Source organism: Tasmannia lanceolata, unplaced genomic scaffold (genome assembly GCF_043159265.1).
Source record: "Tasmannia lanceolata isolate RefF3 unplaced genomic scaffold, GAP_Taslan_0.1 ptg000013l, whole genome shotgun sequence".
Classification (NCBI taxonomy): Eukaryota; Viridiplantae; Streptophyta; class Magnoliopsida; order Canellales; family Winteraceae; genus Tasmannia; species Tasmannia lanceolata.
The window spans coordinates 33,564,016-33,636,104 of NW_027518690.1; positions in this window are offsets into that span (position 1 = coordinate 33,564,016).

Genomic DNA, 72,089 nt, shown 5'->3' on the forward strand with positions numbered 1-72,089 from the left:
TCTCTAGTCTTATTTGAGGAGAATGTCCATTTCAAATATCAATGTGTATTTGACATCTTTTATGACGTGAGTCATAAAAGATGCCCCTAGTATGATTACTTCCATAACAAAATTCATTTGGAGAGCAACACAAGAAAAATGGGCCAAAGGCTTTCATTAATGTACACTTGGGGTTACAAACTTTTCTGATGAACACTTGGGCTTATAAGGCTCTTAAAAATACAAGAACATGGTTCTGCTCAAAATCCTGCTTCATCACTACCATCTGCTAATGCTGGAATTGGGCTGAAAGCCTATCAACCTCTGAATTGCTCTGCTTTGCACTTGTTCACAGGGGCCATAAATTCTCTGCTTCTCTGAGAGTTCTGCTTTCCCTCCTCTCTCTTTTTTTTTTTTTTTTTTTTTTGCCACCCCGGCTTGGGGAGGAACAGGACTCTGAAGAATTGAACTCGACTTGACAAAGGAAAGACTTTGACAAACAACGAACGAGGACATTGACGGACACCTGACTCAAATACCAAGATAGACTGAAATCTGCTTCTTAGTCTGATAGGGTTTTTTTTTTTTTTTTTTTTTAAACAAAAAAAATGGTAAAAGCCACTCTCTTAGAGTCTTTTGAATACCGTGTTTAAAGGTGTTTCAACCCTCTTTTCAGGATTTCTGCCATGGTTATCCTCCCTTCAGATTGCTCGATTTCAACTTCTCTGGCTCAAAGAGTACCAAAAGAAGTCTTGATGGTGCTTACTTAGACTTTGAGAAGGTGCCAGAGAAAATCGAAAGTTTAGCTGGCTTTTTAAAGCCTTGTCCTCTCTCCATGAAGTCACTGCCATGACCAAATCGCCTTTTCAGGTTTTCGATTCGGCGGACCATATGCCTTAATTTTTGCCTGGACTGTCTGCCCTTGCAGATTTTCCATCCAGCAGGCTCAGCACCCTGATTTTTGCCTAAGCCGCCCTTTCGGGTTTTCAGCTTAGCGGGTGAATGACCCTAACTTTTGCCTAGACCGCCCTTGCGGGTTTTCAGTCTAGCGGGTCTAAGACTCCATCATTTTTCTTTCTTTCTGTTTCTCTACAAACCTGGGCCTGAGTACACCAGAAGGACTTTCGGGTGGGCTTAGGTTCAAACCGGTTAGACTTTGGTATGTTTGCATGTATCTGGACCGAATCTGGATCCTCCAGACTGCCTACGTATCCTTAAAGAAATTGGGAATCAGGTCACGCGTAGTTCGGGTTTAAAATCTTTTATGACGAAAGTCATAAAAGATGCCCCTGGTTTAAGTTTAACAAAGAAATTTTGATTTTGCTTTTGGCTCACAGGTTCTTTCAGCGGAAAGGGGTTTCATTATTCATTTTTTTCTAGGCCCAACGGGTTTGCAAATAGTTTAAAACATTTGGGTATTGGCTTGAAGCTCAAATCGTCCAAGGATGGCCTCCTGGTGTACTTAAGCATAATATTTTTTTAATTGATCCAGGTTTGTAGGTTCATTTAATTTTTCTCCATTTTCATTGAGCAGTCTTACGGCTTTTCCAGGCAGGACTTCATCAACAATGTAAGGACCAGACCAGTTTGGCCTGAACTTTCCTCTTGGGTCAAATACCGGTGCCCTGTAGGACTTCAATACAAGATCTCCAGGCTTCAAATCTCGGACACGAACCTTCTTATTGAAAGCTCTCTCAATCCGTCTCTGATATCCTTGGATATGATATAAGGCTCTCAGCCTCTTCTCATCTATCATCTGTAGCTCATTGTGTCTGGCCTTCGCCCATTCTGACTCTGGCAGATCGGCCTCCACCATCACTCTCAAAGAGGGGATTCTTAACTCAACAGGGAGAACAGCCTCCATTCCGTACACCAAAGAATACGGAGTCACGCCTGTTGAAGACCTGATCGATGTTCTATAAGCCCATAAGGCATAAGGAAGTTTGTTCGACCAGTCCTTATATGTCTCAGTCATCTTACTGATAATGACTTTGATGTTCTTATTTGCTGCTTCAACGGCCCCATTCGTCTGCGGCCTGTAAGGAGACGACTTGTGATGCCTTATCCTGAACTCTTCACACAGGTGTAACACTTCTTTCTTGAAATGTGATCCATTATCTGAAATCAACTCGTGAGGTACTCCGTATCTGCAAATTATATTGGTACGGATGAACTTCGCAACTGTGTTCGAAGTGATGGAAGCATAAGATGCAGCCTCTATCCACTTTGTGAAATAATCAATAGCCACCAGAATGTACTCATGTCCGCTCGAGGATCTCGGATAAATCTTCCCAATGATGTCTATTCCCCATACCGAAAACGGCCACGGCGAAGTCAGGGAGTGCAACTCCGAAGGAGGAACATGAATAAGATTCGCATAGACTTGACACTTATGGCATTTTCTTACAAATGCGAAGCAGTCTGTTTCCATTGTAGGCCAATAGAATCCAAGTCTAAGGATCTTTCTAGATAGCATCTTCCCGTTCATATGAGGTCCACAAACACCCTCATGAGTCTGCTCAATAAGTTCTGCAGCTTTATCTTCATCAACACAAAGGAGTTGTATGCCATCAAATGACCTTCTATATAGCTCTCCACCGCAAATGATGAAATTCGCAGATAACTTCTGGAGAGTTTTCCTTTCCTTGCTTGAAGCTTCCGGAGGATGACCCTTGCCTGAAATGAGGTTTCTGATATCTGTGTACCAAGGCTTCCCATCTGGACATCTAGCTGAAATCTCTATAGCATTTACGTGCGCAGGGGCCCATTGCAGTCTGATGGCTAACGGTTGAACTTCCATTGTAGCGGAGATATCTAACATCGAGGCCAAAGTGGCCAAAGCATCAGCAAAATGATTTCTGGTCCTTGATAAGTGAGTAAATGTGACGCTCTTGAATTTTTGGACTAGAGATTCCAAATACATATTATAAGGGATCAATCTATCTTCTCGAGTTTTCCATTGCCCATTAATCTGGTAAATGATCAGGATGGAATCCCCGAACACATCAATATCTTGAATCTGCAATGCTAAGGCTGCTTCAAGTCCGGCAATACAGGCTTCGTACTCTGCCATGTTGTTGGTGCACTCGAACTGCAACTTGATGGAGATAGGAATGTATTCTTTCTTCGGAGAGACCAAGACTGCACCTACTCCTTGCCCACGACTGTTTACGGCTCCATCAAAGTACATTAACCACTTGGTACTGAGAACCTCTTCTTCTTCGATATCCATAATTTCTTCATCAGGGAATTCGGCTCTTAGAACAGCATTCTCCTCAACTGGAGCATCGGCCAATTGTTCAGCTATAACCCGCCCCTTAACTGATTTCTGAGTGACATAACTGATGTCGAACTCAGACAATAACAATAACCACCTTGCAGTCCTTCCTGTAAGGGCAGGTTTCTCAAACAAGTACTTTAGAGGGTCCATTCGTGAAAGCAGAAGAACCTTGTTTGAAAGCAAATAATGTCTAAGCCTCTGGGTTGCCCAAACTAATGCGAGACAAGTCTTCTCCAAAACAGTGTATTTTAATTCATACTCTAGCATCTTCTTGCTGATGTAGTAAATGGGTCTTTCTTTCTTAGACTCAAGATCCTGCTGAGCAAGCATGCAACCCATCGCTGTATCCGTGATAGATAAGTACAACAGCAACGGCTGGCCTGGAATAACTGGTGAAAGAACAGGGGGCAAGGATAGGCATTGCTTAACCTTTTCAAAAGCCTCCTGACACTCTTCATTCCACTTCTTCGAGGAATTCTTCTTCAGAAGCTTGAAAATGGGTTCACATGTCATCGTCAGATGTGCTATGAACCGTCTCAGATACTGAACTTTGCCAAGGAAACCTCTGATCTGCCTTTCTGTCTTCGGCGGCTGCATTTCTTGAATCGCCTTGATCTTCTGCGGGTCCACTTCGATCCCTCTTTCGCTGACCATAAACCCCAAGAGTTTCCCTGACGTAACGCCAAATACACATTTACTCGGGTTCAGACGAAGCTGATACTTCCTGATCCGCTCAAAAAACTTTCTCAGGGCAACAGTGTGCTCAGGCCGAGTCTTCCCCTTTACGATCATGTCATCAACGTAAACTTCAACCTCTTTGTGAATCATATCATGAAGAAGAGTCGTGGCGGCTCTCTGATATGTAGCACCAGCATTTTTCAAGCCAAACGGCATCACTCTGTAGCAATATGTACCCCACTGAGTGATGAACGCTGTCTTCAACATGTCTTCAGGTGCCATTTTAATCTGATTGTACCCTGAGAATCCATCCATAAAGGATAAAAGAGCATGCCCAGCAGTGTTATCCACCAGGAGATCAATGCTTGGAAGAGGAAAGTCATCTTTAGGACTTGCTTTGTTTAAATCTCTAAAATCAACACACATTCTGACTTTCCCGTCCTTTTTGGGCACCGGTACTATGTTAGCGAGCCATTCAGGATATTCCACCACCTGGATGAATTTTACTTCTAACAATTTCTTCACTTCTTCATAGACTTTCAACTCCCATTCTGTTTTGAGCTTTCGGAGTTTTTGCTTCTTTGGCTTAGCACCAAGGATTAAGGGTAATCTGTGCTGGACGATTTCCTCACTTAATCCTGGCATATCATCGTAAGACCAAGCAAAAACTTCTTTGAACTCTTTAAGCAGGGTGATCAATTCCTCGCGTTCTTCAGGGGATAAAGTTTTGCCAATCTTTATTTCCTTAATTGAGGTTTCATCACCAATATTCACAGTTTCAACTTCCTCATCAAGTGGTTTTGCTCGGCGACTCTCCTCCTGTTGGATCATATGTCTGATTTCAGGGGGAGTTTTGTCGGCATCCTCATCAGAGGGGGAGTCTTGATTGTTATTATTAAGATTATCAGATTTTATAGCAGATTCAGCAGATGAAATAGAGACAGGAATGTACTCAAAAGAAAAATCCTTCATTTCATTGAAATTTGAATCATATACATCAACAGACGAATTACCCTCATCGGGGGGTACAATGAACTTTGGACTCATTTTTACAGACTCGATGGAAATGTTGACACCTGCGTCAACTGACTCAGAACTATAAAAGGAAACAGCAACAGATGCTTTATTATGAACAGACTCCAACTCAATCTCGCTTGAAAAGGAAGAAACGTCGCCGATCTTAGGTGAATGGTCCTCTATGGTACCTGCATCAAAAGACTCATTAGAAGATATAGACTCTGAATCAAACCCGGAGACTGACACGTATTTATGGACGACTGACTCTTCTGAAGGGATTCGTTTGTACTGAAAAATAACCTGGGGTAGGACTTGAGAAGTCCAGTTAGTCAGAGGTTCCTCAGCCGGGGTGATAAGACGAGTTGGGTCAAGTATCAGCGGGCTCCTGCCAATCACGGCCACAGTCTGTGACCCTTCTTGGAAAAGTGAATTCAGAAGACTCGGCTCTATGTGTTCTGTCCAATCAGCCTCAGACTCTGTCTCTACAATCTGCATACCCACTGGCTCATCTTCTAGCTCAAGATCGAAGAAAATCTCAAACCCCGGAAGCATCTGACCTGTGCTCTCATCCAACCAAAACTCTGCAAAGCCACAGAAAGGAAAGGCTGCGCCTTCTTTTCGGAATCGACCGTTCATTTTCAAATCAATGGGTGCCATTGGTAGCCCCAAGCCCCGACGACGGTTTTCTGCCCATTTCAGCATCAACTGCTTCATCTCTACAATTTCCTTCTTTGTAGGCTTGTAACCCAGTCCGAACAAACCATTGAATGTTTTGAACACAGGAAACTCGGTCAAACCTTGATGATATTTGCCTAACCCGGCGCCTGGCATATAGCCCTGTCGGCGAATCATTCTGATGACATTCGAATTCGTACTGGTCAGGAAACAAATTTCCTCATTCAAAGCCTCTTTGAAAGTGATCGTAGTTACCTCTAGTGAAAACCCCGTCAAATTGACATCTTTGGATCTTTCCCCAGTTATGTCCGGAGTGATCTGCCCTATCTCGAGATCAGGATCCCCCTTTACTGTTATCACTCTGTTCCTGCGAATGAACTTCAGTTTTTGGTGGAGAGTAGACGGAACAACCCCGACCTTGTGCATCCAAGGACGGCCAAGCAACAGTAAGAATGAAGCCTTAATATCTAAGACTTGAAATTCTACCTCAAAGTCTTCTCCGCCAATCTGTATCTCAGTGACCAAAGTCCCGATTACATCTCGGCGAGTGCCATCATATGCTAGAATACCCTGCTCGGATGGAATAAAATTCTCAGGACTGAACCCCAGGGTTGCTGCGGTGCTTAATGGGCAAACATTCAGTGCAGAGCCGTTGTCAACCAACACCTCTGGCACCTTCTTCTTGTTACAGAAGACTGTGATTTTAAGAGGCTTAGTATGGTCTCGGCCCTCAGGAGGTAAATCGTCATCAGCGAATGACAATGTTTTCGCAGCTCTGGCCATGGCTACGAGACTGACAAGCTCGTCAGGTGAGGTATTAACAGAAACTTGTGCTGCATTAAGCTCTTGAAGGACTAGCTTTCTGTGCTTCGATGAGGCCATTAGTAAACCCCATACCGAGATATTAGCCTGAGTCTTCTTCAGCTGCTTTAACAGGCTCTCATCTTCTTCGTCTGCGCTCACTTTATTCTGCCTCTGATTTTCTGAGTTTCTTGCAACCCCTGCCGGGTTTTCTACACTCAATTCTGGTGGTTTGAACACTCGCCCACCTCGGGTCATGTGACGCATCTCGTTACACTGATCATCCAGCAATAGCAGTTCGTCTTCGTCCGTTCTGAAAACATAAGGTGCATTACTGACATCCTCTTCAAAGTCCTCCATCCTTAGAACATAGGTGGCTTCCTTTGCTTCTTCCAGACCAACATTCTGAAGCGCATATGACTGGGCTGAAGATGACTCAGCGAGTTCAGCATCGTCAAACGACAGCACATAAGGTTCTTTTTCTCTGAATTCTCTGAGCTCTTCATCGTCAAAGTTCAAAACATATGTTTTATCAGATGTAATAGCGCAAATGAGAGCAGAGGGATCAAGGATGGGCTCATCTACAAAGATAGCGTTTGTAGTGGGAGGAGCAACAGCACGGTGGTTGGGGAGAGGATTCTGAGTGATATTCGGCCTTTCAACTGCAAGCTCATCTTTATCGATCATGTTCTGAATCGCGTGCTTCAAGGCCAAACAGTTCTCAGTCATGTGTCCCGGGCCCCTGTGATATTCACAGTATTGATCCCTTCTCCAGTTTCCGGGCAGCGGATTAGGTACAGGTTTGACATCCGGAAGTCTGATCTTCTTGTCTCTGATCAACTTCTTAAGTATCATGGGCAGTGGAAATGGTAATGGGTCAAACTGCCTGAACTGCTTCGTCACCATTGGTCTAACAACTTCATCAACAGGCTTGGCCACTGGTCTGGTATAACTGACTGCTTGTACTTCCTTCGGTTGGATCATAGGCCTCTTCCCCTCTCGGACATCAGATAGCGTTTTGGCTCGGAGGCCCTTAGCAATAGCATCCTCGATCTGGGTGCCGGTCTTAATCAAATGATCGAAATTCTGATAGTGCTGCGGCGCCATGAAGTGAAAGTACTGCGGGGACAAGCTCTTGAGGACCAACTTTATCTGGTCTTCCTCTGACATTCTATGGCTCAGTTGGGCAGACTTGCGCCTCCAGCGCCTAATGAAAGATGTGAATGTCTCCTGAGGATTCTGCTTCAACAGCTTCAGATCTCTTTTAGTGACCTCGATCCCTTCCTCCATGGAGAATTGTTCTACGAATCGGTTAGAGATTTCTTCTAATGTCCTAATCTCTTCTGGTTTCAACCTCAAAAACCATCTTTTGGCTACCCCTATAAGAGACATAGGAAACAAATGAGCCATCTGCTCTCGACTTAAGCCATGCTGCTGGGAAAGAGTGATGAACCATCTGACGTGGTTTCTCGGACACCCAGTTCCATCATATTTGTCATAGTCTGGTGCCTTGAACTTAGGCGGGAATATGGCATTAGGGGACATCAGAAATTCAGAAATATCGAATCCCTTGGACGCTTGAACCTTCATGCTCTCAATGTCACGAGCCATCTTCTCATACTTATCGAACAACTCATTCTCCTTGTTAACCGGAGGGACAAAGTATTCCCCAGCATATTGCTCATCTTTTAGATCGATCTCTACGGGAGAGATGACTGGTCTGGTGAGGTTAGGAGATGTGGCCGGAGGAGGCTGAATGGCGGGATCTTTAGAAGTAGAGACCTTTTGAGTACTCTGGTCTTTTAGATGAGTCACCTCATCTTTCAACCCTGCTATATCTCGACACATATTTCTCAACATTTCCTGTATAGTTATCATGGGGTCCACTGGATCATTAGCCATTTGGTTGACTTCAAAAGAACCTGACAACTCTGGTGAAGATGGTAAAGGTGCTGTTGGTGACACAGTGGGATCAAAGTGACGAACAAGTCTAGATATTGAGGTAGGTCTAGACCAGGTAGGTTTAGCTTGGGTGCCCTTTTTTGAAGCGATGGTTGCTATCTTTCAGAATCCTGATTGGAAGTTAACATACTAGATCAATAATCATGAGATAAAGATTCTGAACAAATAGAGAAAAGAGTAATCTTGAAATACATCAACGGGTATGTTAATTTGGAAAGAATCCTCAATCTATTCCTTAAGGGTATAACCGTTCTTCTTTTGGGAATGAAAGAGTCAGGAACGATAAACATCCCTAATCAAAATAAGTTTCGATCTCAGCAACGATCATGCACTCAAAGAATACAGGTGAGATCAAACTTTTTCATCAATGATTTCGATATGATCCAGGGGTAAAAGATATATGATAAACATGGATCAATCAATGGCTCAGATAATAGACCATGGCCATAAGAATGACAAAAGTCGGGTCAAGGACCAGATCTAAAATCTGAATGATGGATATCAACAACAAGATGAGATCAAGATGAGATGAGATAGCATAAGATTGCTTTCAACAGATGGATCATGAATGACTAATCCTATGAGATCTTTGGAAATGAATGGGATTTACATCCTAACCCCAAAGGAAAAGTTTTTTTAATTTTCGCACATTTTATCAGTGTTACCTGAAGGCATCAACCCTAACCCTAATCTAGCGGAGTGGAGAGAGGATCTCGACTCATGACTTTGTTTGTGTACCTAGGACCGATCGTAGCCATTGAAAGATGGACTACGGCCTAATCTAGACACAAATGGGTAGGATATCCTAAACTAGGCTCACACACACAATTGGGTAAGATATCCTAAACTAGGCTCACACACGTGATGCACATGTGTTCGTATACTACATGCATGTGTGGGTTAATCTAGGGGTAAGGCCAAGAGTTCCCTTAGCGCGAATCCATGTTCGATATACTGTACCAGTGTCCGGCGTATCAGTACGTGAACAAGAGATCCGTTTACGTACCATAAAGGTACTAGGCTAAGGGTGGAATGCTTCTCTAGCACAGAGGCACCAGGTGATGAAATCCCAGTCAACCATGCTAGATAACACTCCGGGTTCCTAAAATAGGACGTGTGTGCATGTGAGATGCAGGGGTTTAGATGAAAGTGATGTAAGTGTGTGCAATAAGTTCGCGCAATCTATGATGCCTTCAGGTTTTGTTAGATTAAGTTTGAGTAAATGTGATGAGAAAATAAAGCATACAAACTAATCTAACAAGCATAAAAGAGATAGAGTTTTCATGAGCCAGTTGAAATAGATTCAAATGAGTTATCCTTTGGAATTGTAATGAAGTTAGGTGGTCCCCAGCAGAGTCGCCAGTCTGTGGGACCCGATCCCGCGAGAGGGGTGGTGGCGCGAGAGCCGCCACGCACTATCTCTTGGTCTCTCGTACCCACGCGATTGGCGTGTGCCTTTTATTATTAATTTTAATTCATCTTTTATGTGAACTTGGGATCACTAAGGCAATCCGAATTCCACACAAAAGAGACTGACAGAGTCGCCACCTAGATGTGGGATCTAGGACCCATAATTAACCAGAAATCTAGACTCGCTACCTGGTTACAAGAACGGAAGGTATGGGGATTTATCCACCACATGCACCATTCCTGCCCGATAATCGGTCTTCAATTCCAAAAGTTAACTCTTTTAAATTCATTTTTAATGGCTCATTCAACTCTCTGTTAATGTGCTATCTATGTGACATGCATCCTATGATCTAATTTCAATGTGAATCCTAAATGTGTATCTTGATTTCTTAATTGGTTTGGATTCAATCTAAGTGAAAGTTCTCCTAAAATTCTAATTTCATGGAAAATCCTAAGTGATTTGATTGTTTCAACAGTTTTAAAAGTGATTAGCCCGAGTCCTCAGATGATCTGGTATTCATCCAAAGAAGCCTACGTATCCCCGCCTCCACGAGAATCAAGGCAACGTAGTTCTTCGCGCCTATTCTAAGCTAGGATGCCTAAGACACCTAGACTTCTATCCTAGACTCGATCTAAAAGACCGAACCGGTTATTAAAGTTTCTTGTACGATTATTTAAATTTCAGTGAATTGTGGATTTTATGACACCCTATATGCCCTAACTAAATGCAGATTAGCCCTAAGCTAATGCAGGTGGTTCTTACAACCTATGTGTGACTAGGCTGTATTTCCTAAGGAAAACCAAGGGTGGACTAGCGTATCCTACTCTAGTCATCACTCGGCGATATGGATCGCCGACTGACCGGACGGAGGCGCTCCTATAACTCTAGGACAGACCCCTAACTCTAAAAACAAGCACACAACAAACAAACAATCAAACTACCTATCAAAAGAAAAACCCTAACTCTAAAACTCTCTATCTAGGAGAAACTCCTAACTCTAGAGGAAGATCTTTTGAAAATAAGATTTTAAAGGTTTTTGAAGAAAGTTTAAGATATTATTTACAAAAAAGGTTTGGCTGGACTTGGGATATAAATCCCAAGCTGCACTACGTACCTCGGAAGAGGATCAAGCCAACGTAGTTCGAAAACGAACTCTCAAACTACGCTTCTAAAAGAAACACTCACACTTCAGATTTTTTAAGGTTTTTTTATATTTTCAAATGTTTTTGATATTTTTAAAGTTTTCAAATGTTTTTGAGTTTTAAATTTCTAATGTTTTTGGATTTTAAAGCTTTTCCAATGCTCAGGACCTTTAGATGTTTTCAATCTTAAAGGGAACACGCAAGAACAACCACAAACTAGGGCAAAGCCCTAAATCCAAAAGGGGAAACCCCGAACAAACAACTAACGTCTCAAAGAGACGAACCATAACAAGAAAGATAGCGTCCCAAGAAGAGAGAAAATGATCCAAGATCCCAAGCAAGCAAAGCTCTAATAAGACTGAGTTAGCCTCTAATTAAAGCGAAGTAATCAACAACTCTAAAGGAGAAACTCCTAACTAAAAATATTAAAGAAGGGTACAAATGAGCAAATGAGTCAATGACTCTCTAATAGCGGTGGAAAAACGAGTCAAAGACTCCACTGATAACAACTAAAGGATAGACGAGTCAAAGACTCCCTAAAAGAGATGGAAACACAAGTCAAAGACTCACTGACAACAACATCACACAAACAAATGAGTCAAAGACTTTTATATGAGGCAAAGCATGCCTCCTATGGGTACACCAATTTCGGCCCAGAATGGCATCCAAGGGAGGGAATCGTGCGCTCTTTCCTTGCGCAATTTAATACTTAGGTTATAGCATCTTATTGCCTGGCAGATCTCAGGATTTCCGTGGACAGTAACCTCGGAGCCAATAACATGTTATAGCTTAAATATCTAAATTGTCAAAGATTGGTTGCAATTGGGATACGATTATGGATGCACTGGCCATTTTTCGAGGGAAATCTAAAGACCCTAAGATTTCTGTTTCAATGGATTAATGAGTTAACATGTGACAGAGATTTAAGGTTCTTTAGAAATTTTCAGATGATTTTCAATTAATTTCGGATTTTCAATGGATTTTATCAATTTTAAACATATGAGTGTTTTTACAAGTGAAACTGTAGCAAACGAATTCGAAATGAATCAAAATTTCTACAGCAGTAAGATGGGTATCCATGCAGCTTACGGGATGAATTTTGTGGATTTGTACATTAAGCTCATATTTAATTTTGATTTAACAACAATAAGACCAGATTGCAAAAATAACACAGAAACTACTAGAAATAGAAATCTAAATTCCATGAAATTTCTACATTAGTAAGATATAAGTGAAAATAGCATGCTGTAAGATTTCCATGAATTTAGAAAACTATTTACTATCAGTTTCGGATTTTTTAAATTTCAAACCAGATTATGAATTAACACTACAGCTCATATGAAACAAGATCAAAATCACTTGAAAATTTTACAGAAGCAAGAAGTATAGAATTTAAGACTACTGTAAAAATTTGGAGAATTGTATCTGTGATTTGACATCAGTAACAATTCTCCCAAAATCTGATAATTTTCAAAGAATGCATAAAATAATATACCAAACAAAATCCAAAAATTCTCACAAATTCATGGTAGAATGTATCATTATCATATTATTTTCCCACGAAATTTCATTATTTGTGGAATCTGTTTAGTATATCTTTTAGTTTTCTTTGTTAAAAATCATGCAAAAATCCGAAAATATACCAAATAATTCTAAAAAATTCCGAAAACAGTGTACCTACCTGTGATGAGTTCCTCGCCGAATCCAAGAGCCGAAGAAATCCAAAAATCCGGCCGACGTGCGATCCGCTCCGCTTCCTTCTTTGTTTTTATATTTTCCTCTCTCTCTTTCTCTCTTTTTTTTTCTCTTCTTTTTTTTTCCTTCTCCTCTTTTTTTTTCTCTTCTTTTTTTTCTCCCCTCTTCCTTCTCTCCTCCTTTTTTTTCTCCTCATCACCTCTCTTTATATAGTGAAAAACTTAGTGGAGAGGTGGAAATAAATAATGAGAATGGTGGGTGTGGTGGAGAATAATGGAATATATAATGGTAATGGTGGGAATGGTGGTGAGAATAATGGAATATATAATGGTAATGGTGGGAATGGTGGTGGGGATAATGGAATATATAATGGTAATGGTGGGAATGGTGGTGGGGATAATGGAATATATAATGGTAATGGTGGGAATGGTGGTGGGAATAATGGAATATATAATGGTAATGGAGATAATGATGTTATTTTAAAGGGAAAAATGAAGTTAGTGGAAATGGTAGAGAAAGTTAAGTCATGCTAATGGTGAGTCCCACTTTGTGGGTTCCGCACAAGCGGGTCCCACATCAGCGGGTCCCACACAAGCGGGTCCCACACAAGCGGGTCCCACACAAGCGGGTCCCACACCAGCGGGTCCCATATCAGCGGGTTCCACACAAACGGGTCCCACACTAACGGGTCCCACACAAACGGGTCCCACACCAGTGGGTCCCACATTCTCTTTTGCTCGGATTCTCATGAATAACCCTTCTCAATATTCAACAGAAAAATACGAAACATGGCGGAAACGACCAAAAATATTTAGAAATGTAACAAACGGACGCGGAAAGGAAAGACATTGGAAAACCGATGGAAAAACCCTAATTTCTTAAGGCAGAGCAAAATGGGGTGTCTACACGTCCAAGCATAGCGAACTTGGGTCCGGTCAAAATGGGGTGTCTACACATCTCTACAGTTTCCTCTGTCTACGAGATGGATGTCTTATAAAGTTTCTGATCGTCATCCCAAAACTTGGCTAAGAGCTCCTTCCCACCATCTCTAGGGTCTCTTATGTCTAAAAGATGTATGTTTTAAAAAGTTTCTAAAATTAGGAAGTTTCTATTTTTTCAATATCCATCCTTTATCAACTAAATGTAAGGTTCAATATCATCACATCCTCATCTCAAAACTTGGCTAAAAGCTCTTTCACACCATCTCTAGGGTCTCTTATGTCTCAAAGACTAATGTTTTATAAAGTTTCTACTTTAAGAAACTTTCTATTTTTTCAATCTCTATTTTTCGTCAACTAAATCTAAGATTAAATATCATGTTATCCTCATCCCAAAACATGGCTAATAGGGCCTTGACACCATCTCTAGGGTAACGTATATCTAAAAGATGGTTCTTTTATAAAGTTTCAAAAATAAGCAACTTACAAAATTTTCAATCTCCAACCTTTATAAACTAAATCTAAGTTTCAATACCATCTCATCCTCATCTCAAAACTTAGTTAGAAGCTCCTTGACACCATCTCTAGGTTATGCTGTCTAAAAGATGGATGTTTTATAAAGTTTCTAAAAAAGAACCTTTCTATTTTTTCAATTTTCATCCTTCATCACCTAAATCTAAGATTCAATATCATCTCATCCTCATCTCAAAACTTAGCTAAAAGCTCCTTCACACCATCTCTAGGGTTTTCTCTTTCTAAAAGAGGAATGTTTTATAAAGTTTCTCATCATAATTGCAAAACTTGGCTAAAAGCTCGTTGACACCATCTCAATGTTCTCTTATATCTAACAAATGGATGTTTTATAAAGTTTATAAAATAAGAAACTTTCCTTTTTTTTCATTCTCCATCCTTTATCAACTAAATCTCAGATTCAATACCATCTAATCCTGATCTCAAAACTTGGCTAAAAGGTCCTTGACACGATCTATTGGGTTTCCTATATCTAAATGATTGATGTTTTATAAAGTTTCTAAAATAAGAAACTTTCTATTTTCTCAATCTCCAACCTCTATCAACTAAATCTAAGATTCAATACCATCTCATCATCATCTCAAAACTTGGCTAAATGCTCCTTCACATCATCTCTAGGGTTTCATATGTCTAAAAGCTAGATGTTTTATAAAGTTTATAATAAAAGAAACTTTCTATTTTCTCAATCCCCATCCTTCATCAACTAATAATTCTAAGATTCAATACCATCTTATTCTCATCCCAAAACTTGCCCAAAAGCTCATTGACCACATCTCTAAGGTTTCCTATGTGTAAAAGATGTATGTTTTATAAAGTTTCTAAAATAAGAAACATTCTATTTTTTCAATCTTCATCTTTCATCAACAAATTTTATGATTCAATACCCTCTCATTCTCATCTCAAAACTTGGGTAAAAGCTATTTGTCATCATCTCTAAGGTTTCCTATATTAAAAGATGGATGTTTTATAAAGTTTCTAATATAAGAAACTTTCTATTTTTAAAATTTCCTTCATTAATCAACTAAATCTAACATTCAATACCATCTCATCATCATCCCCAAACCTAACTTAAAGCTCAATGACACAATCTCTAAGGTCTCTTATGTCTAAAAGATTGATATTTTATAAAGTTTCTAAAATAAGAAACTTCCTATTTTTTCAATCTCGATTCTTCATCAACTAAAACGAAGATTCAATGTCATCTTATCATTATCCCAAAACATGGCTAAAAGCACCTTTACACCATCTCTAGGGTCTTCAATGTCTAAAAGATGGATGTTTGATATAGTTTCTAAAATAAGAAACTTCCTATTTTTTTAATCTCCGTCCTTTATTAACTAAATCTAAGATTAAATACCATCTCATCCTCATCTCAAAACTTGGCTAAAAGCCCCATAACACCATCTCTACGGTTTGCTAAGTCTAAAAGATTGATGTTTTATAAAGTTTCGAAATTAAAAAACTTAGTATTTTTTCAATCTCTATCCTTGATCAATTAAATCTAAGATACCATACCATCTAATCCTCATCTCAAAACTTGGCTAAAAGCACATTGACACCATTTATTGGGTTTTCTATTTCTAAAAGATTGATGTTTTATAAAGTTTTTAATATAAGAAAATTTATATTTTTTCAATCTCCATCCTTCTTCAACTAAATCTAAGATTCAATATCATCTCATTTTCATCTCAAAACTCGACTAAAAGCCCCTTGATACCATCTCTGGGGTTTCCTATGTCTAAACGATCAATTTTTTATAAAGTTTTTACAATAAAAAACTTTCTATTTTTCATTCTCCAACTTTAATCAACTAAATCTAAAATTCAATACCCTTTCATTCTCCTCTCAAAACTTGGCTAAAAGCACCTTGACACCATCTCTAGGGTTCCTATGTCTAAAAGATAAATGTTTTATAAAGTTTCTAAAATATGAAACTTTCTATTTTTTCAATCACTATCCTTTATCAACTAAATCTAATATCAATACCATCTCATCCTCATCTTAAAACCTCGTTAAATGCTCCTTGACACCATCTCTAGGGTTTACTAAGTCTAAATAATTGATGTTTCATAAATATTTTAAAATTAGAAACTTTCTATTTTTTCAATCTCCATCCTTAATAAACTAAATCTAAGATTCAATACCATCTAATCATCATCTCAAAATATGGCTAAGAGCTCGTTGACATTATCTCTTGGGTTTCTTATATTTGAAAGATGGATATTTTATTAAGTTTCTAAAATCAGAAACTTTTGTTTTTTAAATCTACATCTTTCATCAACTAAATCTAAGACTCAATACCATCGCATCATCATCTCAAAACTTAGGTAAAAGCTCCTTCACACTATCTTTAAGGTTTTATATGTCTAAAAGATAGATATTTTATAAAGTTTCTAAAATAGAAAACTTTCTATTTTTTCAATTCCCATCCTTCATTAACTAAATCTAAGATTCAACACTATCTCATCCCCATCTCAAAACTAGGCAAAAAGCTCATTCACACCATCTCTAGGGTTTACTACGTCTAAAATATTTATATTTTATAAATTTTCTAAAATAAGAAACTTTCTATTTTTTCAATCTCCATCCATCTTCAACTAAATCTAAGATTCAATTCCATCTCATCCTCATCTCAAAACTTGGCTAAAAGGTCCTCGACACAATCTCTAGGGTTTCTTATGTCTAAAATATTGACGTTTTATGCAGTTTCTAAAATAAGAAACTTTCTATTTTTTCAATCTACATCCTTTATCAACTAAATCTAAGATTCAATACCATCTCATCCTTATCTCAAAACTTGGCTAAAATCTCGTTAACATCATCTCTAGTGTTTCCTGTGTCCAAAAGATTAATGTTTTATAAAGTTTCTGAAATAAAAATTTTTATATTTTTTCAATCTCCTTCCTTCATCAACTAAATCTAAGATTCAAAACCATCTCATCATCATCCCAAAACTTGGCTAAAAGTTCTTTGGCACAATCTCTATGGTCTCCAATTTTTAAAAAATGGATGTTTTACAAAGTTTCTAAAGTAAGAAACATTTTATTTTTTCAATCTCCATCCCTTATCAACTAAATCTCAGATTTAATACCATCTCATCTTCATCTCAAAACTTGGCTAAAAGCTCGTTGACATCATCTATAGGGTTTCATATGTGTAAAAGATGGATGTTTTATAAAATTTATAAAATAAGAAACTTTCTGTTTTTTCAATCTCCATCTTTCATCAACTAAATCTTAGATTCAATATCATCTCATCCTCATCTCAAAAGTTGCGAAAAAGCACCTTAACTCCATCTCTTGGGTTTTCTATATAAAAAAGATGGATGTTTTATAAAGTTTCTAAAATAATAAAGTTTTTATTTTTTCAATCTCCATCCTTGATCAACTAAATCTAAGAATTAATACCATTTCAGCCTCATCTCAAAACTTGGCTAAAAGCTCCTTGACACTAACTCTAGGGTTTACTAAGTCTAAAAGATTGATGTTTTATAAAGTTTATAAAATAAGAGACTTTCTATTATTTCAATTTCAATCCTTTATCAACTAAATTTAAGATTTAATACCATCTCATCTTCTTCTCAAAATATGGCTAATAGCTCATTGACCCCATATCTAGGGCTTACTAAGTCTAAAAGATTGATTTTCTATAAAGTTTCTAAAATAAGATACTTTTTTATTTTTTCAATCTCCATCCTTCATCAACTGAATCTAAGATTCGATACCCTTTCTTTCTCATCTCAAAAATTAGCTGAAAGCTCGTTGACATCATCTCTAGGGTTTACTATGTCTAAAATAATGTTGTTTTATAAATTTTTAAAAATAAGAAACTTTATATTTTTTCAATATCCATCATTCATCAACTAAATCTAAGATTCAAAATCATCTCATCCTCATCTCAAAACTTGGCTAAATGCTCATTGAGGATCAGATGGTATTAAATATTAAATTTAGTTGATGAAGGATGGGGATTGAAAAAATAGAAAGTTTCTTATTTTATAAATTTTATAAAACATCCATCTTTTAGACATAGGAAACCTTACAGATGCTGTCACGGAGTTTTTAGCTATGTATTGAGAAGAGGATGAAATGGTATTGAATCTTAGATTTAGTTGATGAAGTTTGGAGATTGAAAAAATAGAAAGTTTCTTATTTTAGAAACTTTATAAAACATCAATCTTTTAGACTTAGTAAACCTTAGAGATGGTGTCTAGGGGCTTTTAGCGATGTTTTGAGGTTAGCATGAGATGATATTTGAATCTTAGATTTTGTTGATGAAGGATGGAGATTGAAAAAATTAAAAGTTTCTTATTTTAGAAACTTTATAAATCATCAATCTTTTAGACTTAGTGAACCCTATATATTGTGTCAAAGAGCTTTTAGCCAAGTTTTAAGATGAGGATGAGATGGTATTTAATCTTAGATTTAGTTGAAAAATGATGGAGATTGAAAAAAGAGAAAGTTTCTTATTTTAGAAACTTTAAAAAAACATCCATCTTTTAGACATAGGAAACTGTAGAGATGGTGTTAACGAGCTTTTAGCTAAGTTTTGGGATGAGGATGAGTGGGTATTGAATCTTAGATTTAGTTGATGATGGATAGAGATTGAAAAAATAAAAAGTTTCCTATTTTAGAAACTTTATAAAACATCCATTTTTTAGACACAGGAGTCCCAAGAGATGGTGTAAATGTGCTTTTAGCAAATTTTTGAGATAAGGATGAAATGGTATTGAATCTTAGATTTAGTTGATGAAAGATAGAGATTGAAATAACAGAGTTTCTAATTTTAAAAGCTTTACAAAACATCCATGTTTTAGACATACGAAACCCTATAGATGGTGTCAATGAGCTTTTAGGCAAGTTTTGAAATGAGGATTAGATGGTATTGAATCCTAGAATTAGTTGATCCAGAATGGAGGTTGAAAAAATTTAAAGTTTCTTATTTTAGATACTTTAATAAACATCCATCTTTTAGACATAAGAGACCCTAGAGACGGTGTCAAGGACCTTTTAGAAATGTTTTGGTATGATGATGAGATAATGTTGATTCTTAGATTTAGTTGTTGAAGAATGAAGATTGAAAAGATAGAAAGTTTCTTATTTTAGGAACTTTATAAAACATCAATCTTTTAGACATAAGAAACCCTATAGATAGTGTCAATAAGCTTTTTACCAAGTTTTGGGATGAGGATTAGATGGTATTCAATCTTAGATGAAGATGAGATAGTATTGAATCTTAGATTTAGTTGATGAAAGATTCAGATTGAAAAAATAGAAAGTTTCTTATTTTAGAAACTTTATAAAACAACCATCTTTTAGACATAAGAGACACTAGAGATGGTGTCAAAGAGCTTTTAACCTAGTTTTAGGATGATGAGGAGATGATTTTGAATCTTAAATTTAGTTGATGAAGAGATTGAAAAAATAGAAAATTTCTGACCTTAGAAACTTTTTAAAACATCTATCTTTTAAACATAGGAAACCCTAGAAATAGTGTCAAGGGGCTTTTCGCCAAGTTTTGAGATGAGGATGAGATGGTATTGAATCGTAGATTTAGTTGGTGAAGGATGGAGATTGAAAAATATAAAATTTCTTATTTTGGAAACTTTATAAAATATAAATCTTTTCGACATAGGAAACCCTAGAGATGGCGTCAAGGGACTTTTAGCTATATTTTGAGATGAGGATGAGATGGTATTGAATCTTAGATTTAGTTGATTAAGGATTGAGATTGAAAAAATAGAAAGTTTCTAATTTTAGAAAGTTTATAAAACATTCATCTGTTAGACATAAGAAACCCTAGATCTGGTGTGAAAGAGCTTTTAGCCAAGTTTTGAGATGATGATGAGATAGTATTGAACCTTAGACTTAGTTTATAAAGGATGGAGAATGAAAAAATAGAAAACTTCTTACAATATAAACTTTATAAAATATTAATCTGTTTTACATATGGAACCCTAGAGATGTTGTCAACGAGCTTTTAGCCAAGTTTTGGGATGAGAATGAGAGGGTATCTCATATGAGATTTAGTTGATAAATGATGAAAATTAAAAAAATAGAAAGTTTCTTACTTTAGAAACTTTATGAAACATTCAGCTTTTAGACATATGAGACCCTAGAGACAGTGTCAAGGAGCTTTTAGCCGTGTTTTGGGACGAGGATGAGATGGTTTTGAATCTTAGATTTAGTTGATGAAGGATGTAGATCGTAAAAATTGAAAGTTTCTTATTTTTTGAACTGGTTTAGAGATGGTGTCAAAGAGCTTTTAGCCAAGTTTTGAGATGCGGATGGGATGGTATTGAATCTTCGATTTAGTTGATGAAGGATGGAGGTTGATAAAATATAAAGTTTCTTATTTTAAAAACATTATAAAACATCCATCTTTTAGATATAGGAAACCCTATAGATGATGTCAACGAGCTTTTAGCCAAGTTTTGGGTTGAGAATGAGAGGGTATTGATTATTAAATTTAGTAGATGAAGGAAGGAGATTGAAAAAATAGAAAGTTTCTTATTTTAGAAACTTTATAAAACATCCATCTTTTAGAGATAGGAGACCCTTGAAACGGCGTGACGAAACTTTGAGCCATGTTTTGCGATGAGGATGAGGTGATATTGAATCTTAGATTTAGTTGATAAAGGATGCAGACTGAAAAAATACAAAGTTTCTTACTCTAAAAACTTTATAAAACATTCATCTTTTAGACATAGGAAGCCAAAGAGATTATGTCAATGAGCTTTTAGCCAAGTTTTGGGATGTCAATTAGAGGGTTCTGAATCTTAGAATTAGTTGATTAAGGATGGAGATTGAAAAAATTAAAAGTTTCTTATTTTAAAAACTTTATAAAATATCCATCTTTTAGGCTTTGTAAACCCTAGTGATGGTGTAACAAAGTTTTTAGCCAAGTTTTAGAAGAGGATGATATGGTATTCAATTTTAGATTTAGTTTATGAAGGATGGAGATTGAAAAAAAAAAGTTCCTTATTTTAGACACTTTATAAAACATCCATCTTTTAGACATAAGATACCCTAAATATGATGTCATGGTGCTTTTCGCCGAATTTTGAGATGAGGATGAGATGGTATTGAATCTTAGATTTAGTTGATAAAAGATCTAGACTGAAAAAACAGAAAGTTTTTTATTTTAGACACTTTATAAAACATCCATCTTTTAGACATAGGAAACCCAAGAGATGATGTCAACGAGCTTTTAGCCAAGGTTTTGGGATGAGAATCAGAGGGTATTGAATATTAAATTTAGGTTATCAAGGATGGAGATTGGAAAAAAGAAAGTTTCTTATTTTAGAAACTTTATAAAACATCAATCTTTTAGACTTAGTAAACTCTAGACATGGTGTCAAAGAGCTTTTCGGCATGTTTTGGAATGAGGATGAGATGATATTGAATCTTAGATTTAGTTGATGATGGATGGAGACTGAAAAAATAGAAAATTTCTTATAATAGAAACTTTATAAAACATACATCTTTTAGACATAGGAAATCTTAGAGATGATGTCAACGAGCTTTTTTTCAAGTTTTAAGATGAGAATGAGAAGGTATTTAATCTAAGATTTAGTTGATAAAGGATAGAGATTGAAAAAAAATAGAAAGTTTCTTATTTTAGAAACTTTATAAAACATCCATCTTTTAGATATATGAGACTCTAGAGACAGTGTCAAGGAGCTTTTAGCTGTGTTTTGAAATGAGGAAGAGATGATATTCAATCTTAGATTTAATTGATGAAGGATGTAGATTGAAAGAATTGAAAGTTTCTTATTTTAAAAACTGGTTTAGAGATGGTGTTAAAGAGCTTTTAGCCAAGTTTTTAGATGATAATGAGTTGATTTTGAATCTTAGATTAGTTGATGTAGGATGGAGGTTGAAAAAATAGAAAGTTTCTTATTTTAAAAACAATATAAAATATCCATATTTTAGACATAGGAAACCCTAGATATGATGTCAACGAGCTTTTAGCCATGTTTTGGGATGCGAATGAGAGGGTATTGAATCTTAAATTTAGTTGATGAAGGATGGACAGTAAAAAAATACAAAGTTTCTTATTTTAGAAACTTTATCAAACATAAAGTTTCTTTTTGACATACGAAACCCTAGAGATGGTATCAATGAGCTTTGAGCCAAGTTTTGAGACGAGGATGAGAAGATATTGAACTGTATATTTAGTTTATTAAGGATGGAGATTGAAAAAATAGAAAGTTTCTTACTTTAGAAACTTTGTAAAATATATTTCTTTTTGACTTAGTAAACCCTAGAGATGATGTTAAGGAGCTTTTAGCCAAGTATTGAGATGAGGATGAGATGTTATTGAATCTTAGATTTAGTTGATAATAGATGGAGATTGAAAAAATAGAAAGTTTCTTATTTTAGAAACTTTATAAAACATACATCTTTTAAAGATAGGAGACCCTAGCAACTTTAGCCATGTTTTGGGATGATGATGAGATGATATTTAATCTTAGATTTAGTTGATGAAGGATGGGGATTGAAAAAATAGAAAGATTCTAATTTTAGAAACTTTATAACACATCCATCTTTTAGATATAGGATACCCTAGATATGTGGTAAAACTGCTTTTAGCCGGGTTTTGAGATTAGGATGAGATAGTATTGAATCTTAGATTTAGTTGATAAATGATGGATACAAAAAAAAAAGTTTTTTAATTTAAAAACTTTAAAAAATATCCATCTTTTAGACATAGGAAACCCAAGAGATGATGTCAACAAGCTTTTAGCCAAGTTTTGGGATGAGAATGAGAGGGTATTGAATATTAAATTTAGTTGATTAAGGATAGAGATTGAAAAAAAGAAAGTTTCTTATTTTAGAAACTTTATAAAACATCAATCTCTTAGACTTAGTAAACTCTAGACATGGTGTCAAAGAGCTTTTAGCCACGTTTTGGAATGAGGATGAGATGATATTGAATCTTAGTTTTAGTTGATTAAGGATGGAGATTGAAAAAATATAAAGTTTCTTATTTTAGAATCTTTGTAAGACATTCATTTTTTAAACATAGGAAACCATAGAGATGGTGTGAATGAGCTTTTAGCCAAGTTTTGAGATGATGATGAGATGGTATTGAATCTTAGATTTAGTTGATAAATGATGGATATGGAAAAAATAGAAAGTTTATTATTTTAGAAACTTTATAAAAAATCAATCTTTTAGACTTAGTAAACCCTAGAGATGGTGTCAAGGGGCTTCTAACCAATTTTTGAGATGAGGATGAGATGGTATTGAATCTTAGATTTAGTTGATGAAGGATGGAGATTGAAAAAATATAAAGTTTCTTATTTTAGAAACTTTATAAAACATCCATCTTTTAGACATAGGAAAGCCTAGAGATGTTGTTAAGGAACTTTTAACCATGTTTTGAGATGAGGTTGAGATGGTATTTAATCTTAGATTTAGTTGATAAAGGATGGAGATTGAAAAAACAAAAAGTTTTTTATTTTAGAAACTTTATCAAACATCCATCTTTTAGACTTAGGAAATCCTAGACATGATGTCAACGAGCTTTTAGCAAAGTTTTGGGATGAGAATGAGAGGGTATTGAATCTTAGATTTAGTCGATTAAGGATGGAGAATGAAAAAAAAGAAAGTTTCTTATTTTAGTAACTTTATAAAACATCAATATTTTAGACATTGTAAACCTTAGACATGGTGTCAACGAGCTTTTTGCTATGTTTTGAAATGAAGATGAGATGATATTGAATCTTAGATTTAGTTGATAAAGGATGGAGAATGAAAAAATAGAAAGTTTCTTATTTTAGAAACTTTGTAAGACATCCATCTTTTAGACATAGGAAACCTTAGAGATGGTGTCAATGAGCTTTTAGCCAAGTTTTGAAATGAGTATGAGAATGTATTGAATCTTAGATTTAGTTGATGAAGGATGAAGATTTAAAAAATAGAAAGTTTCTTATTTTGGAAACTTTATAAGACATCAATCTTTTAGACTTAGTAAGCTCTAGATATGTTGTCAAGGAGCTTCTAGCCATATTTTCGAATGAAGATGAGATGATATTGAATCTTAGATATTTTTTATGAAGGATTTAGATTGAAAAAAATAGAAAGTTTGTTATTTTAGAAACTTTGTAAGACATCCATCTTTTAGACATACGAAACCGTAGAGATTGTGTGAATGAGCTTTTTGCCAAGTTTTGAGATTAGGATGAGATGGTAATGAAAATTAGATTTAGTTGATAAAGGATGGAGATCGAAAAAATAGAAAGTTTCTTATTTTAGAAACTTCATAAAATACTAATCTTTTAGACTTAGTAAACCCTAGAGATGGTGTCAATGAGCTTTTAGCTAAGTTTTGAGATGAGGATGAGATGGTATTGAATCTTAGATTTATTTAATGAATGACGGAGATTGAAAAATTATAAACTTTCTTATTTTTGAAACTTTATAAAATATCCATCTTTTAGACATAGGAAACTCTAGAGATGTTGTCAAGGAGCTTTTAACCAAGTTTTGAGAAGCGAATGATAGGGTATGAATCTTAGATTTAGTTGATAAAGGATGGAAATTGAAGAAACAGAAAGTTTTTTATTTTAGAGACTTTGTAAGATATACCTCTTTTAGGCGTAGAAAACCGTAGAGATGGTGTCAAGGAGATTTTAGCCAAGTTTTGAAATGAGGATGAGATTGTATTGAATCTTAGATTTGGTTGATGAAGGATGGAGATTGAAAAAATATAAAGTTTCGTATTTTTAAAACTTTATAAAACATCAATCTTTTAGACTTAGTAAACCCTGGACATGGTGTCAAGGAACTTTTAGCCATGTTTTGGAATAAGGATGTGATGATATTGAATCTTAGATTTAGTTGATGAATGATGGAGATTGAAAAAATAAAATATTTGTTATTTTAGAAACTATGTAAGACATCCGTCTTTTAGACATAAGAAAACCTAGAGATGGTGTAAACGAGCTTTTAGCGAAATTTTGAGATGAGGAAGAGATGGTATTGAATCTTAGATTTAGTTGATAAAGGATGGAGATTGAATAAACAAAAAGTTATTTATTTTAGAAACTTTGTAAGACATTCATCTTTTAGACGTAGGAAACCCTAGAGATAGTGTCAAGAAGCTTTTAGCCAAGTTTTGAAATGAAGATGAGATTGTTTTGAATCTTAGATTTAGTTGATGTATGATGAATATTGAAAAAATAGAAAGTTTCTTATTTTAGAAACTATATAAAACATAAATATTTTAGACTTAGTAAACCCTAGACATGGTGTTAAGGAGCTTTTAGCCCTGTTTGGGAATGAGGATGAGATGATATTGAATCTCAGATTTAGTTGTTGAATGATGAAGAATGAAAAAATAGAAAGTTTCTTATTTTAGAGACTTTAAGACATCCATCTTTTAAACATAGAAAACCCTAGAGATGATGTCAAGGAGCTTTTAGCCATGTTTTGAAATGAGGATGAGATTTCATTGAATCTGAGATTTAGTTGAGGAATGATGGAGATTGAAAAAATATAAACTTCTTATTTTGCAAACTTTATAAAACATCAATCTTTAAGACATATGAAACCCTAGAGATGATGTCAACGAGGTTTTAGCCAAGTTTTGATATGAGAATTAGAGGAAATTGAATCTTAAATTAAGTTGATGAACGATGGAGATTGAAAAAATAGAAAGTTTTTTATTTCTGAAACTTTATAAGACATCCTTTTTTTTACATTGGAAACCCTAGAGATGGTGTGAAGTTGCTGTTAGCCAAATTTTGAGAAGAGGATGAGATGGTATTGAATCTTAGATTTAGTTGATGACATGGTTTTAAATTTCGACCGGTTTCGGTTCCAAATATTCGAATTTCGGTTGGAACCGAAACCGAAATTTCCCGAAATCCCATTTTTCGCTAAATACCAAATTTTGAAATTTCATTTTGAGACTTTTTTTTAAAAAAAAATTGTTACAAAATTTTGGCAGAAATTTCAGGATTTTGGTCCGAAATTTGGAAATTAAATAAATACTCTTTTTAATTTCTTACCAAATTTTGACCGAAATTACAGTTTTCTTAGGGATCGAAACCGGTATTTTAAACCATGATTGATGAAGGATTGAGATTGAGAAAATAATAAGTTTCATATTTTAGAACCCTTATAAAAAAAGACATAGGAGACTCTAGAGACGTTGTGAATGAGCTTTTTGCCATGTTTTGGTATAAGGATGAGATGATACTGAATCTTAGATTTAGTTGACGAAGGATGGAGATTGAAAAAATAAAAGTTTCTTATTTTAGAAACTTAATAAAACATCAATCTTTTAGACATATGAAACCCTAGAGATGATGTCAACGAGCTTTTAACTAAGTTTTATGATTAGAATGAGAGGAAATTTAATCCTAGATTTAGTTGATGAATGATGGTGATTGAAAGAATAGAAAGTTTCTTATTTGTTAAACTTTGTAAGACATCCATATTTTAGACATAGGAAACCCTAGAGATGGTGTCAAGGAGCTTTTAGCCAAGTTTTGAGATGAAGATTAGATTGTATTGAATCTTAGATTTAGTTGATTAAGGATGGAGATTGAAAAAATAGAATGTTTCTTGTCTTATAAACTTTATAAAACATCCATCTTTTTGACATAAGAGACCCTAGAGACGGTGTCAATGAGCATTTAGCCAAGTTTTGGGTTGAGGATGAGATGATATTTAATCTTAGATTTAGTTGATGAAGGATAAAGATTGAAAAAATAGAAATTTTCTTATTTTATAAACTTTATAAAACATCAATCTTTTAGACATAGGAAACCCTAGAGATGATGTCACCGAGCTTTTAGCTAAGTTTTGGGATGAAAATGAGAGGGTATTGAATTTTAGATTTTGTTGATGAAGGATAGAGATTGAAAAAATAGAATTTCTTATTTTAGAAACTTTATAAAACATAAATCTTTTAGACCTAGTAAACTCTAGAGTTGGTGTAAAGGAGCTGTTAGCCTAGTTTTGAGATGAGGATGAGATGGTATTGAATTTTAGAATTAGTTGATGAAGGATGGATATTGAAAATATAGAAGGTTTCTTATTTTATAAACTTTATAAAACGTCCATCTTTTACATATCGGAAACCCTAAAGATCGTGTAAAACAGCTTTTAGCTAAGTTTTGAGATGATGAGATGGAATTGAATCTTCGATTTAGTTGATAAAAGATGTAGATTAAAAAAATAGAAAGTTTCTTATTTTAGAAACTTTATAAAACATCCATCTTTTGGACATAAGAGACCCTTGAGATGGTGTCAAGGGTCTTTTAGCCATGTTTGGGGTTGATGATGAGATGGTTTTGAATTATAGATTGAGTTGATGAAGGATGGAGATTAAAAAATTACAAAGTTTATTATTTTAGAAACTTTATAAAACATCCATCTTTTAGACATATAAAACCCTAGATATGGTGTAAAGAAGCTTTTGGCCAAGTTTTGAGAAGATGATGAGATGGTATTGAATCTTAGATTTAGTTGATAGAGGATATTGAATGAAAAAATAGAAAGTTTCTTATTTTAGAAACTTTAAAACATCAATCTTTTAGACATAGGAGACCCTGGAGATGGTGTCAAAGAGCTTTTAGCCAAGTTTTGGGATGATGATGAGATGGTTTTAAATCTTAGGTTTAGTTGAAAAAATACAAAGTATCTTATTTTAGAAACTTTATAAAATATCCATCTTTTAGAAATAGGAAATCCTAGAGATGGTGTTAAGGAGCTTTTAGTGAGGATGTGATGGTATTGGATCTTGGATTTTGTTGAAAAAGGATGGAGATTGAAAAAATAGAAAGTTTCTTATTTTTGAAAGTTTATATAACCTCCATCGTTTAGACATAGCTGACCCTAGAGATGGTGTCAATGAGCTTCTAGCCAAGTTTTGGATTGATGATGAGATGGTATTGAATCTTAGATTTAGCTGATGAAGGATAGAGATTGAAAAAATTAAAAGTTTCTTATTTTAGAAACTTTATAAAACATCCATCTTTTAGATATTAGAAACTCTAGAGATGGTGTTAAGGTGCTTTTAGCAAAGTTTTGAGATGAGAATGAGAGGGTACTGAATCTTAGATTTAGTTGCTTAATGATGGAGATTGAAAAAATCAAAAGTTTCTTATTTTAGAAACTTTATAACTCATCAAACTTTTATACTTAGTAAACCCTAGAGATGGTGTCAAAGAGTTTTTAGGAAAATTTTAAGATGAGGATTAGATGGTATTGAATCTTAGATTTAGTTCATGAAGGATGGAGATTGAAGAAATAGAATGATGCAAGCCTCTCCTAGGCTTCTTGGACTAAGGATTGGGAGAGTGACAGACACACACTCAAATGCTCAAGAATTCGAATTCAAGAAAAACAGATTTGCGCAAGTTCGGTAAAATGAGCATATCTCTCTCGATATAGGTCGGAATGACTTGATTCAAAAGCCAAAATTTTAAGGACTCAAAGATCTACAACTTTACTAACAAAAGTTTGTTCAGAAAAATACTGGAAAGGCCTTGAAACTGTGATGGAAGTGGATGAATGTGAATGGACAGATTTCTGGAAATAGAGCGGGGCAAAATAAGAAAAATAACTTCAATGGCTACTCTTCTAGGTTGCCAAGGAAGATAGGTAACATCAATTCTTCTAGATTGATGGTTGCAACTCCTCAATGATGCAAACAATAGGGGAAACCTCCTACTCTTCAAGGAATGAGTGAAACTCCTCTAGGTTTCAAGGAAGAACTCTTCAAGGTTCAAGGGAAAATGCACTAAGCAAATTTTCATTCAAATATTCAACTAACTCTATTACATATGTTTGATACTTTTTAAATAGAGAAATACATGAGAAAATTCGTTCAAACTAGTCTACTAACTAGTTTAGGGACTCACATACATCATTAATAGTTTAGGAACTCTAAATACATTAACTAGTCAATGCTAGCAAACACAGTCTACCAAAATAGCCATAACTCTTCAACCACTGGGCCAAATTGAGACCATGAATATCTGGAAAGATAATTCAAAGACCTACAACTTCCTAGTTAAGCATTTTCTCTGATTCGTCCATTTAGAGGTCCAAAAACGGACTCCAAAAAGTGGTCAGACTCATTAATACGGGACTCCAGCTCGATCAGCGTGTCCATGGTGCTCTTTATGCTTAATGGATTCAAGTTGGACATGAGCCTTATGTTGGGCTTGGATGCGGGCTGACCTTCTCACTTGCTTAGGATGGTTCATCTGGGCTTCAAACTTGTCAACCTCATGAGTGTGGGCTGCATCATTCCCCCATTGTTTGAAAGAATTCGTCTCTGAGTTCAAGGTATCATCATCAGTAGAATCTCCCATATAAGGTGTCAAATGGCGGACGTTAAACACATCTTGTATCTTCATATGGGAATGAAGCTTGAGACGATACGCATTGGGATTGATGCGTTTAAGTACTTCAAGTGGACCAAGCTTTCTTCGCTAAGCTTGTTGTAGCTTCCAACGGGGTGACGTTCTGGTGGCAAGTAAGCCCAAACAAAATCTCCGGGTTCAAATATGAGTTCACGAAGCCGCTTATCAACAGCCTTCTTATAGGTCTCAGATTTATTTTCTAGCTTACGATGAACATCTTCATGTATAAGCTTCATTCGAGATACAAAATCTTCAACTTCGGCAATGGGCTTTTCAGCAAATGGAATAGGTGCAAGATCTAGTGCTGACTTGGGTTGTCGCCCATAGATAACCAAGAAAGGGCTGCAACCTGTAGAATGGTTCACCGAACTATTGTAAGCAAATTCTCCAAGTGATAGGCGGTCTTCCCAAGAACGGGGATTGTCATCAATCAAGGTTCTCAACAAATTTCCCAATGATCGGTTTACAACTTCGGTTTGCCCATCAGTTTGAGGGTTGAACACAGTGCTATACTGCAGTATGGTCCCAATACTCTTCCATAATTGACGCCAAAAGTGACTAAGGAACTTCGTGTCTCGGTCTGAAGTGATGGTATTTGGTACTCCATGCATTCTGAAGATTTCTTTGAAAAATAAGCTAGCAATGCGTGAGGCATCCATAGTCTTTCGACAAGGTATGAAATGTGCCATTTTGGAAAATCTATCAATGACCACAAATATGGAATCCATTCCTCGGTGTGTCCGTGGCAATCCAAGGACAAAATCCATTGATATATCCTCCCATGGTGCATGTGGTATAGGCAAAGGCAAATAGAGACCGGCATTTGTAGTTTGTCCCTTACCAATTTGGCAATTTCGGCATCTCATAACATAACGATGTACATCCCGTTTCTGATGTGGCCAAGAGTACTTTGCTGAAACAAGTTGGAGAGTTTTGTCATGACCAAAATGACCTTCATTATGTATCTCACCAATCACCTTTTGCCGAAGAGAGCAATCTGGTACACATAAGCGATTTCCTTTGAAGAGAAAACCATCACATAAGGTGAAATCAGCAAGCTTCTCATCTTGAGCATATGATATGTGTTTGGAGAAGTATTCATCCTCCATGTATAGCTGTTGGAATGAGTCAAAGCCGAGCACAGTAGTGCGCATGGTATTGAGCAAGCTTTTCTTTCGGCTGAGAGCATCGGCAACCTGATTTTGTACACCCGCCTTGTGTTTGATATTGAAGATGAAATCTTGAAGATATTACGCCCATTTTGCACGCCGAGAATTTAGCTTTTGTTGACCTGAAATGTACTTCAATGCTTCATGGTCAGTGTACAAAATAAATTATCTATGGATTAGGTATTGCCTCCAATGCTCAAGTGTGTGAAACAAGGCATAAAACTCCAAATCATAGGTACTATATTTGAGTTTGGGACCATTCAACTTCTCACTGAAGAATGCAATGGGACGTCCTCCTTGACTTAGAACTCCTCCTATGCTGGTTCCGGATGCATCACAATGAACCTCAAAAATGAGATCGAAGTTGGGAAGCGCAAGGACCGGGGCTGTACATAACTTTTCCTTGAGTTGTTCAAAGCTTCTTTGGGCTTCAATGGTCCACTCAAAAACACCTTTATTCATACAAGAAGTGAGTGGGGCAGCAATAGAACAGAAGTGTGCAATGAATCGTTGGTAGAAGGAAGCTAGGCCATGGAAAATTCGAACTTCATGCACGTTTATTGGGGTTGGCCATTCTTGGATCACCTTGATCTTGGCATCACCAACTGAAATCCCTTCTCTTGAAATGTTAAATCTAAGGAATAGGATTTGTGGCACCATGAAGTAACACTTTTCAGGGGCTGCAAATAAGCGTGCTTGCCTTAGCAAGCGTAACACATCTTGAAGGTGCTGCAAGTGCTCATTAGTAGTCTTACTAAAAATCAAAATATCATCAAAATAAACAACCACAAAACGTTCAAGATACGACTTTAGAACCTGTGTCATGAACCTCATGAAGGTGGAAGGTGCATTAGACAATCCAAATGGCATGACTAGCCACTCAAATAGTCCATCTTTGGTTTTGAACGCCGTCTTCCATTCATCTCCAGGCTTGATTCGGATTTGATGATATCCACTCTTTAAGTCTAACTTTGAGAAGATGGTGGCACCGGAAAGTTAGTCCAAGAGATCATCAAGACGAGGGATCGGAAAGCGGTATTTGATGGTGATTTTGTTGATGGCTCTACTATCAACACACATTCTCCAAGTGCCATTTTTCTTCGGCACCAAAAGGGCTGGAACGGCACATGGGCTGAGGCTCTCCCTTATGAAACCTTTGTTCAATAGTTCCATGATTTTCCATTGTAGTTCTTCATGCTCCACTGGACTCATCCGATAGTGAGCTAGGATGGGTAAAGATGCACCGGGCAGCAAGTCAATTTGGTATTGAATGTCTCTCATGGGGGGAAGGCCAGAGGGAAGGTCTAATGGAAATATATCTTTAAATTCTTCCAAAAGAGGCTTGACTTGGTTCAGAATGATTGGCGCAACCACATCTCCAATATCGGACTTGTTAAGTAAGATGTATATACCCTTCCATAGCACTCTTTACATCTTTCATCACAAGAAAATTAGACGATGGGGAGTTTTCAACCAAAGGAGTTTGAATTGGCTCTTTACTAGGTGCTAAAGTAATCTTTCTTTCCTCCATAGTCAAAAGAGTAAGTGTTGCGATACCCATCATGGATTGTTTTCTTATCAAATTGCCATGGACGGCCAAGGATGATATGACTACAATCCATAGGTATAACATCACACCATATCTTGTCAAAGTAGATGGAAGCAATAGAAAGATTGACAAGACAACGTTTGGAAACAGTTACCTCCATACCTCGCTTTAACAAGACATCTTGTAAGGGGTTAGATGTTCTTTCAACTCCAATTTCAGCTTGCTTGCCGCTACCTCAGAAATTACATTTTCACAGCATCCGGAATCAATGATTAATCGACATACCTTTCCAGAAACTGTGCATGCCGAGTGGAAAATGTTGTTGCGCAACCAACGATTTCTAGCTTCTTATTTTGGAGTTAGAAAAATTTTCCGCATCATAAGGAACTCACCGGTATCGGCATTAAGCACTTGCTCATCCTCCAAGTTACTCTCATCATCCTTTGGGTCAATATTAGTGTCTTCCTCACCCGGATCACCAGATTCATTTTCCACAAGTAATGCTTTACCCGCTTGTCGCTTCCGACAATTGCTAGCACGATGTCCTATCTCACCACATGAATAACAACGCATACCGGTTGTAGAGCTTTGACCGGTAGGAGAGGGTTGATTAGAACCCTTGGGGGGGGCAGAGGCTTTGTTGATGCTATTGGATGTGGATTGTTGCTTTCGAGAGCGCAACGCTCCACCTTGAGAGATCTTTCATGTGCATCTCCCAAATCCCAGATATCAAGAACATCAAGGGTGTCTTGGATATGAAGTTGAAGGCCTCTCCAATTTGTTCACGAGCATCTCCTCCGGATCTTGAATATTGTTGCGAATTACCAACTCATTGAATTCATTGGTGTATTATTCCACCGATCGCGTACCTTGCCTCAAATTTTGGTACTATTGGTACAAATCCCTCTTATAACCTTTGGGAAGGAAGTACGTGCGGATCTTGTCCTCCATCTTTCTCCATCGAGTGATAGGATCCTCACCGGTGGAGTGGCGGGTTTGCTTCTCACGTCTCCACCAAGCTATGGCCTTGCCTCGGAATCGCATGGAAATGATGCCAACACAACGCTCTTCCGGGACATTTCTATGATCAAAAACTTCATTCACAAGTGTTAACCAATCAATGATTTCATCAGGGGAATCAGTTTCTAGAAATTTTGGAATGTCTCTCTTGATTTCCTTTTCCCAATCCGGTTCTCGAACACATTGTGTGTGGGGTTGAGGGAGCCTACCTTGTCGCAAAGATTGAAACTTTCTGAAGAACAAGAATCACCATTGGTTCTTCCGGATCTGGAATGGGGTGGAGTATTGTTTGCTTCAGCACGAAGACGGTCAACTTCTCGAGTCAAATCATTGATTTGTTATTGCATATGCTGGTGCAAGTTTTCAGCAAGTGTGTGTAATTCATTCAAGGGAATAGTTCTACCACCTCGACGTCGGGCTTGTCTTGGAGGCATTGTCCTCTCCTCCAAAGCTCTGATACCAAAATGATGCAAGCCTCTCCTAGGCTTCTTGGACTAAGGATCGGGAGAGTCACAGACACACACTCAAATGCTCAAGAATTCGGATTCAAGAAAAACAGATTTGTGCAAGTTCGTTGAAATGAGCGTATCTCCCTCAATATAGGTCGGAATGACTTGATTCAAAACCCAAAATTTTAAGGACTCAAAGATCTACAACTTTGCTAAAAAAAGTTTGTTCAGAAAAATACTGAAAAGGGCTTGAAATGGTGATGGAAGTGGATGAATGTGAATGGACAGGTTTCTGGAAATAGAGCGGGGCAAAATAGAGAAAGATAAGTTCAATGGCTACTCTTCTAGGTTGCCAAGGAAGATAGGCAACATCAATTCTTCTAGATTGATGGTTGCAACTCTTCAAGGATGCAAACAATAGGGGAAAGCTCCTACTCTTCAAGGAATGAGTGAAACTCTTCTAGGTTTCAAGGAAGAACTCTTCAAGGTTCAAAGAAAAATGCACTAAGCAAATTTTTATTCAAATATTCAACTAACTCCATTACATATGTTTGATACTCTTTAAATAGAGAAATACATGAGAAAATTCGTTTAAACTAGTCCACTAACTAGTTTAGGGACTCACATACATCATTAATAGTTTAGGAACTCTAAACACATTAACTAGTCAAAGCTAGCAAACACAGTCGACCAAAATAGCCATAACTCTTCAACCACTGAGCCAAATTAGGACCATGAATATCTGGAAAGATAATTCAAAGACCTACAACTTCCTAGTTAAGCATTTTCTCTGATTCGTCCATTTAGAGGTCCAAAAACGGACTCCAAAAAGTGGTCAGACTCATTAATGCGGGACTCCAGCTTGATTAGCGTGTCCATGGTGGTCTTTATGCTTAATGGATTCAAGTTGGACATGGGCCTTATGTTGGGCTTGGATGCGGGCTGACCTTCTCACTTGCTTAGGATGGTTCATCTGGGCTTCAAACTTGTCAACCTCATGTGTGTGGGCTGCATCATAGAAAGTTTCTTATTTTAGTAACTTTATATAACATCCATCTTTTAGACGTAGGAAATCCTCGAGATTGTGTTAAGAAGCTTTTTGCCAAGTTTTGAGATCAGGACGAGATGGTATTGAATCTTAGATTTAGTTGATAAAGTAAGTAGATTGAGAAAATAGAAAGATACTTATTTTAGAAACTTTTCAAAACATCTATTTTTAGCCATAAGAGACCCTAGAGATGGTGTCAATGAGCTTTTAGCCATGTTTTGAGGTGAGGATGAGATGGTATTGAAACTTAGATTTAGTTGATGAAGGACCACCTTTTATGGTATTGATACCCTAGAGATGATGTCAACCAACTTTTAGCCACATTTTGGGTTGAGAATAAGAGGTTATTGAATCTTAGATTTAGTTGATAAAGGATGGAGATTGAAAAAATAGAAAGCTTCTTACTTTAGAAACTTTATAAAACATCCATCTTTTGGACATAAGAAACCCTAGAGATGGTGTCAAGGAGTTTTTTGCCAAGTTTTGAGAATAGAATGAGAGGGTATAGAATCTTAGATTTAGTTGATGAAGGATAGAGATTGAAGAAATAAAAGGTTTCTAATTTTAGAAACTTTATAAAATATCAATCTTTTACTTTTTGTAAACCTTAGATATGGTGTCGAAGTGCTTTTAGCTAAGTTTTGAGATGAGGATTAGATGGTATTGACTCTTAGATTTAGTTGATGAATGATGGAGATTGAAAAAATAGAAAGTTTTTTTATTTTAGAAACTTTATAAAACATCCATCTTTTAGAATTATGAAATCCTCGAGATGGTGTTAAGGAGCTTTTAGCCAAATTTTGAGATGCGGATTAGATGGTATTGTATCTTAGATTTAGTTGATGAAACATGTATATTGAAAAAATAGAAAGTTTCTTATTTTAGAAACTTTATAAAAATTCATCTTTTTGGACATAGGAAACCCTAGAGATGGCGTTAAAGAGCTTTTAGGCAAGTTTTTAGATGAGAATGAAATGGAATCGAATCGCAGATTTAGTTGATAAATGATAGAGATTTAAAAACTAGAAAGTTTCTTATTTTAGAAACTTTATAAAACATCAAGAGACCCTAGAGATGGTGTCTTGGAGCTTTTAGCCAAGTTTTGAGATGAGGATGAGATGATATTTAATCAGATATTTAGTGGATGATTGACCATCTTTTATGGTATTGAAACCCTAGAGATGATGTCAACGAGCTTTTAACCAAGTTTTGGGATTAGAACGAGAGGGTATTGAATCTTAGATTTAGTTGATGAATGATGGAGATTGAAAAAATAGAAAGTTTCTTATTTTAGAAACTTTATAAAACATCCATTTTTTAGACGTAAAAAACCCTACAGATCGTGTCAATGAGCTTTTAGCTAAATTTTGAGATGAGAATGAGAGGGTATTGAATCTTAGATTTAGTTGTTGGAGGATGGAGATTGAAAAAATAAAAAGTTTCTTCTTTTACAAACTTTATAAAACATCAATCTTTTACACTTAGTAAACCCTAGAGATTGTGTCAAAGAGCTTTTAGCCAAGTTTTGAGATTTGGATTAGATGGTATTGAATCTTAGATTTAGTTGATGAACAATGGAGATTGAAGAAATAGAAAGGAATAGAAAGTTTCTTATTTATGAAACTATCAAAAACATGAATCTTTTAGACAAAGGAAACCCTCCAGATTGTGTTAAGGAGCTTTTAGCCAAATTTTTAGTTGGGGATGAGATGGTATTGAATCTTAGATATAGTTGATAAAAGATGAAGATTGAAAAAATAAAAAGCTTCTTAATTTATAAACTTTATAAAACTGAATTCTTTTAGACATAGAGATGAGTGAAAGAGCTTTTAGCCAAGTTTTGAGTTTAGAATGAGTTGGTATTGAATCTTAGATTAAGTTGATGAAAGACCATCTTTTATGGTATTGAAACCCTAGAGATTTAGAGGGTATTGAATCTTAAATTTAGTTGATGAAGGATGAAGATTGAAAAACTTTAACGTTTCTTATTTTAGAAACTTTATAAAACATCAATCTTTAATCCATAAGAAACTCTAGAGATAGTGTAAAGCAGCTTTTAGCTAAGTTTTGAGTTGAGAATGAGAGGGTATTAAAGCTTAGATTTTGTTGCTGAAGGATGGAGATTGAAAAAATAAAAAGTTTCTTATTTTAGAAACATTATAAGACATCAACCTTTTACACTTGGTAAACCCTAGAGATGTTGTCAAAGCGCTTTTTCCCAAGTTTTGAGATGAGGATTAGATAGTATTGAATCTTAGATTTAGTTGATAAAGGATGGAGATTGAAAAAATAGAAAGTTTTTTATTTTAAAAACAATATAAAACATCCATCTTTTAGACATAGGAGATCCTATAGATGGTGTGAAGGAGCTTTTAACTAAGTTTTGAGATGAGCATGAGATGGTAATGAATCTTAGATTTAGTTGATGAAGGACTATCTTTGATGGTATTAAAACCCTAGATGATGTCAACGAGCTTTTGGCCTAAATTTTGGGTTGAGAATGAGAGGGTATTGAATCTTAGATGTAGTTGATTAAGGATGGAGATTGAAAAGAAGAAAGTTTCTTATTTTAGAAACTCTACATGACATAAATCTTTTACACTTAGTAAACCCTAGTCATGGTGTCAGTGAGCTTTTAGCCATGTTTTGGAATGATGATGAGATGATATTGAATCTTAGATTTAGTTGATGAAGGATGGAGATTGAAAAAATAAAAAGTTTCTTATTTTAGAAACTTTGTAAGACATTCATCTTTTAGACGTAAGAAACCCTAGAGATGGTGTGAAAGAGCTTTTAGCCAAGTTTTGAGATGAGGATGAGATGGTAATGAATCTTAGATTTAGTTGATAAAGGATGGAGATTGAAAAAATAAAAAAGTTTCTTATTTTAGAAACTTTGTAAACATCCATCTTTTAGACATAAGAGACCCTAGAGACGGTGTCGAGGAACTTTTAGCGATGTTTTGGGATGAGGATGAGACGATGTTCAATCTTAGATTTAGTTGATGAAGGATGGGGTTTGAAAAAATATAAATTTTTTATTTTAGAAACATTAAAAAACATCCTTCTTTTAGACGTCGGAAACCCTAGAGATGATACCAACGAACTTTTAGCCAAGTTTTCGGATGAGAATGAGAGGGAATTGAATCTTAGATTTAGTTGATGAAGGATAGAGATTGAAAAAATAGAAAGTTTCTTATTTCTGAAACATTATAAGACGTCCGTCTTTTAGACATATGAAACCCTAAAGATGGTGTCAAGGAGCTTTTAGCCAAGTTTTGAGATGAGGATGAGATGGTATTTAATTTTTGATTTAGTTGATGAAGGATGGAGATTGAAAAAGTAGAAAGTTTCTTAGTTTAGAAACTTTACAAAACATCAATCTTTTAGACATAGGAACTAAGAAACTTTACAAAACATCAATCTTTTAGACATAGGAGACCCTAGGGACAGGTGTCAAGGAGCTTTTAGTCAGGTTTTGGGATGAGGATGGGATGATATTTCATCTTAGATTTAGTTGACGAATGATGGAGACTGAAAAAATAGAAAGTTTCTTATTTTATAACCTTTATAAAATATCTATCTTTTAGACATAAGAAACCCTAGAGATGATGTCAACGAGCTTTTAGCCATGCTTTGAAATGAGAATGAGAAGGTATTGAATCATAGATTTAGTTGATGAAGGATGGAGATTGAAAAAATAGAAAGTTTCTTATTTTAAAAACTTTATAAAACAAGAATCATTTAGACTTAGTAAACCCTAGAGTTGGTGTAAAGGAGCTTTAAGCCATGTTTTGAAATGAAGATGAGATGGATTTAGTTGATGAAGGATGGATATAGAAAAAATTGTAAGTTTCTTATTTTAGAAACTTTATAAAAAGTCCATCTTTAACACATAGGGTACCCTAAAGATGGTGTCAAAGGGCTTTTTGCCAAAGTTTGAGATGAGGATGAGATGGTATTGAATAATAGATTTAGTTTATAAAGGATGTAGATTGAAAAAATAGAAAGTTTCATATTTTAGAAATTTTATAATCATTCATCTTTTATACATAGGAGACCCTTGAGATGGTGTCAAGGGGCTTTTAGCCAAGTTTTGGGTTGATGATGAGATGGTTTTGAATCTTAGATTGAGTTGATGAAGGATAGAGAATAAAAAAATATATAGTTTCTTATTTTAGAAACTTTGTAAAACATCCATCTTTTAGACATAGGAAACTCTAGTGATGGTGTGAAGGAGCTTTTAGCCAAGTTTTAAGCAGAGAATGAGATGATACTGAATCTTAGATTTAGTTGATAGAGGATAGAGAATGAAAAAAGTAAAAAGTTTCTTATTTTAGTAACTTTATAAAACATCCATCTTTTAGACATAAGAGACCTTAGAGATGGTGTCAAAGAGCTTTTACCCAGGTTTTGGGATGATGATGAGATGGTTTAAATCTTAGATTAAGTTGATGAACGATGGAGATTGAAAAAATAGAAAGTTTCTTATTTTAGAAACTTCATAAAATATCAATCTTTTAGACATAGAAAATCCTAGAGATGGTGTGAAGGGGCTTTTAGCCATGTTTTGAGATTAAGATGAGATGGTATTGAATCTTAGATTTTGTTGATCGGATAGAGGTTGAAAAAATAAAAAGTTTCTTATTTTATAAAGTTTATAAAACATCCATCTTTTAGACATAGGAGACCCTAAAGATGGTGTCAATGAGCTTTTAGCCATATTTTGGGACGATGATGAGATGGTATTGAATCTTAGATTTAGTTGATGAAAGATGGAGATTGAAAAAATAAAAAGGTTTTTTTTTAGAAACTTTGTAAAACCTCCATTGTTTAGACATAGGAAACCCTAGAGATTGTGTCAATGAGCTTTTAGCCAAGTTTTTGAGATGAGGATAAGATATTGAATCTTAGATTTAGTTGGTGAAAGTTGGAGATTTTAAAAATTGAAAGTTTCTTATTTTAGAAACTTTGTAAAAGATTGATGTTTTATAAAATTCTGAAAATAAGAAACTTTCTATTACATCTCACCTTATCTCTAAACTTGGCTAAAAGCTCCTTAACACTATCTATACGGTTTCCTATGTCTAAAAGGTTTATGTATTACAAAGTTTCTAGAATAAGAAACTTTATATTTTTTCAATCTCCATCATTTATCAACTAAATCTAAGATTCAATACCATCTTATCGTTATCCCAAAACTTGGTTAAAAGCTCATTGACACCATCTCTAGAGTTTCTTATGTCTAAAAGATAGATGTTTTATAAAGTATCTAAAGTAAGAAACAATCTATTTTAAAATTTTCCATCATTCATCAGCTGAATCTAAGATTCAATACCCTCTCATTCTCAACCCAAAACTTGGATAAAAGGTCGCTGACATCATCTTTAGGGTTTCCTATGTCTAATAGATGAATGTTTTATAAAGTTTCTAAAATAAAAAACTTTTTATTTTTTAAATCTCCATCCTTTATCAACTAAATCTAAGATTCAATATCATCTCATCCTTATCTCAAAACTCTAAAAGCACTTTGACACCATCTATGGGGTTTCCTACGTCTAAAAGATTGATTTTTTTAAAAGTTTCTAAAATAAGAAACTTTCTATTTTTTAAATCTCTATCATTTATCAACTAAATCAAGATTCAATACCATCTAATCCTCATCCCAAAACTTGGTAAAAAGCTTATTGACACTATCTATAGGGTTTCTTATGTCTAACAGATGGATGTTTTATAAAGTTCCTAAAATAAGAAACTTTCTTTTTTTTCAATCTTCATCCTTCATCAACTAAATCTAGGAATCAATACCATCTCATCATCATACCAAAACATTGCTAAAAGGTCCTTGACACCGTCTCTAGGATCTCTTATGTCTAAAAGATGGATGTTTATTAAAGTATCTAAAATAAGAAACTTTCAATTTTTTCAATCTCTATTCTGGATCAACTAATTCTAGGATTCAATACCATCTAATCCTCATCTCAAAACTTGGCTAAAAGCTCCTTAACACAATCTATAGGGTTTCCTATGTCTAAGAGATATATGTTTTCTAAAGTTTTTAAAATTAGAAACCCTGTTATTTCAATCTCTATCTTTAATCAACTAAATCTAAGATTCAATACCCTTTCATCCTCATCCCAAAAATTTGCTAAAAGCACAATTACGCTATCTCTAAGGACTCCTGTGTCTAAAAGATTGATGTTTTATAAAGTTTCTAAAATAGGAAACTTTTTATTTTTTCAATCTCTATGCTTCATCTACTAAATCGAAGATTCAATACCGACTCATCCTCATCTCAAAACATAGCTAAAAGCTCGTTAACACCATCTCTACAGTTTCCTATGTTTAAAAGATTGATGTTTTCTAAAGTTTCTAAAATAAGAAACTTTCTCTTTTTCAATCTCCATCATTCTTCAACTAAATCGAAGATTAAATATCATCTCATCCTCATCTCAAAACTTAGCTAAAAGCTCTTTGACACCATCTCTAAGGTTTACTAAGTCTAAAAGATTGATGTTTTATAAAGTTTCTAAAATAAGAAGCTTTTTTTTTCAATCTCCATCCTTCATCCACAAAATCTAATAATCAATACAATGTCATCCTCTTCACAAAACTTGGCTAAAAGCTCCTTGACACCATCTCTAGGGTTTACTAAGTCAAAAAGATTGATGGTTTATAATGTTTCTACAATACGAAACTTTTTATTGTTTCAATCTCCATCCTTAATCAAGTGAATCTAAGGTTCAATACCATCTCATGCTAACCTGAAAACTTGGCTAAAAGCCCCTTGACACCATCTCTAAGGTTTACTAAGTCTAAAAGATTGATGTTTTATAAAGTTTCTAAAATAAGAAACTAACATTTCTCAAATCTCCAAACTTCATCAACTAAATCTAAGATTCAATACCATTTCATCCTCTTCTCAATACATAGCTAAAAATTCCATGACAGCATCTCTTTGGTTTCCTATGTCTCAAAGATGGATGTTTTATAAAATTTATAAAATAAGAAACTTTCTATTTTTTCAATCTCTATCCTTCATCAACTAAATCTAAGATGTAATACTATCTCATCCTCAATGAGCATTTAGCAAAGTTATGAGATGAGGATGAGATGGTTTTGAAACTTAGATTTAGTTGATGAATCATGGAGATTGAAAAAATATAAAGTTTCTTACTTTTGAAAATTTGTAAAACAACATTGTTTTAGACATAGTAAACCCTAGTGATGATGTCAACGAGCTTTCAGCCAATTTTTGAGATGAGAAAGAGAGGGTATCGAATCTTAGATTTAGTTAATGAAGGATGGAGATTGAAAAAATAAAAAGTATCTTATTTTAGAAATTTTATAAAACATCAATCTTTTAGACTTAGTAAGCCCTAGATATGGGGTCAAGGAGCTATTAGCCATATTTTAGGAAGAAGATGAGATGGTATTGAAACTTAAATTTAGTTGATGAAGGATTGATAATGAAAAATTATAAAGTTTCTTTTTTCAGAAAGTTTTTTAAACATCAATCTTTTAGACTTAGTAAACCCTGGAGTTAGTGTCAAGAAGCTTTTACCCAAGTTTTGAGATGAGGATGAAATGGTATTAAATCTTAGATTTAGTTGATCAAGGATGGAGATTGAAAAAATAAAAACTTTATTATTTTAGAAACTATATACCCTAGAGTTGGAGTTAAGGTGCTTTTACCCAACTTTTGAGATGAGGATGAGATGATATTGAATCTTAGATTTAGTTGATGAAGGATGCAGATGGAAAAAATAGAAAGTTTCTTATTTTAAAAAGTTTCTAAAACATCCATCTTTTACACATATGAAACCCTATAGATGATTTCAACGAGCTTTTAGCCCAGTTTCGAGATGAGGATGAGATGGTATTAAATCTGAGATTTAGTTGATAAGGGATGGAGATTGAAAAAATAAGAAGTTTCTTAGTTTAGAAACTTTGTAAAACATCCATCGTTTAGAAATTGGAGACGCTAGAGATTGTGCCAAAGTGCTTTTAGCCAAGTTTTGGGATGATGATGAGATGGTTTTGAATCTTAGATTTAGTTGATAAAGGAAGGAGATTGAAAAAATATAAAGTTTCTTATTTTAGAAACTTTATAAAACATTAATCTTTTAGACACAGAAAACACTAGGGATGATGTTAACGAGCTTTTAGCTAAGTTTTGAGATAAGGATGAGATGGTATTGAATCTTACATTTAGTTGATAAAGGATGGTGATTGAAAACATAGAAAGTTTCTTATTTTAGAAACTGCATAAAACGTCCATCTTTTAGACATAAGAAACCCTAAAGATTGTGTCGAGGACCTTTTAGCCAAGTTTTGAGATGGGGATGAGATGGTATTGAATCTTAGATTTAGTTGAAGAATGATGGAGATTGAAAAAATAGAAAGTTTCTTATTTTAGAAAATTTATAAAACATAAATCTTTTAGACGTAGTAAACCCTAGAAATTGTGTCAATGAGCTTTTTGCCTAGTTTTGAGATGGGGATGAGATAGTGTTGAATCTTAGATTTATTTGATGAAGGATGGGAATTGAAAAAATCGAAAGTTTCTTATTTTAGAAACTTTATAAAATATCTGTCTTTTATACATATAAAACCCTAAAGATAGTGTCAAGGAGCTTTTACCTAAGTTTTGAGATGAGGATGCGATGGTATTAACCCTTAGATTTAGTTGATGAAGGATGGAGATTTAAAAAAAAAAGTTTCTGATTTTAGAAACTTCATAAAATATCCATCTTTTAAATATAAGAAACCCTAGAGATGATGTCAACGAGCTCTTAGCCATGTTTTGAGATGAGGATTAGATGGTATTGAATCTTAGATTTAATTTATTAAGGATAGAGATTGAAAAAATAGAAAGTTTCTAATTTTAGAATATTTATAAAACATCATTCTTTTAGACTTAGTAAACCCTAGAACTGGTGTCAAGAAGCATTTAGCGAGGTTTTCGGATGAGGATGAGATGGTATTGATATTAGATTTAGTTGATAAATGATAGTGATTGAAAAAATAGAAAGTTTCATATTTTTGAAACTTTAGAAAATATCTATCTTTTAGACATAAGAACCCTAGAGATGGTGTCAAGGTGCTTTTAGCCAAGTTTTGAGAGGAGAATGAAAAGGTATTCAATCTTAGATTTAGTTGATTAAAGTTGGAGATTGAAAAATAGAATGTTTTTTGTTTTAAAAACATTATAAAAAATTAATCTTTTAGACATATGAAACCCTAGAGATGGTATCAAGGGGCTTTTAGCCGTGTTTTGAGATGAAGATGAGATGGTATTGAATCTTAGATTTAGTTGATGAAGGATGGAGATTGAAAGAATATAAATTTTCTTATATTAGAAACTTTATAAAACATCAATCTTTTAGAAATAAGAAACCCCATAAATGGTATCAAGCTGCTTTTAGCCAAGTTTTGATATGAGGATTAGATGGTATTGAATCTTAGATTTAGTTAATAAATTATGGAGATTAAAAAAATAGGAAGTTTCTTATTTTAGAAACTTTATCAAACATCCATTTTTTAGACATTGAAGACCCTAGAGATGGTGTAAAGGTGCTTTTAGCCATGTTTTGGGATAATGATAAGATGACATTGAATCTTTGATTTAGTTGATGAAGAATCGAGATTGAAAAAATAGGAAGTTTCTTATTTTAAAAACTTTATAAAATATCAATCTTTTAGACATAAGAGACCTTAGAGATTGTGTCATTGAGCTTTAAGCTAGGTTTTGGGATGATGATGAGATGGTATTGAATGTTAGATTTAGTTGATTAGTGATGGAAATTTTAAAAATAGATAGTTTCTTATAGTAGAAACTTTATAAACCATCCATCTTTTAATATAGGAAACCTTAGAGATGATGACAAAAAGCTTTTACCCAAGTTTTGAGATGAGAATGAGATGGTATTGAATCATAGAGTTTGTTGATGAAGGATGAACATTGAAAAAATAGAATGTTTCTTATTTTAGAAGCTTTATAAAGCATACATCTTTTACACATAGGAAACCTTAGAGATGGTGTCAATGAGCTTTTGGGCAAGTTTTGTGATTAGAATGAGATGGTATTCAATCTTAGAATTAGTTGATGAAGGATGGAGATTTAAAAAAAGAAAGTTCTTTTTTTATAAACTTTATAAAACATCTCTCTTTTAGACATATAAAACCCTAGAGATGCTTTGAATGAGCTTTTAGCCAAGTTTTGAGATGAGAATGAGATGGTATTGAATCTTAGATTTAGTTGATAAAAGTTGGAGATTGAGAAAATAGAAAGTTTCTTATTTTTAGAAACTTTATAAAACATCAATCCTTTAGATGTAGGAAACCCCATAGATGGTGTCAAGGACCTTTTAGCCAAGTTTTGAGATGATGATTAGATGGTGTTGAATCTGAGATTTAGTTGATCAAGGATGGAGAATGAAAAAAAAAGAAAGTTTCTTATTTTATAAACTTTATAAAACATCCATCTGTTAGATATAAGAGAACCTTGAGATGGTGTCAACGAGCTTTTAACCAAGTTTTGGGATTATGATGAGAAACTTTATAAAACATCCCTCTTTTAGAAAGAGAAAATCCTAGAGATGGTGTGAAGGAGCTTTTAGTTATGTTTTGAGATGAGGCTGAGATGATATCAAATCTTAGATTTAGGTGATGAAGGATGGAAATTGAAAAAATAGAAAGGTTCTTAATTTAGAAACTTTATAAAACATCCATCTTTTAGACATAGAAAAACCTAGAGATGGTGTGCAGGAGCTTCTAACTAAGTTTTGAGATGAGGATGAGATGATATTGAAACTTGGATTTAGTTGATAAAGGGTGGAGATTGAAAAAATTATAAGTTGCTTATTTCTGAAACTTTATAAAAGATCCATCTTTTAGATATACGCGACCCTAGAGATGGTGTCAAGGACCTAATAGCCATTTTCTGGATGAGGATAAGATTGTATTTAATCTTAGATTTAGTTGACGAAGAATAGAGATTGAAAAAATAGAAAGTTTTTTAAAGTATAAACTTTATAAAACATTAATCTTCTAGACATAAGAGACCCTACGGATGGTGTGAAGGAGCTTTTAGCCAAGTTTTGAGATGAGGATGATATGGTATTGAACCTTACATTTAGTTGATAAAGGATGGATATTGAAATAGAAAGTTTCTTATTTTAGAAACTTTATCAAACATCCATCTTTTACACATAAGAGACCCTAGAGATGGTGTCAAGGAACTCTTAGCCAAGTTTTGGGATGGCGATCAGAAACTTTATAAGACATCCATCTCTTAGACAGAGGAAACTTTAGAGATGGTGTGAAGGACCTTTTAGCAAAGTTTTGAGATGAGGATGAGATGATATTGAAACTTGGATTTAGTTGATAAAGGGTGGAGATTGAAAAAATTATAAGTTGCTTATTTCTGAAACTTTATAAAAGATCCATCTTTTAGATATACGCGACCCTAGAGATGGTGTCAAGGACCTAATAGCCATTTTCTGGATGAGGATAAGATTGTATTTAATCTTAGATTTAGTTGACGAAGAATAGAGATTGAAAAAATAGAAAGTTTTTTAAAGTATAAACTTTATAAAACATTAATCTTCTAGACATAAGAGACCCTACGGATGGTGTGAAGGAGCTTTTAGCCAAGTTTTGAGATGAGGATGATATGGTATTGAACCTTACATTTAGTTGATAAAGGATGGATATTGAAATAGAAAGTTTCTTATTTTAGAAACTTTATCAAACATCCATCTTTTACACATAAGAGACCCTAGAGATGGTGTCAAGGAACTCTTAGCCAAGTTTTGGGATGGCGATCAGAAACTTTATAAGACATCCATCTCTTAGACAGAGGAAACTTTAGAGATGGTGTGAAGGACCTTTTAGCAAAGTTTTGAGATGAGGATAAGATGATATTAAATCTTAGATTTAGTTGATGAAGGATTGAAATTGAAAAAATAGAAAGTTTCTTATTTTAGAAACTATATAAGACATCCATTTTTTAGACATAGGAAAACCTATGGATGGTGTTAAGGAGCTTTTAACCAAGTTTTGAGATGAGGATGGGATGGTATTGAGTCTTAGATTTAGTTTATTAAGGGTGGAGATTGAAAAAATTGTAAGTTTCTTATTTTTGAAACTTTATAAAACATCCATCTTTTAAACATACGAGACCCTAGAGATGGTGTGAAGGAGATTTTAGCCATGTTTTGGGATGAAGATAAGATTATATTGAATCTTAGATTTAGTTAACGAAGTATGGAGATTGAAAAAATAGAAAGTTTCAGATATTAGAAACTTTATAAAACATTTATCGTTTAGATGGAGGAGACCCTAGAGATGATGTCAATAATATTTTAGCCTAGTTTTGGGATGATGATGAGATGGTATAAAATCTTAGATTTAGTTGATGAAGGATGGAGATTGAAAAAATGGAAAGTTTCTTATTTTAGAAACTTTAGAAGACATCCATCTTTTAGACATAGGAAACCCTAGAGATGACGCAACGAGCTTTTAGCCAAGTTTTGGGAAGATAAAGAGAGGGTATTGAATCTTAGGTTTAGTTGATGAAAGACGAATATTGAAAAAATTGAAGGTTGCTTATTTTATAAATGTTGTAAAACATCCTCTTACACAAAGGAAACCCTAGAGATGGTGTAAATGAGCTTTTAGCCGAGTGTTAAAATGAGGAGGAGATGGTATTGAATCTTACATTTAGTTGATGAAGGATGGAGATTGAAAAAACAGAAAGTTTCTTATTTTAGTAACTTCATAAAACATCAATCTTTTAGACATAGGAAACCCTAGAGATGGTGTAAAGGAGCTTTTAGCCAGGTTTTGAGAAGACGTTTAGATGGTATTGAATCTTAGATTTAGTTAATCAAGGATGGTGATTGGAAAACTTGAAAGTTTTTTATTTTAGAACCTTTAAAAAATTTCCATCTTTTAGACGTAGGAAACACTAGAGATGGTGTCCATGACCTTTTAGCTAAGTTTTGGGATGAGGATGAGATGATATTGAATCTTAGAATTAATTGTTAAAGGATAGAGATTGAAAAAATTAAAAGTTTTCTTATTTTAGAAACTTTATAAAACAACCATCTTTCAAACATAAGAAACCCTAGAAATGGTGTCAATGAGCTTTTAGCCGAGTTTGGAGATGAGAATGAGATGGTATTGAATATTAGATTTAGTTGATAAAGGATAGAGATTGAAGAAATGGAAATTTTTTGATTTTACAAACTTTATAAAATATTCATCTATTAAACATATGAAACCCCATTAATGATGTCGAGGAGCTTTTAGTCAAGTTTTGAGATGAGGATTATATGGTATTGAATATTAGATTTAGTTGATAAAGGATGGGGATTGAAAAAATTGAAAGTTTTTTATTTTAGAAACTTTGTAAAACATCCATCTTTTAGAAATAGAAAACCCTAGAGATGTTTTAAAGGAGCTTTTAGCCAAGTTTTGAGATGAGGATGAGATGGTATTTAATCTTTGATTTAGTTGGTGAATGATTGAGTTTGAAACAATAGAAAGTTTTTTATTTTAGAAAGTTTATAAAACATCTATCTTTTAAACATAGGAAACCCTAGAGATGGTGTCAATGAGCTTTTAGCCAAGTTTTGATGATATTGAATCTTAAATTTAGTTGATCATGGATTCAAATTGAAAAAATAGAAAGTTTTGGATTTTAGAAACTTTATAAAACATCCACCATTTAGACATAAGAAACCCTATAACTAGTGTTAAGGAGCTTTTAGCCAAGTTTTGAGACGCGGATGACATGGTATTTAATGATAGATTTAGAGTATGAATGATGAAGATTGAAAAAATAGAATGTTTATTATTTTAGATACTTTATAAAACATTAATCTTTTAGACTTAGGAAACCCTACAGATGGTGTCAAGGTGCTTTTAGCCAAGTCTTGAGATGAGGATTAGTTGGTATTGAATCTTTGATTTAGTTGCTAAAAGATGGAGATTGAAAAAATAGAAAGTTTATTATTTTAGAAACTTTATAAAACATCCATCTTTTGGACATAGGAGATCTTAGAGATAGTGTCAATGAGCTTTTAGCCAAGTTTTGATGAGGATTTGATGATATTGAATCTTAAATTTAGTTGATCATGGATACAAATTGAAAAAATAGAAAGTTTTGGATTATAAAAACTTTATCAAACATCCACCTTTTAGACATAAGAAACCCTATAAATAGTGTTAAGGAGCTTTTAGCCAAGTTTTGAGACGAGGATGACATGGTATTTAATCATAGATTTAGAGTATGAATGATGAAGATTGAAAAAATAGAAATTTTATTATTTTAGATACTTTATAAACATAGGAAACCTTACTGATGGTGTCAATGAGCTTTTAGCCAAGTCTTGAGATGATGATTAGTTGGTATTGAATCTTTGATTTAGTTGATAAAAGATGGAGATTGAAAAAATAGAAAGTTTATTATTTTAGAAACTTTGTAAAGCATCCATCTTTTGGACATAGGAGATCCTAGAGATGATGTCAATGAGCTTTTAGCCAACTTTTAAGATAAGGATGAGATGGTATTGAATCTTTGATTTAGTTGAAGAAACACGGAGATTGAAAAAATAGAAAGTTTCTTATTTTAGAAACTTTATAAAACATCCATTTTTTAGACGTAAGAAACCCTAAAGATGGTGTGAAGGAGCTTTTAGCCAAGTTTGGTGATGAGGTTGCGATGGTATTGAATCTTAGAATTAGTTGATTAAGTTTTTTATTTTAGAAGCTTTATAAAACATCCATCTTTTAGAGATATGAAACCTTATTGATGGTGTGAAGGAGGTTTTAGCCGTGTTTTGAAATGAGGATTTGATGGTATTGAAGCTTAGATTTAGTTTATCAATGATGGAGATTGAAAAAATAGAAAATTTCTGATTATAGAAAATTTATAAGACATCAATCTTTTTGACATAGGAAACCCCATAGATGGTGTCAAGGAGCTTTTAGCCAAGTTTTGAGATGAGGATTAGATGGTATTGAATCTGAGATTTAGTTGATCCAGGATGGAGAATGAAAAAATAGAAAGTTTCTTATTTTATAAACTTTATAAAACATCCATCTTTTAGACATAAGAGACCGTAGAGATGGTGTCAACGAGCTTTTAACTAAGTTTTGAGATGATGATGAGAAACTTTACAAAACATTCATCTTTTAGAAAGGGAAAACCCTAGAGATGGTGTGAAGGAGCTTTTAGCCAAGTTTTAAGATGAGTATGAGATGAGATTGAATCTTAGATTTAGGTGATGAATGATGGAAATTGAAAACATAGAAAGTTTCTTATTTTAGAAACTTTATAAGACCTCCATCTTTTAGACATAGGAAAACCTAGAGATGGTGTCAAGGAGCTTCTATGAAAGTTTTGACTTGAGGATGACAAGGTACTGAAACTTGGACTTAGTTGATAAAGGGTGGAGATTGAAAAAAATTGTAAGTTGCTTATTTTTTAAAGTTTAAAAAAGATCCATCCTTTAGACATACGTGACCCTAGAGATGGTGTCAAGGACCTTTTAGCCATATTTTGGGATGAGTATAAGATGCTATTGAATCTTAGAATTAGTTGACGAATAAAGGAGATTGAAAAAAATTTAAAGTTTCGTATAGTAGAAACTTTAGAAAACATTAATCTTTTAGACATAAGAGACCTAGAGATGGTGTGAATGAGCTTTTAGCTAAGTTTTGATAGGAGGATGAGAAGGTATTGAACCTTACATTCAGTTGATAAATGATGGAGATTGAAAAAATAGAAAGTTTCTAATTTTAATAAGTTAATAAAACATCCATCTTTTAAGCATAAGAGACCCTAGAGATGGTGTCAAGGAGCTCTTAGCCAAGTTTTGAGATGATGATCTGAAACTTTATAAAACATCCAACTTTTAGACAAAGGAAACCCTAGAGATGGTGTGAAGGAGCTTTTAGCAAAGTTTTGAGGTGAGGATAAGATCATATTGAATCTTAGATTTAGTTGATTAATGATGAGAAATTGAAAAAAAGAAAGTTTCTTATTTTAGAAACTATATAAGACATCCATCTTTTAGACATAGGAAAACCTAGAGATGGTGTTAAGGAGCTTTTAACCAAGTTTTGAGATAAGGATGAAATGGTATTGAATCTTAGATTTAGTTGATAAAGGGTGGAGATTGAAAAAAATTTTAAGTTGCTTATTTTTTAAACTTTATAAAACATCAATCGTTTAAACATACGAGACCCTAGAGATGGTGTGAAGGAGATTTTAGCCATGTTTTGGGATGAAGATAAGATAATATTGAATCTTAGATTTAGTTGACGAAATATGGAGATTGAAAAAGTAAAAAGTTTCATATATTAGAAACTTTATAAAACATTAATCTTTTAGACATAGGAGACCCTAGAGATGGTGTCAATGACCTTTTAGCCAAGTTTTGGGATGATGATGAGATGATATAAAATCTTAGATTTAGTTTATTAAGGATGGGGATTGAAAAAGTAGAAAGGTTCTTATTTTAGAAACTTTAGAAAACAACCATCTTTTAGATATAGGAAACCCTAGAGATGACGTCAACGAGCTTTTGGCCAACTTTTGGCATTAGAATAAGAGGGTATTGAATCTTAGATTTAGTTGATGAAGGATGAATATTGAAAAAATAGAAAGTTTCTTATTTTAGAAAACTAATAAAACATCCAGCTTTTACACATAAGAAACCCTAGAGATGGTGTCAAGGAGCTTTTAGCCAAGTTTTAAGATGAGGAGGAGATGGTATTGAATCTTAGATCTAGTTAATGAAGGATGGAGATTGAAAAAATAGAAATATTCTTGTTTTAGAAACTTTATAAAACATCAATCTTTTACACATAGGAAACCCTAGAGATGGTGTAAATGAGCTTTTAGCCAAGTTTTGAGAAGAGGTTTAGATGGTATTGAATCATAGATTTAGTTAATCAAGGATGACGATTGGAAAAATAGAAAGTTTCTTATTTGAGAAACTTTAAAAAACTTCCGTCTTTTAGACGTAAGAAACCCTAGGATGATGTCAATGAGCTTTTAGCTAAGTTTTGGGATAGAGGTTGAAAAAATTAAATGTTTATTATTTTAGAAACTTTATAAAACAACCATCTTTTAAACATAAGAAACCCTAGAGATGGTGTCAATGAGCTTTTAGGTAAGTTTTGAGATGAAGATGAGCTGGTATTGAATATTAGATTTAGTTCATAAAGGATGGAGATTGAAGAAATTGAAATTTTCTGATATTAAAAACTTTATAAAACGTCCATCTATTAAACATATGAAACCCCATTGATGGTGTCAAGGAGCTTTTAGGCAAGTTTTGAGATGAGGATTATATGGTATTGAATATTAGATTTACTTGATAAAGGATGGAGATTGAAAAAATAGAAAGTTTTTTATTTAAGAAACTTTGTTAAATATGCATCTTTTAGACATAGGATACCCTTGAGATGTTTTGAAAGAGATTTTAGCCAAGTTTTGAGACGAGGATGAGATGGTATTTAATCTTAGATTTAGTTGGGGAAGGATTGATATTGAAAAAATAGAAAGTTTCATAGTTTAGAAACTTTACAAAATATCTATCTTTTAAACATAAGAAACCCTAGAGATGGTGTCAATGAGCTTTTAGCCAAGTTTTGAGATGAGGATTAAATGGTATTAAATCTTAGATTTTTTTATCACGGATAGAAATTGAAACAACAGAAAGCTTCGAAGTTTAGAAACTTTATAAAACATCTACCTTTTAGACATAAGAAACCCTATAGATGGTGTGAAGTAGCTTTTATCCATGCTTTGGGATGAGGATGACATGGTATTGAATCATAGATTTAGAATATGAAGGCTGGAGATTGAAAAAATAGAAAGCTTATCATTTTAGAAGCTTTATAAAACATTAATCTTTTAGACTTAGAAAACCCTACATTTGGTGTCAATGAGCTTTTAGCCAAGTTTTGAGATGAGGATTTGTTGGTATTGAATCTTAGATTTAGTTGATAAAGGATGGAGATTGAAAAAATAGAAAGTTTATTGTTTTAGAAACTTTGTAAAACATCCATCTTTTGGACATAGGAGATCCTAGAGATAGTGTCAATGAGCTTTTAGCCAAGTTCTGAGATGACGATGAGATGGTATTGAATCTTAGATTTAGTTGAAGAAGGATGGAGATTGGAAAAGTAGAAAGTTTCTTATTTTAGAAACTTTATAAAACATCCATCTTTTAGACGTAAGAAACCCTAAAGATGGTGTGAAGGAGCTTTTAGCCAAGTTTGGTAATGAGGTTGCAATGCTATTGAATCTTAGAATTAGTTGATTGAGTTTCTTATTTTAGAAACTTTATAAAACATCCATCATTTAGACATACGAAACCTTATAGATGGTGTCAAGGAGCTTTTAGCCATGTTTTGAAATGAGGATTTGATGGTATTGAAGCTTAGATTTAGTTGATCAAGGATGGAGATTGAAAAATAAAAAATTTCTTATTATAAAAATTTTATAAGACATCAATCTTTTAGACATAGGAAACCCAATAGATGGTGTCAAGGAGCTTTTAGCAAAGTTTTGAGATGAGGATTAGATGATATTGAATCTTGGATTTAGTTGATCAAGGATGGAGATTGAAAAATCGAAACTTTTTTATTTAGAAACTTTATAAAAATACATATTTTAGACAACGGAAACCTTAGAAATAGTGTGAAAGAGCTTTTAGCGAAGTTTTGAGATGAACATGAGATAATTTTTAATATTAGATTTAGTTGATTGAGGATGGAAGTTGAAAAAATTTAAAATTTTTTATGTTAAAAACTTCATAAGACATCCATCTTTTAGACATAGGAAAACCTCGAGATGGTGTTAAGGAGCTTTTAGCCAAGTTTTGAGATAAGGATGAGAATGTATTGAATCTTAGATTTAGTTGATAAAAGATGGATATTGAAAAAATAGAAAGTTTCTTATTTTAGGAACTTTTTAAAACATCCATCTTTTAGACATAGGAAACCCTAGAAATGGTGTAATGGAGCTTTTAACCAAGTTTATGGATGAGAATCAGAGGGTATTGAATCTTAGAATTAATTGATGAAGGATAGAGATTGAAAAAAAATAGGAAGTTGGTTATTTTAGAAACTTTATAAAACATCAATTTTTTAGACTTAGTAAACCCTAGATATGGTAAAAAGTTGATATTAGCCATGTTCTGATTTGAGGATGAGATGGTTTTGAATCTTAGATTTAGTTGATGAAGGACGGAGATTGAAAAAATAGAAAGTTTCTTATTTTTCAAACTTTATAAAACATCCATCCTTTAGATGTCTGAAACCCTAGAGATGGTGTCAATGAGCTTTTAGACAAGTTTGGATGAGATGGTATTTAATCTTAGATTTAGTTAATGAAAGATGGAGGTTGAACCAATAGAAAGTTTCTTATTTTAAAAGGTTTATAAATTATCAATCTATTAGACTTAGTAAATCCAAGAGATGGTGTGAAGGAGCTTTTAGCTAAGTTTTAAGATGATGATGAGATGGTATTGAATCTTAAATTTAGTGTATGAAGGATGGATATTGAAAAAATAGAAAGTTTCTTCTTGTAGAATTTTTTTTTAAATATATATCTTTTAGACAATAAAAACTGTAGAGATAGTGTGAAGGAGCTTTTAACTAAGTTTTGAGATAATGATGCGATGGTATTAAATCATAGATTTAGTTGATAAAGGATGGGGATTATAAAAAAAGAAAGTTTCTGAATTTAGAAACTATATAAAACATCCATCTTTTAAACATAGAAAATCCTAGAGATGATGTCAACGAGCTTTTAGCCATGTTTTGATATGAGGGTTAGATGGTATTAAATCTTAGATTTAGTTGATTAAGGGTAGAGATTGAAAAAATAGAAAGTTTTTGAATTTAGAATATTTATAAAACATCAATATTTTAGACTTAGTAAACCCTAGAGATGGTGTGAAGGAGCTTTTAGCCAAGTTTTGAGATGATGATGAGAGGGTATTGTATCTTAGATTTAGTTGATTAAACTTGGAGATTTAAAAAATAGAAAGTTTTTTATTTTAAAAACTTTATAAAACATCAATCTTTAAGACATAGGGAACCCTAGTGATGGTATCAAGGAGGTTTTAGCCATGTTTTGAGATGAGGAGGATGAGATGATATTGAATCTTAGAATTTGTTGATAAAGGATGAAAATTGAAAAATAGAAAGTTTCTTATTTTAGATTTTAGAAACTTTATAAAACATCCATCTTTTAGACATAAGAGACCCTAGATAATGTGTCATGGTGCGTTTAGCCATGTTTTGGGAAGAGGATAAGTTGATATTGAATTTTAGATTTAGTTGATAAAGGATGGAGATTGAAAAAATAGAAATTTTTCTGTTTTAGAAACTTTATAAAACAATATCTTTTAGACATAGGAAACCCTTGAGATGGTGTTAAGGAGCTTTCAGCCAAATTTTGAGATGAGGATCGGATGATATTGAATCTTAGATTTAGTTGATAAACGATGGAGATTGAAAAAATAGAAAGTTTCTTATTTTAGAAACCTTATAAAACATCCATCATTTAGACATAGGAAAAGCTCCATGTCATCCTCATCTCAAAACTTGGCTAAAACGTCCAAAACTTTCTATTCATTCTTTATATGACACCCATCTTTCAGGCTTCAGAAACCATAGAGATGAGTCAAAGTGCTTTTACCCAAGTTTTAAGATGAGATTGAGAGGGTAATGAATCCTAGATTTAGATGATGAAGGATGTAGATTGAAAAAATAGAAAGTTTCTTATTTGAGAAACTTTATAAAACATCCATATTTAGATATAAGAATTCATAGAGATGATGTCAATGAGATGATATTGAATCCTAGATTTAGTTGATTAAGGATAGAGATTGAAAAAAATAGAAAGTTTCTTATTTTGGAAACTTTATAAGACATCCATCTTTTAGACATAACAAACCCTATAGATGGTGTGTAGGAGCTTTTAGCAAAATTTTGGGATAAGGATGAGATGAAATTGAATCTTAGAATTAGTTGATGAAGGATGGAGATTGAAAAAATAGATAATTCTTAGTTTATAAACTTTATAAAATATCAACCTTTTAGACATAGGAAACCCTAGAGAATGTGCGATGCAGCTTTTAGCCAAGTTTTGAGAAAAGGATGAGATGGTATTGAATCATAGATTTAGTTGATAAAGGATGAAGATTGAAAAAATAGAAAGTTTCTTATTTTAGAAACTTTATAAAACATCCATCTTTTAAACATAGGAGAACCTAGAGATGGTGTTAAGGAGCTTTTAACCATGTTTTGGGATTAGGATGAGATGATATTTAACCTTAGATTTAGTTTATGAAGGATGGAGATGGAAAGAATAAAAAGTTTATGAAACATCAATCTTTTAGACAAAGGAGACCCTAGAGATGGTGTCAATGAGCTTTTAGTCAAGTTTTGGGGTGATGCTGAGAAGGTAATGAATCTTATATTCCGTTGAGGAAGGTGGAGATTGAAAAAATAGAAAGTTTCTTATTTTAGAAACTTTATAAAACATACATCTTTCAGACATAGGCAACCCTAGAGATAGTGTCAAGGAGATTTTAGCCATGTTTTGGGATGAGAATCAGAGGGTATTGAATCTTACATTTAGTTGATGAAGGATAGAGATTGAAAAAGTAAAAAGTTTGTTATTTTAGAAACTTTATAAAACATCAATTTTTTAGTCTTTAGAAACCCTAGATATGGTGTAAAGTTGTTATTAGCCAGGTTTTGAAATGCGGATGAGATGGTATTGAATCTTAGATTTAGTTGATAAAGGATGGAGATAGAAAAAATAGAAAGTTTGTGATTTTACAAACTCTATAAAACATCCATCCTTTAGAGAAGGTGTAAGGGAGCTTTTAGCCAAGTTTTAAGATGCGGATGAGATGATATTGCATCTTAGATTTATTTGATGAATGATGGATATTGAAAAAATAGAAAGAATCTTATTTTAAAATTTTATAAAATATCTATCTTTAAGACATATAAAACCTAGTGATAGTATCAATGAGCTTTTAGCCTAGTTTTGAGATGAGGATGCAATTGTATTGAATCTTAGATTTAGTTGATGAATGATGGAGATTGAAAAACATTTATCTTTTAAACACAGAAGATCCTAGAGATGGTGTCAAGGAGATTTTAGCCAAGTTTTGGGATGACGATGAGATGGTTTCAAATCTTATATTTAGTTGATGAAGGATGGAGATTAAAAAAATAAAAAGTTTCTTATTTTAGAAAGTTTATAAAACATCCATTTTTTGACATAGGAGATCCTAGAGATGGGGTCATGGAGCTCTTACGCAAGTTTTGGGATGATGATGAGTTGGTTTTGAATCATAGATTTAGTTGATGAAGGATGGAGATTGAAAAAATAGAAAGTTCTTATTTTAGAAACTTAATAAAACATCAATCATTTAGATATAAGATACCCTAGAGATGATGTCAATGAACTTTTAGCCAAGTTTTGAGACTAGGATGAGATGGTATTGAATCTTAGATTTAGTTGATAAAGGATGGAGATAAGAAAAATAAGAAGTTTATGTTTTTAGAAGCTTTATAAAACATCCATCTTTTAGACATAAAAAATTCTAGAGATGGTGTCAAGGTGCTTTTAGCCAAGTTTTGAGATGAGGATGAGATGGTATTGAATCGTAGACTTAGTTGATGGAGGATAGAGATTGAAAACCTAGAAAGTTTCTTATTTTAGAAATATTATAAAACATCAATCTTTTAGACTTAGTAAACCTTAGAGATTGTGTGAAAGAGCTTTTATCCAAGTTTTAAGATGAGGATGAGATAGTATTGAATCTTAGATTTAGTTGATGAGGGATGGAGATTGAAAAAATAAAAAGTTTCATATTTTCAAAATTATATAGAATATCTATCTTTATGACATATAAAACCTTAGAGATAGTGTCAATGAGTTTTTAGCCAAGTTTTGATATGAGGATGCGATGGTAATCAATCTTTGATTTAATTAATGAATGATGGAGATTGTAAAGAGAATTAATGAGTGATATTAACTCTTAGATTTAGTTGGTGAAGGATGGAGATTGAAAAATATAAACTTTCTTATTTTGGAAACTTTATAAAACATCCATATTTTAAGCATAAGACCCCTTAGATATGGTGTGAAGGAGCTTTTAACCTTGTTTTGGGATGAGGGTAAGATGATATTGAATCTTAGATTTAGTTGACGAAGGAATGAGATTGAAAAAATAAAAAGTTTCATATTATATAAACTTTATAAAACATTCATCTTTTAGACATAAAAAACCATAGAAATGGTGTAAAAGAGCTTTTAGCCAAGTTTTGAGATGATAATAAGAGGGCTTAGATTTAGTCGGTTAAAGATGAACATTGAAAAAAAAAGTTTCTTACTTTAAAAACTTTATAAAACATCCATCTTTTAGACATAGGAAACCCTAGAAATTGAATTAAGGAGCTTTTAGCGACTTTTGAGATGTCGATGAAATGATATTAAATCTTAGATTTAGTTGATGAAGGATGGAGAATTAAAAAATTGAAAGTTTCTTATTTTAGAAACTTTATAAAACATCAATCTTTTAGACTTAGTAAACTGTAGATGTGGTGTCAATGAGCTTTTAGCTATGTTTTAAGATGAGGATGAGAGGGTATTGAATCTTTGATTTAGTTGATGAAGGATGGAGATTGAAAAATTAGAAAGTCTCTGATTTTTAAAACTATAGAAAACACCCATCTTTTAGACATAAAAGACCTTAGAGATGGTATCAAGGAGCTTTTAGCCATGTTTTGGGATGAGGATATGATGATATTGAATTTTAGATTTAGTTGATGAATGATGGAGATTGAAAAAATAGAAAGTTTCTTACTATAGAAACTTTATAAAAAATCCAACTTTTAGACATAGGAAACCCTAGAGATGGCGTGAATGAGCTTTTACTAAGTTTTGGGATGAGGAAGAGATGGCATTGAATCTTAGATTTAGTTGACGACAGATGGAGATTGAAAAATATAAAGTTTCTTATTTTGGAAACTTTATAAAAGATCTATCTTATAGACCTAGAAAACCCTATAGATGGTGTCAAGTTGCTTTTAGCTAAGTTTTGAGATGAGGATTAGATGGTTTTGAATCTTAGATTTAGTTGATCAAGGATGGCAATTAAGAAAATAGAATGTTTCTTATTTTAGAAACTTTTTAAAACAACAATCTTTTAGACATAGGAAATCCCATATCAACTAAATCTTAGAGATGCTGTCAATGAGCTTTTAGCTTTGTTTTGAGATGAGGATGAGATGATATTGAATCTTTGACTTAGTTGATGAAGGATGGAGATTGAAGTAATAAAAAGTTTTTTATTTTAGAAACTTATAAATCATTCATCTTTTAGACATACGAAACCCTAGAGATGGTGTCAAGGTGCTCTTAACTAAGTTTTGGGATGATGATGAGATGGTACCGAATTGTAGATTTAGTTGGTGAAGGATGGAGATTGAAAAATAGAAAGTTTCTTACGTTAGAAACTTTAGAAAACATCTATCTTTTAGAGAAAGGAAACCGTAGAGATGGTGTGAAAGTGCTTTTAACTTAGTTTTGAGATGATGATGAGATGATATTGAATCATTGATTTAGTAGATGAAGGATGGAGATTGAAAAAATAGAAAGTTTCTTATTTTAGAAGCTTATAAAACATTCATCTTTTAGAAAAAATATAGATGGTGTCAGGGAGATTTTAGCCAAGTTTTAGGATGAGAATGAGAGAGTATTGAATCTCAGATTTATTTGATGGGGGATGGAGATTGAAAAATCGAAAGTCTCGTATTTTAGAAACTTTATAAATCATCATTCTTTTAGACATAGGAAACCCTAGAGATGATGTCAATGAGCTTTTAGCCAAGTTTTGAGATAACAATGACAGAGTACTGAATCATAAATTTAGTTGACTAAGTATAGAGATTGAAAAAAAAAGTTTCTTGATTTTAAAAACTGTATAAGACATCAATCTTTTAGACATATGAAACCCTACAGATGGTGTGAGGGAGCTTTAAGCTAAGTTTTGAGATGATGATGAGTTGGTATTGAATCTTATATTTAGTTGACCTGATGAAGATAGAAAAAAAAGAAACTTTCTTATTTTAGAAACTTTATAAAACTTCCATCTTTTAACGATAGGAGACCCTAGACATAGTGTGAAGGAGCTTTTAACCATGTTTTGGGATAACGATGAGATGATACTGATTCTTAGATTTAGTTGATGAAGGATGTGAATTGAAAAAGTAGAAAGTTTCTTCTTTTAGAAACTTTATAAAACTTCAGCTTTTAGACATATGAAACCGTAGAGATGATGTCAACGAACTTTTAGCCAACTTTTGGGATAAGAATGAGAAGATACTGAATCATAGATTTAGTTGATTAAGTTTGGAGATTGAAAAAATAGAAACTTTGTTATTTTAGAAAATTTATAAAAATCCATCTTTTAGACATAGGAAATCCTAGAGATGGTGTCAAGGAGCTTTTAACCAAGCTTTCGGATGACGATGAGATGGTAATGAATCTTAGATTTAGTTGATGATGGATGGAGATTGAAAAAATAGGAAGTTTCTTATTTTAGAAACTTTATAAAACAACAATCTTTTAGACATGGGAAACCCCATATCAAAACTAAATCTTAGAAATGGTGACAAGGAGCTTTTAGCTATGTTTTGAGATGATATTGAATCTTTGATTTAGTTGATGAAGGATGGAGATCGAAATAATAGAAAGTTTCTTATTTTAGAAACTTATAAAACATCCATCTTTTAGACGTAGGAAACCCTAGAGACGGTGTCAAGGTACTTTTAGCCAAGTTTTGGGATGATGATGAGATGGTGTCAAGGTGCTTTTAGCCAAGTTTTGGGATGATGATGAGATGGTATTGAATCGTAGATTTAGTTGGTGAAGGATGAAGAGGTAAAAATAGAAAGTTTCTTATTTTAGAAACTTTGTAAAACATCCATCTTTTAGAAATTGGAAACCCTAGAGATGGGGTCAAAGAGCTTTTAGCTAAGTTTTGAGATGAGGATGAGATGACAGTCAATCTTTGATTTAGTTGATGAAGGATGGAGATTGAAAAAATAAAAGGTTTTTTATTTTAGAACCTTATAAAAATCCATCTTTTAGACATATTTGACCCTAGAGACAGTGTCAAGGGGATTTTAGCCAACTTTTGGGTTGAGAATGAGAGAGTATTGAATCTTAGATTTAGTTGATGACGTATGGATATTGAAAAATAGAAAGTTTCTTATTTTAGAAACTTTATAAAACATCCATCATTTAGACATAGGAAACCCTTGAGATGATGTCAAGGAGCTTTTATCCAAGTTTCGGGATAAGAATGAGAGAGTACTGAATCATAGATTTAGTTGATTAAGTATAGAAAATGAAAAAATAGAAGTTTCTTATTTTATAACTTTATAAAAATCCATCTTTTAGACATAGAAAATCCTAGAGATGGTGACAAGATGCATTTACCCAAGTTTTGAGATGAGGATGAGATGGTATTGAATCTTAGATTTAGTTGATAAAGTTTAGAGATGAAAAAAATAGGAATTTTCTTATTTTAGAAACTTAATAAGACATTCAACTTTTAGACATAGGAAACCCTAGAGATGGGGTCGAGGAACTTTTACCTCAGTTTTGAGATGAGGATGAGATGGTATTGAATCAAATTTAGTTAAGAAGGGAAACGGATCAAACCTCACTAAAATGCCTTAAACTTCAAGATCTTCAGTTGAAAATGGCTTGGAAGCAAAGGAAGAAGAAAACCCTATGAGAAGACACGAAATGGTGGGAGTGAAAATGAAACAACGAAAATCTATTTAAAGCAGTTTTCGATCGTCGCGGTCGACCGGGCTATCGCGGTCGCCCGCTGGGACGCTACTGTCCGTTTTTATTTTTCACTCGTGACCATCCACAGTCGACTGGGTTCACGCGGTCGTCCACACCGACGCTGCTGTTCATTTTTCAATTTTGTTCATATTGCCTTCCGCGGTCGCCCTCCGAGGCTCGGTCGACCGCCACACCCCTGTTTTCAATTTCTTGATATTTTTCAAGGAATTTTGTGAAAAAATTGATTTTCTCCTATTTTTCTCGCATTCAAGGGATTCTAATGAACATGTAAACTCGATCCCTATGCTATGTGAGGACTCCTAAAAATTCATTTCTATTTTTCTATCATTTAAGCTCAAATTGATGAATGGACATATGTTTTCAATAAGTCCCTTTTTTGGATGCACTAGATGAATTTTGCTAGATACACAATATGATATATGTTGATCTATATCTAGCAATGTTTGACATGTTAGTTCATCTAAATGTGGATGCTAAGTGCATATTTGTGTGTTTTTGTACTTAGATGGATTTTTCTAAAAGATTTTCAATGAAGTACAAGCATAGTCTAGAAAAGTATTTTCTTATTTTCTACATAGACTATTAGATGAATATGATGTGATCATGAAGCTAAATAAGCAAAGATGCATTCTATTAAATACATGACTAATGATATGCATCTATGCTTGATTATAAAATGATATATCTTTAAAGGACGAATGATCAAGATACAATGAATGCAACATTGAAATAGTATCTAGAAAGAATTCATATGATATAACAATGAAAGCACAACCCCATATATTAATAATTTTAAATAATGAGTTGAGTGGGGGATTTTGGAACCCAAATTCATTTGGTTCCAATTAATTTTGTGTGTGGGAGTGTATCTTTTCTTATCCACACCAACTTTTTTGATCTCACAAATCTAAGCCTACACCTCGATTTGTGATGCCCTAATCTACCACAATATGAACATGAATAAGTGTGGGCAGATGAGGAGCAACAAGAACCACAAGAATATATATGATGACAAAGATATTTGTCCTTTTCTTCTTGTATTCTTTGGTTCTTCATAGAGAGTTCTTTATTAACTAATTTAATCTCAATTAATTGACTTTCAAAGCAATTTGTTTGTTGAGATAAATTAGCTTTTAATTTTTCTTCATTTAAATTCTTGTTTGTGATTTCAAGGCTTTCCTTTTCTTTTCCATGACCAATGCGCTTTTTAATTAGGTCATCATTTTTGTTTATCAAGATTTTGTTCAAATAACTTAATTTTTCATTTCTTTTCAAACAATCATTAATTTTTAATCTTAAATTTTCAATTTGTTTTTCTAAATCGGAGAATGAATGTTTGAAAGAATTTTTCTTTGCAAAAGATTTTTGTTGATTCTCTTTTTGTTCAACAACAGTATTTTTATCATTTAAAAAGAGCTTTTGAATTTAATGATTAGTCCAAATATCTTTTGCCATTGAACATGATGAAATTTTCTCAAAAGCATTGGGACATAGTCCACAACATATTATAATAATAGCTTTTGAATTTAATGAAAATAATTTTGCATCATTTTTAGTGCATTCCCTTGGAATAGAAAATTCCCTTTCAATGACATCTAAGATGTCAAAGTCTATGGATTTGAGATAGGGAAGCATTTTAATTTTTCAATCTCTAAAATTTGTTCCATAAAAAAATGGAGGAATTATAGTGGATTGACCTAGCTCATAATCCATCGGATTGTCACGGATCTTTATCGCTTGTAGATTTTGAATTTTAAAATCTCTTTAAGAACCTAAGCTTTGATACCAAGTGAAATACAAGGTGACAACCCAAGAGGAGGGGTGAATTGGCTAATTAAAAATTTGGGGCTTAATTAATTGGATTCCTAAAATCAATTTACCAATTAAGCTTTAACATGTTTAACCCTTGATCAATTAATAGAGATATTAAGAGTTAGGGTTTGGATGTTACTTTAAGCATGCATTCACTAACCCTTGTTTGATTAAAACATAGATACAAGTTGGGTTAGAGATTACCAATCACCACAATGTGCAAATGAGAAGGAGAAGAAGAAATCATCCACAAGGCACAAGATTTATACTGGTTCGGTCACAACTTGACCTAGTCCACTCTTCCAAGTTTTTCTCCTTGGGATTCTTCACTAACCACTAAGATTCTTCAAAGGGTAAATCTCAAAGCCTTACACCAACTCCTTCTTCAAAGGTATCACACCCTTTTCTGCATGAAGCTTTTCCGAGGACACCTTCCTCATACACTTGATTTACCTTTCTTTCCGGGCCAAATCGGAGATCCTCAAACATAGAATGAAGAAATAAAAAGAACGAAACTCTCAATGCCTCTTGATAGGCGGATTACAAAGTTGTAAGCTCACAAACTCTCCAAAGAATATATACAAATGTAAAGCCTATGGAGATCCTCTTGATAGAATGTAAAAATACAAATTCAAAGAGGTTTAACCTTTCATATAAAAGTTTTGGTTCAAGAAGATGGGATTTTATCTTGACAAAGGTTATGTAGAAAGGTTTGGATAGTGTATATATAGCCCACAAGAAAATATGACCGTTTGGAGATAAAACTGTAATTTACAGGATTGAAAAAGTCAACCTGCGAAAGCCCCAATGGATCTATTTCCCAGTCGCGGCGGTCGACTGAGGCACGGCAGTCGCCCACCCTTATCGGGCTCTTAATTTGAAATTCAAAATTCATACCGGCGCGGTCGGTCGACCAACGAGGGCTTACTGTTTGAATTTAATTTTCGCTCAAAACACTATCGCAGTCGATCGGACCTATGGAGGTCGACCGCCCACACCATACTGGATTGTTGCTGTTTTGAACAGAAACGTATCTGTGATCGCCTAGCTTGACTCGGTTGACCGGCCTGATAAATTTTGAGATAATCTGGATTTCTAGGTTCCATCCCGCGGTCGCCCGGCATAGCCTGGTCGACCGACCCTGAGTGAAATTTCATTTTAACTTTAAAATCCAGGAGCTTTTGGGCTATGGTCTTTGGGCTTTAGTCCAAGGTTTTCAAACACATTTTTGGGTGTGTTGATGGTTTTCAAAGATGTGTTAAGTATAAAAACCATTTTGAAAATCTTTTGAAAGTGCATTTTATATAAAATCAAGAGGACTACAAATACATTCTAAAAATAAGTACCTTGAGTCTTCTTGGAATGTCTTAGCTCCTTTGTACTTTCTTGGACTTCATCGGCTTGAGTGACCATTTTGACCTTGTCTTGGCTCTTGTGATATCCTCCAATCTTCACTGCATGATGTGAGGTGCATGAGGTATCACCAATGACTTGTTCAACTCCAAGCTTCTTCTTGACACTTGCTTAGGAACTTGTGAGATCTTCATGATGAGCTTCTTTACTTGAGCATCTTCAAATGAGGATGACTCAAAAGTAGGCGGAAGCTCTTGGTTCCTTTAATCCTTGATCCACAAGTCATGTGTTGTGTAATGGCGATATAGCATATCAAATTCCTGTGTAAAGCACAACATCTCAAAGCAACACATTAGTCTGACAATGCTAATCAATTTGTGTTTGCTAGCATCAAAACAAGAAAGTAAGGTGAATGATTGAACAAATGTGCACCCTTGGGCTTACAGTTTCTTATTTTAAAAACTTTATAAAACATCAATCTTTTAGACATTGGAAACCCTAGAGATGGTGTCAAGGAGCTTTACCTAAGTTTTGAGAAGAGGATGAAAAGATATTGATTCTTTTATTTAGTTGAGAAATGATGGAGATTGAAAAAATAGAAAATTTTTTATTTTAGAAAGTTTTTAAGACATCCATCTTTTAGACATAGGAAACCCTAGAGAAGGGATGAAGGAGCTTTTAGCTCAGTTCTGAGATGAGACTGAGATGGAATTGAATCTTACATTTAGTTGATAATTGATGAAGATTGAAAAAATAAAAAGTTTCTTATTTTAGAAACTTTATAAAACATCCATGTTTTAGACATAAGAAATCTTAGAGATGGTGTAAATGATCTTTTAGCTGAGTTTTGAGATGAGGATGAGATGATATTTAATCTTTGATTTAGTTGATGAAGGATGGAGATTGATAAAATAGAAAGTTTCTTATTTTAGAAACTTAGAAAACATCCATCTTTTAAACATATGAGAACCTAGAGACGGTGTCAAGGAGCATTTAGCCAAGTTTTTGGATCAGAATGAGAGAGTAACGAATCTCAGATTTAGTTGATGATGGATGGAGATTGAAAAATAGAAAGTTTCTTATTTTAGAAACTTTATAACACATCCATCTTTTAGACATAGGAAACCCAAGAGATGATGTCAACGAACTTTTGGCCAAGGTTTGGGATAAGAATGAGCGGGTACTGAATCATAAATTTAGCTGACTAAGTATGGAGATTGAAAAAAATAGAACGTTTCTTCTTTTAGAAACTTTATAAAATTCCATCTTTTAGACAAAGGAAATCCTAGAGATAGTGTGAAGGAGCTTTTAGCCAAGTTTTGAGATGATGATGAGATAGTATTGAAACTTAGATTTAGTTGATAAAAGATGGAGAAGGAAAAAATAGAAATTTTATTATTATATAAACATTATGAAACATCCATCTTTTAGACATAGGAAACCCTAGAGATGTTGTCAACGAGCTTTTAGCCAAGTTTTGGGATGAGAATGAGAGGGTTTTAACTCTTAGATTGATAAAGGATGGAGATTGAAAAAATAGAAAGTTTCTTATTTTAGAAACTTTATTAAACATCTTTCTTTTAGACATTGGAGAACCTACAGACGGTGTCAAAGAGCTTTAAGCCGTGTTTGGGATGAGGATGAGATGATATTGAATCTTAAATTTAGTTGATTAATGATGGATTGAAAAATTAGAAAGTTTCTTATTTTAGAAACTTTCTAAAATATCAAACTTTTAGACATAGGAAATCGTAGAGATGGTGTCAAGGAGCTTTTAGCCAAATTTTGGGATGAGGATGAGATGGTATTGAATCATCGATTTAGTTGGTTAAGGGCGAAGATTGAAAAATACAAAGTTTCTTATTTTAAAAACTTTATCTGGACCCCGATCCGAGAGAAGCGGGGGACGAGCCCCACACGAGACTCAAGTTTGTCTCTGGAATCATCCACGTGAATGGAGAGCTCTACCAAGGAACTCTTGAAAGAAGTGTTCCTCTCACACCATGACTGGCGATACAAAGGGAGATACCTCTCGATTCGGAGACAAGCCCGGATTCGAGGCGTACCTTAAACAAAGAAGAGTCGCCATCCAAGGAAGTGGGCCCTGGATCCCATACTATGCTCTGTTGCAACGGATAACCAGAGATATAAAAAGAAGGTTCGTGCCTGGTTACGAATTTGGAAGGTCCGAAGAGCACCTCATCCGCCCAAGTACAAACACCTGGTCTCTTATGCCATTTACTTAATGATTTTGAAGAGTTTTGGGCGAAAGTCATATGAAATGGGAACGAATATCTCTGAGAAGACGTCTATCTAATCATGCATGTCTCGGAGATGATTAATAAGCACACATAAAAGAAATGAAATAAGTGTCACCTGAGAATAACTAGGTTATGAATGTCATACCTAATTAGTGTCTAAGTTCTGGTGTGCAAACACATGCATGCTACAGCTAAAGGTATATGATCTGTACATGAAAGTAAGAAAGCACAGCAAAACACACAACACAAATCAATTCTATACATGACTGGACAAGACAAATCCTAAAACTCTAATGCAATACTTGACTCGGACCAGAATGGCCATCCACCCTGGCTACTCTATGTATCTCGGCCCCGGGAAGAATCGGAGTCAACGTAGTTCGATGACCTATTCTAAACTACGATGCCTAACCATTTAGAACCACTATCCTAGACTCGATCCACTAGACTCGACTGATTTTTAAAGCTTTTTGTACGATTGCTTAAGTTCAAATGAATTATAATTTTTAGGACTCTCTATATGCCCTAACTAATGCAAGTTGATTAGCCTTAAGCTAATGCAGGTGGGCCCTACATCCTATGTGTAACTAGGTTGTACATCCTAAAGAAAAACCACGGGCTGACTATATGCTTCCTAGTCTAGCCATCAGTTCGACTAAATGTCTAACCGATCAACTTGAGGCCTCCTAACTCTAGGGACACTCACACGATAGGACACACCATATCAATACAAATCAGGACAGCCTCCTAACTCTAAAACACCCCAAATATCTAGAACAGGCTCCTAACTCTAGGAGAAGATCTTTTTGAAAAGGTTTTGAAGAAGTTTTGTATTTTTGGAAGATTTGAAATGCTCTTTTTTTTTTAAAAAGGTTTGGCTGGACCTGGGATAAAGATCCCAAGCTGCACTACGTACCCTGTGGAAATGGATCAAGCCAACGTAGTTCGGAACAGAATTCCTAACTACTCTTCTAATGACTCAAGATTTTTGAGAATTTTGGATTTTTCATATATTTTTCAACTGTTTTTGAATCTTTGACACAAGAGGACAGGATCCTATCATTATAAGGGTAGGATAGACTCCTGATATCCCACAAAGGTTGGACAGCATCCTATGCTTTGCGGGGGAATTGGACAGAATCACGACTCTGCAAGGGTTGGACAACATCCTATACCTTGCAAGAGTGGATAAAAAATCACATGATTTGATGAGAGGTTGGAAGAATCCTAACCCCTATGATGATAGGACATACTCTTGAAAGAAGGACTGACTCTCTAGCTAAGGACAAACTCTTATGCTAATGTAAAAGACTTTCTGGGTAAGGATAGACTCCTATGTTAGTGACTCTGAGAAGGGCTCTAATGAGACATGACATGTCTCCTAAAACCAAAGGATAATTAGGGCTAATGAGACAAAGCCTGTCTCCAAAGGGTTTGAATTTTCCTACATGAGACATAGCCTGTCTCCTCAAAGGAGTGGGCTCAAGATGACTCTTTCATTGCCCTTGCAATGAACAGGCTTCTAATATTCAAGGTTCTTGTCTAAAAGACTAGGTTAGTCTTATAACAAAAAGAGGGGAGAGTTATTTGGACTGAGCAAGTCCCCTAAGGATGGGCTTGGGCTAGTGCCTTCATCGCTCTTGTGATGAATAGAAGGATCTAGGAAGGATCTAATGACTTGAGGCTGTTTTTATAAAAGACAAAAGAAAGAGGGATACTACATGGACCAAGTAGGTCTTCCTAAAAGATGGGCTTGGGATAACTCCTTCATTGCCCTTTCATAATGAGAAAGGGCAAGGGTTCAAAGGGTATCTAAAGAGCTAAGAAACTTCTATCTAAAGAAGGAGAAAGAAAACAAGGGGTACTACCATGACAAGGTACGTCCTTCTAAATATGGGCTGGGCTAACACCTTCATCGCTCTTTCCTAAGAGATACTTTTGAGAATCATAGAGGACATTTATTCCTAAATTTAACGAAGATCCCATCAACAAGACAAAATTATATTACTCTGAAAATGAAATATATATATCCGTAGGACTTAAGTAAAATAAAGAAAATGACTTCAATCTTAACTGTATTTTCTTCATTATTAAACTACATATAAAAGGAAAAGAATTCTACCATTATTTTCATCAAAAGATTTATTTAAATTATCATTATTTGACACAATTCCTAAAATAACATTACTATCATGTTCCTTAATGTTGAAATACCCACTAGGCCCTTATGAATCATAATGGATGCTCTCAATAGCCAAATAAAAAAGAAATCTGAATATAGTTATTAAAGCATTTTCTTTTTCCTATCTTCATAATAACAATAAATTCTTTCTATAAGGCACCAGGGACAACAGAAATTAAATAAAGATTATAGATAACTATCCAAATCAACAAAGTATATAGTCACCAACCGAGCAGGCAAAGTACAAATAGGACACACTGTCATAGGTCCAAAGTTCATCTGTTACGTCGTATATATATATATATATGAAAATCCGATATAGGGGGTCCCAAGTTATAATAGAAATGGCAACTATGAGGAGGGAGAATACGGTTGTTTAAGAAAAATAGAATTTACCAATTTGAAAAACTTAAACCGATTAAGAGATCAAAAACAATATTTAGCATACAAGTTAAATCTAATGGTGCAATGCAAATGAAAGAGCAAAGAGATAGAAAGAGTGCACCCGAGATTTAAAGTGGTTCGGTCCTCAAACCCGAGGCCTACTCCACTCCACCAACCAAACCCGTTGATGGCTTCACTATTTGATCTTCTTAACCTTGGCGAAGATCGGTGCCAATTACAATTGCTTTAACCTTGGTGGCAATCCTCACCACGGAGAAAAAGGGCTCCGCTTCTCCGAATACTCGCCCGAATACAAATCTTGAAAGATGAAAGAAAGAACTAAAAAATCCCTTCACAAGGGTTACAAAAGATGTACAACTGAGAGCCTATGATCCAAATCCTGGAGTTGGTGATGAGAGGCACAATTGAAGCTTGATTCACTCTTGGGTATTCAAATGAAGTTTAAGAGTGTTAGGATTGATAGTTTGTATGTTTAGAACACCCATATTTATAGGAAAAACAAAATATGACCGTTCAGTGGCATTACGGTAATTCCAGCAAAATTCCAAACGGCTCTTTTTCAGACCGTTGGAGTGTTCTCGGAGTTCCGAGAATAATTCTCGGAGTTCCGAGATTTCTCGGAGTTCCGAGAAAAAATCTCGGAGTTCCGAGAAGCCACACAGAAATTGGAAAAAGTCTACTGGACCATTTCTCGGAGTTCCGAGAATAATTCTCGGAGTTCCGAGAAAACCTCTCGGAGTTCCGAGAAGCCTATGCAGAGCAGATTTTCAATTCTGTTTTTGGGCTTCCAGTTCTCAACCAAGATGGGATTGCTATGAGGGTTCCAGGGTGTTGGAACTCCACAAATACAATCACTTGTCTATTTAGGGTGTGTGAGATTACCTTAATTATGCCTCTAAAAACCTAATCTAGGTTTGAATCAATTACATTAAAAAATGGTCTTCAATATTAATTTCTTCATGTCTTCATGTCTTCATGACTTCTTGCTTGATGACTTTGGCCTTCCAATCAGTGGTCCAATGTGGGCTTCTTGGCCTTCAATCCAAGCATCCTTGATCTTACTTTATCAAGATCTACAACTTAGACAATCAAACACATTAGTGATAAATGATCACTTGTGTATTGGAATCATCAAAACAAGATGGGAATGCCAAGGTAAAAACCATTGGGCTTACAATCTCCCCCTTTTTGATGATGACAAGCACAAGAGATTTACAAATCAAAGCATATACTCTTTTCACATTTTTCTTACACTAGAGACTTTACTCTAGATTCTTCTCCCCCTTTGTCATCAACAAAAAGAAGGGGTTAGAAAAACAAGGGTTTAAAATTTACAATTTTAAAGCTCCCCCTTTTTCAAAGAAAAATTCAATTTTAACTCCCCCTAGTTAAAATAATTTTACAATACAAGAGGGGTTATCAAACAAAACATACAAATGAAATATATTCAATTTTAAGTTCAAAAACCCCTAATCTACACAATATGAATATCATCATATGGGGGTTTTGGGAACCCAAGATTTCTTGGTCCCACATCTAGCCCTACTCTTGGATGCACATTGGAATTGGTAATGACCATTCATTCCACAAAAATGGCATCTAACAAGAGGGTTAGATACACTAGTCCTATCATGATAAGCATGTTGAGGTCTAAGACTAGTTTTACTTAGGATTATGTCAATAATTTTATTTCCATTTAGAAATCCATGTAAACATAATCTAAGTCTTTCATTTTCATTATGAAGATGGGATGTTTGAACTAAAAGCTCATTTCTTTCATCTTCATAAGAATTGGAGGAGCTTGCCATATTTTGAAATTTTAAAAGTTGGCAAGTTTTCTCATCCAAGCTACCCTTAAGGGTATTAATCTCAAGTTTATGATTTTCAAGTGTAACTTGTTCTTGAGATATGGAAGAAGATAAATCACTTTTCAAAAATTCAAGTTCTTTTTCTAACTTTAAAATGGATTTTTTAAGAACTTTGTTTTTGGAAATTTGGGTATGCAAGGTTTCACATAATTCATCATAAGGTATGCTATCACTTTTACTACTAGATGAAGATTATGAGGGGTTAGAGTTTACCTCAACTTCATGGGTGATTGTCATGAAGCAAAGATCATCTTTTTTATTTTCTTCTCCTTCACTTGAGCTTTTGCCCGATGTGCTTAACGCATCCCAACCGGCGGCAAGAGCCTTATGCTTCTTCCAATCCTTCTTACCCTTGTACTTAGAGGAAGTTGATTTTAGAAGTGGACAATCCGGTCTTTTGTGTCCAATCTTCTTGCAATTGAAGCATCTTAAGGCTCTTTCAACATCACTTTCCTCTTTCTTCTTCTTATCTTTCTTATGCTTCTTTCTCCACAAGCTCTTGAATCTTCGTAAAGCTTCTTCTTCGTCACTATCCGCTT